Raw genomic sequence first — 57161 nt, forward strand, 5'->3', positions numbered from 1 at the left:
TAATCACCTTTCATCTCCTGTCCTGCACATTCTCCAGGAGCTCCATGTCTCTTTTGCACCAAAGAGTGTTGCGGTGTGAAGCAATATCCTGGTTCACCTTTCCCAGTCCCTCAGCTGTGCCAACCTCTCCCTTCCCCTTCCCCTTGCCCCCTTGCTAAGTGCTGTCTGTCAATCTTAACATTCCAGCAAGGGCGTCGTCTGGTTGGTGAAGTTCCAAAGATGCTTCTCAGCCCTGGGGTCATTGGCCAGTCTAGGTGTCATTGTCCCCTGAGACTGCCCCCCTCCCACCTGGTTGGTGGCTCACCTACCCCTTCCCCTCCCCCTTTCCCCAGGCTTACAAAGACACAGGACCATGCGTTCGGGATTCTGTTGGAGCTGTTACCAAGATTCGGAGATCTGTGACCATGGAATAAAACTCTGGATGAACCTTCCGGCTCAATCCGTTTCCTCTTCCTCTTCACCTCGCCTAAAGCCTTTCCATTAGAGGTAAAAACAGAATTCCTGCTTGCCTGGACTTGTTCCAAGTGCCTACCTGCAACATACAGCCAGCCAAAGGTGTCTCTGAGGTGAAACACCACAGCTGCCGCCTCTGGTCAAGGAGCAAGGGCCAGAGGAGCCCAGGCACGTTCCACCGGGCAATATTGGGATCATATTCCAATAAAAGAGCCCAGAACAGGAGACATCACTGCAGATGTGCCTCACCAGGGCTGAGTGGAGCCTCAATTCCCTCCCCCTGCTGGATATGCACTTCCTAATGCATGCCAGGACACCACTGTCTTGTTGGACACCAGGACAAATTGCTGCCGCATGGGGAGCTTCTTGTCACCAGGACCCCCAGGTCCTTCTCTGAAGAGCTGCTTCCCAGGTGGTCAGTGCTTCCCTGTGCTGCTGCATGGAGCAATTCCTCCCCAGGTGCAGAACCCTGCATTTGCCTTTGCTGAATTTGAGCATGTTCCTCTCTGCCCATCCCTCCAACCTGTCAAGGCCCATCTGAAGGGCTGCACAGCCTTCTCAGGTATCAGAAACTCCTCCTAACTTGGTCTAATCAGGCAATTTGATAAGGACACTCTCTACCCTTCATCTGAGTCACTGATGTGCAGAACACTGTAACCTGTGGGAAATTTCTGTTATCTGCTCAGCTTGCTAATGTGACCTGTAATTTTTATCGTATGTTTGCTGAAGATAAACTGTATGTGGATCAAGGGCTGGAAGGCAGGGGGAGGATCCTGCCCCAGGCACCACTCTGCATGGAGGACTTAGGGATCCACTGAACACCTTACCAGAGTAAGCACAGGCTTGTGCTCTGCTGTTCCTATTCCTTGGCCACAGAACAACCACAGACAAGGCGTTGGAGCAGAGGAGCATGTATGCAGCTGCCACACGGTGCTGGCAACTTCCACACCTGCCAGGACTTGCCTTTATGCACAGGTGCACCAAGAACTTCCCACACAAGCACTCCTTCTGTTTCACAGTGAGAGGTACAAGCGGGGTGTACTGGAGTTAAGTAAGAGGAAGACAATGGAGTGCAGAGTGAAGACACAAAGAAAAAGTTGGAGAAGGGAAGGTAGACAGAAAAAAGGAGAAGGTCTGACAAAAGCAAGTGTAGTGCAAATAAGAGTTAAATGCACAGGGAGGCCTGGAGTGGCAAAGAGACAATGATGGACAAATAAACTGTCAGCATCTGAGAAGAGGAGGGAGACAAGGCTAGGAAGCAGAGCAGCTAAGGAGTGAGAAGTGATCACCCTGCCTCGTGCAGCACCCACAAGGTGGAAAGCAGGTCCTGTTTGTGCAGGGACAAGTTTGTGCTCAGCTCCCTCAGCAGTCTCACCACTGTGATCACCCTCAGCACAGTAGTATGTGCCAGAGTCATTGAGAAAGGCATGTTCTATTGAGAGGGTGATACTGTCTCCTTCTATCTTGCTGCTCTTGAAATGGCTCTCAAAACCCTTCTCCACCACTCCTGCGGTACCAAGTTGTAGTACAGAAGCCAGTAGGGTCAGACTGGAATTCTTCTCTGAAGGCAGAATAAACCAATACATAGCTGTGCTGGTGGATTTCTTCTTGGAACATTCCAGATTCACAGACTGGCCTTCTTTGATCACCATGTCTGGAGACTGTTCCAGGGCTAACACTGGAAAGGAAAAGTAGGAACAGTGAGGAAGAGGAAAAAATGGGAAAAAACTCAACTAAGCACTGTGAGTTGGTAGGGAAAGGGTGAGAATGCATTGGGCAGCCAAGGGAGCAGTTCAAGGCATGGGACAGCTCTTCAGATCAGCAGGTGAATTTCCAATCTCTCCTCAATAGGCAAGGCGCATTCCTGGGCTGTTTGAATCCAAAACCAGGAACCATCTAGGGGCTGCACAAAGAATGACAAATAGATGGGCATTGCAGAAGATTCAGGGATTCCCATTGCCCCCACATTGACTGCTGATCCTCCATGCAGAAAGCTCTGCAGGATGAAGCACTGCCAGGAGCTGGCTACACAGCTGGGAGAGCAGCAGCGGGATCAGTGGAGGTGCTCAGGGCTGGGTTGAGTTCACTTACCCAGAGGGGCCAGCATGGCCACAAAGAAACAGCAGGGAACCATGGGGGGACAGCCCCTGCTCTCTCAGCAGCCTGCCCCTTGTGTCTGCCCAAAGGTTTGTGCAGAGGGAGCAGTGAGTGAGGGTGAGACATCTCGGGGTGGGGCTGGCCAAGGAATGAGAGAAAGCATTGGCTGGCTGGGAGCCCTGGGCAATGACACAAACTGTGTGTCAGCACAAACTCTTTTTCTGCAGGAAACCAGGAACCCTGCAGGGATGCAGCAGGTGGAAGGGGCAGGCTGGGTGTGGGTGGGTGTGGAGGGTATGATGGGGATCTCAACCTGTCAGTTCTACCCTTTTCCCCATCACAGCAGGGCAAGGGGGTAGAGAGGGAGTGCCTGTAACACCCAGTGGCTGACTGGGTTTTACCCACAAGAACCTGAGCACCAGACAGCATCTCCATGTCCCCACTGCTATGGCATGAGCTGCAGCTCCCCTGACCAAGCTTGTGCTTCACACTCCAGCAAGGAATTTCCAGCTTCTGTTCTTGACGGATTATGAACATTTAGGTGAGCATCAGATTCCTCTGAGACCCTGCACTCTCCTTTGCACTGGGGCTAATGAAGTGTAGGCGATTTAGGGCAGCCATGGTGTTCTAGAAGCATGCAGCATCCTCTACAGTGTACCGGAAGTGCTACAGAAGGGGTAGGCAGAAGCCTGAAATGGCCTTTTCAAAGTGAGAAATGTGGTGTAACTTTCATAAATGAGAGGTTTCAAAAACAACTGAAAATAACTGACTGAAAGACTTTTAAAAAGAAGTCTGTAAAGTTTTCCAAGATGCTTCCAGTTCTACAGGCATTGAAAATATTAAATACTTCCTTCTGTGTGGCATACACTATCTATCTGCTCCGTATCACAGGCTATGGAACTTCCCAGAGAAACAATGCACAAAATAGTGGTGCCTGAATGTCTTTATTAATTTCCCATAATTTTTGCTTGTCCAGACCCAAAAGAACAGAAATGATGATGAGAAAATACAGGTTGCACCAAACAAGCGTCTCAGTTGGAGGCCATGGTGGACTTGATCCAGGAGACGTAGTTGCAAACCTTGGTGTAAACTCCGGGATAGCCCCGCTGGGCACATCCATAACCCCAGGAGACAATGCCCTGGAGCTGTCCGTTGCAGACCACGGGACCGCCGGAATCTCCCTGTGCACACAAAGGGTATGGATATTCAGCAAATGGCATCAGCCTGAGCAATGAGCCAGAGATCCCTGAGATCACTGACCCCAGAGGAAGCCCTGCCGGGCGTACTCTGCACAAAAGTTCTACCAAGGCTGCTCCTGATTCACACTCTCCGCCTGATGCTACCATGCCTGACTTGAGCTCCAAGTGCACCACAGCTAAGGATGAGTCAGCTGCCTGCTTTTGCCGGATGCAGTATTGGCAAACCTTCAGGATATGTGTGCCTGAAGCCTCTGCTGTCATTCAGAAACTCAGATTTACCAGTGCAGTGAGTATAGCTGACTCTGTAATGTGAAGGCCTCTTCAGCTGGGAAAAGGTGGGAGAGAAATGCCTGGGAGAGGAGAGGCAGATGAGTTACCTGGCAGGAGTCTTTTCCTCCCTCCACGTATCCGACACACATCATGTTCTTGGTAATTTGCCCAGGGTAGGCATCAGAGCACTGCTCGGCGGTGAGGACCGGAGCCTTCAGGCACTGCAGCTGGTCCGGGTAGTTAGCTGCAAAGAAATAGGGAGAGATGGTTGCTGGCATTGCTGAGTCCTTTTCAGAGCTCGGGGAAGATCTTAGCAGAAAAGCAAATGCTGGACACCCTGTTCTAGCAGCCATCCTGCTTCCTGTCCACAGTAAGCACAGCATGGGTCCCTTCTGTAGAGATGGAACAAATTCTACCCATGGGCCCACCATTCTACACTGCAGCCACCTTAACTTTTCTGGTACCTGGAAGTTCATCAGTTGGCAAGGGAGGGGCTGCTCTTGTGATACATACACTGGAGGAAACCTGAGCCTCAGGAAAACCATCCTCTCCTCTGGTGCAGGTCCAATGGAATAGGCACCACTGGCCATGCACATCTCTGACCATCGGCGTGAGAGAACAGAGATCTCTGGTAGGAATTCAAGTTGCACAGTCCCAGACTTCACCCTTACTCTCAGAGAATTGACAACTCTGTTGACATTAACTGTGCAGTCCCTACATTGATGCATCACTCCAAAAAGCTGTCCCACAGCACATCCCTGTGTTTTAGCCTGTCCTGTTGGGGGTTAATGGCCAGAACCTAGAAACTGTCCTGGGCCCCCGAGGGTCTGTAGGCTCCCCCAGAGTACTCACTGCCACTGCTGAGAGTGTTGCCCCAGCCGGAGATCAGGCAGGTGGTGCCGGCGGCCACGCAGCTGGTAGGCAGAGGAATGGTTTGGACAGCATTGCTGAGAGTGGCTGGGGTGGCCAGCTTGATGAGCATGATGTCATTGTCCAGGGTGTAGGAGCTGAAGCCAGAGTGGCGGATGACTTTAGCAGAGTTGATAAACTGCTGTGTGGATTCGGTGAGCTCCAGGTTGTGTTTCCCGAGCTGCACTTGGATGCGACTGGAAAACAGAAGGCGCAGCGTGTCCTTTACTGCTGGGGGCAGGTTGAGAGAAACCTCCCTGGCACTGAGTGCACTCGCTCCAACACCACTGCCACAGAAGCCTTCTGGGGCAGGGGATCTTTCTTGTCCTGCAGGGAGCCCTGGGAATCCACACTGAGATCTTAACCCACTCCATGCATGGGTGGTGAATTTCTGCGGGTCTGTAAATACATGGCAGCAGTTGAATACAGAGCAGCACTAGATACAAATATTTTGGGACAAGGCAAATGGCTCCAGCCAGACCTCGATCCTCTTCCTGTTCTCCAGGGAGAATGCTTTAGCAAGATTCATGCAATTGATAAGAAATCAAAGCCTAGACCTCTCTGCTTGATTATCCCACTGTTATTTCAGAAAACGCTGTGCATTCACAGGAACATTTGCAGAAGTGGAAAACCCCTCAGGATGCCTCGGCCTGGCTTCCTGAATGATCCACCCATCCCTTGGCTGTCTCCGGTGAGAATGGAGGCACTTACGTATTTCTATCTCATAGCTCAGAATTCCTGCTAGAAGGGAGCTGGAAGACAGAAGTAGGATATAGAAGGATGTAATTTTTCCACTCACGATTTGTAGCAGTGAGCAGCCGACAGGACCCACTGGCTGCTGATGAGGGAACCTCCACAGAAGTGATATCCAGAATTCAGGGACACCTGATAGGGCACAGAGTTCTTTGCGCAGGTGTAGCCTCCCACAATCTTGTCATCATCATCTTCAGCAAAGGTGGGGAAGGCAACTGCGGGACAAGAAGTGCCATGTGTCAACAGCTGGCCTAAGGTAATGTGGCCTGTAATCTGCCCTGTGGCTGCCTGTCTGAAGCCCCTCACTTGTAGGCTCCCCTTCCATGGACACTCAGGGCAGCGCTGCTGGGCAGGTCTAAGGCACATGCATTTGCTGCACCTCAAAGAAGGGGATCAGACTTACACGGGTGCCTCACGTATCTGCAACTAAAGCCCTGCTGGCTACTCCCTGAGAACATAGGGACACTGAAATATTCTTGTTGGATCAGATCACGGGTGTGTCTTTCCCTGAATCCCATCTACTGAAACAGTCAAAGGTTGACTGAGGGAAAAAGTAAAAACTACTGTGCAGTGATATCTTCTTGGAGCACCGACCAAGGGTCCAAAATTTTGCAGTTGCTTTAGGACTTCCTGGTCCAGAGCTATTCCCTGTGCACTCCTTAGTCCCGAAGGAGGAGGTAGCCTTTTTCTGAAGCTGTGGCCACATCTCCATAGCTGGGTCGGGAGCCCCTATGAAGGCATTCATTCCCCACCTTGTGGCACAAGGCATTATGAGCAGACAGAAGATGGAAGCTGCAAGGCTCTGACTTGTGCAAGTCAAAACTGGACTTGGCTTTCCCACAACAGGCTACCTTGCAGTTTTGATTTAGAAAATCAGCTTCCTATTAAATGGCAGAAATAGAAATAAAAGATATACTCACCAGCCACCCCAATAAAGGCGAGAAGCAGCAGGCACTTCATGGTCTCGATTCGACCTCAAACCCAGACTGGCTGACTGGACGTGGGAGCTGCTAGAAATACGTTTTTGGTGATGGTCTTATCTCTCTCTAGTCCAAGGTTTTCTCCAGACAAAAAGTACACAGTGGAAAATTTGAAGATCCAAATGTGGGCATTAACAGGCATTGGTAGAATGTACAAATGTCATACACGTTAATCATAAACCTCTGCTAAGATAGAGAGCTATTCTAATTATTCTGTAAGGTAGCCTTCAATCTAAAAATACCTTTTTGCTTTGGAAGACGTGTACTTGTTGTCTGTCTCATTCTTATACACAGCACCTGTACAACAGGAATAACGACTCTCAAACCTCTTTCAGATTCCTCTGTGCTGATGGTATCTTTCTTAAAAATGCATGCTTTTACTAGAAGTTGCATATTTTAGATAGGAGACACAAAGATACATTGCATTTATTTGGGAAACAAAAGCAAAAAATTCCAGCAAACCCAGTGGCTAACTTTGTTCAGTTTATTTTAGCAAATTCCTTTTCTTGAATAATGTGTGTTTTTACCATATGCAATACAGTGATTTCCTAAATCAAATTCCTCCATTGTAATTTCAAAAGGGAGGATAGAAAAACGATCCTGTGCACCCACTGTTTCCCAAGTCAAATAGTTCAAATATGGGAATGCTCAGCATCTCCCTTTTCTAATTTCTCTCTCCTAAACGGTATTAAAATGTCTGCCTAAGTACCAAACCATGCTTTTATTCATCTTTGGAATGTTCTACAGACTCATTTTTGCTACACAAGAATTTCAATACAATGCTGATGTTTATGAGTGTAATGTAGATGTACAATAATGCTGCAAACAAAAATAATGAGATCTTCTTAAATCTGCAGGAGTGGGGATTTCTGTCATGATGCAAAGTTTACTAAAGCTTAATGTTTTGCTGAATAATCATGTTCATTCTCCAAGCAGCTGCCAACTTCATCATGTTAGCTCCTGAAAGACACAGGATTCCCTCCAGAGATATTAAAGAGAAGCCGTATGTTTGGAAATGCTGGAATAGCTTGAGACACTAAATCAGAATACTCTTCCTCTACATTTTTTGATTAAATTTTTGTACACCCTGGAGGACTGATACGCACAGTGTCACTGTCCAGAGGGAAATTTTCCTTCATGTTGAAGTACAAGTCCAAGGCCAGGGCCTTCTCTAAGGTGGTGCATGAATTGTGTTGGCCTTTAAACTGGTATTACTGCACAGCTTTCTTACAAGCATGCTGTATCCTGTGAAAGAAAGAAGGATTGGAAGGTTCCTGTGGGAAAGGAAAATATCCGTAATAGGACTAGGAGGGTCAAAAATTACCGAAGCTGTCCAATCCCATCATAACTAAATGGAGCAAGAAAAATTTCCAGTTTACAATAGTGTTTAGTTTGAAATTTCTACTTTCTTGTTCCAAAACATGCCATTGGCATAGACAAGGGCTGCCACCATCAGATGTGCTGCTGAACATTCTGTAGACCCAGTGTAATTTTTTTTGCAGGCTCTTTCAAAGAATACACTCAAGGGTGTACATCTATTATTACAAACAAGTTTTTCATTTCATGCAGTTATTCTGCAGAAGAAAGCTGGTGGCTCTAGGGACACAGGAAGGGGGAGAGATGGTGACTCAAGAGCAGCTGTGTTAGGTATTATCAATGGACAAGCAATGGCAGCTTGTACTTCTAGAACTTCATGTTCCTAGTTCAAATATTTCAGTCAGCTGTATCAACACTAGACTCAGATAAAGCAAAATACATTTGTCCAGGCTGATGCAAGATCCTGGGAAAAAGAAACCTGGTAAAACCGTGGGCTGACAGAGATAAAGCTTTCTAGGAACATAGAACAGGAGGAGTTTCTGAGGGCAGTCCTTTTATACCTCACAGAACCTGGTGGTGGAGGTTGCATTAATTCTCTCTTCCCACCTGTCTCCTTTCTGGGAGAAGCTGATACATTCTCCAAAGCTTCTTATGCTCCATCTCTCCACACCTGAACAAAACTGCTGTCACAGCCTCTTGCATTGTTCTCTATGCCTGTATTTCTCTTTAACCTATGGCCACAATACCTTTTTTCTATTTCTACCCTTGCCAAAGACATGGATTCTTAGTGTCCTGGAGAGAAAGAGGATGTAGGACATGACAGGAATTTATAAAATTATGAGTGGCCTGAGGAACCTGGGGAACAATGGGTTTGCTTATTGTGTCTTAGGGAGTAGCATGCAAAACTTGGTGGGGTGGCTTGTTCAGAGCAAGCAAAGGAAACTTCCTCTTTTTTAGAAATGCTATGAAGTCCTTTCCAGAGGTTTTCATGGATGGAAAGCATTTACATTACCTCAAAAAGAGAAGGGACACAAGGAAGAAAAATCCTTGGAGGGCTATGAGGTTGAAGGACATCCGATCCAATCTGCCTTGTCCCCAGGAATGGCCTGGTGTTGGAATGTTGCCTGCTACTACAGCCCAGAAAGAGACCAAAGATTATTACATATCTCTCTGGAGGAAAGTCATGGTTGCTTAAATCCTGAAAGGGTCTGGAGAGTTACCTAAACTCATGCCTTCATTTGCTGCAGCATAGAAGGTCTCCTGGGAGCATCTCAGCCCCTTTTGAGCAGCATGGGAGGGCACAGGTCAGGTCTGACCTGACAAAGATGTGTGTTAGAAGGTGGATTTATCTGACAGTGCTGCTGGGCTATTCTTGTTCAGGCAGATATGGAAGTGGAGATAGGGCTTAAATGATGGGAACACTCACCCTAATAATTCTGAGTTACAAATGGTTTGCTGGGGGAGTAAAATACCTGTCTTTCCTGGGAAACATAAAGGCTACTCAGAACATTGCTTTCCACACAACTTCTCTTCTCTCTCTCAGAAAGCTTACCTAGATAGAGATGCTTATGTCTTCCTTCCCCTAAAGCTTGTTTCTGTATTGGTTGCATCATTATTTAAATCTGATCCAGAGAGCAACTGATGGTGATGCACATTTTCTTCTCTAGCCTTTGAGCAAAATTTCCCTGTGTCCTGGAAATTCTCCAGTTGCCTTGGTATGATTTCTTCCTGCACTCTTCTTGCTTCCTTTTCTGAGGCAGAGAAACCAGGCATCTAGTGAGGAGTGTGGCCAAGCAAGGCTGTGGCAACCAAGGTACAGTCTCCAGTTTGGTGGAGAAGGAACTGGGAAAGTAGGAGTGTTGCCACGTTACATCACTGTACAAGCTGGCTTGTACTGAGCAAATGAATTCAGCTACCCAGCCAGCTCGATAAGCTAGCCCCTGGGTTAACTGACGGGAACTTCAACTAATTATGTTCCTTCCTAAGCTGCAAGCATATCACTGGTCCAGGATTTGGGGGGCATAAAAGACCATATATATGAGCTATCCAGACTGAGTTTTTCAAATGCCCTTTATAAAGAAGAGCTGAAGAATAAACTCTGTTGCCACATGAACATCAGGTGAGTGGTTCTTTTGTCTCCAACCCGCTTTCCTCCCCGCATTCACGTAGGAGAGGGATGGGCAGAGTCAGAGGAGAGGGAGAGGGTTTGGTATGGTTAAAAACACTCCCCAAAGAGAGATCCTTGTCTTTTTCCACTACTGTTTACTGCCACAGCCTGCTGTGGTCTCCTTAAGTCACCTAATCATCCTTTTCTTCTTCTAACATCTTTGTCCACTACCTCTTCCATTGACTCCTCTTTCTAAAATTCTGCTGCCTTTTTTTATTGTCTACTGTCTCTTCCTTCCCTATTTATGCTGCTTTTCTTCACCACTGTCAACTCTTCGGCAGACATCCTCTGTCAACTTTTCCATTGCCACCTTCTATTCTTCTACTGTATTCTTTTGCCACCTTCTTCAGTCACTGCCTGTTTTTCTTCTTCCACTGCCTTCTTTTGCTGCCTCCTTCTGTCCCTTCCTCTGTCATCTTCTACTGCAGATCATCCACATCCCTGTTCCTTCTCTTTTTCCCGTTCTTCCAATAAAACCTTCTGACATGTTCTTCTGCTACCTTATTCCACTCTCTTCTTCATCCCTTTCTCCTTGTCTTCTACTGCTTCCATCTTCCTTTCCCTTCTTTTGCCACCCCTCTTCCACTGTAACTCCTTCCTATTATTCTAGTGGCAGTATCTCTTTTTAAGGTGGAGCATACAGACCTCAGATCCTCAGTATCCCTGACTCCAAAAGCCTAGGGATCAATCTTGAGTCTCCCTAAGTGCTTTCTGCAGGAGAGGGAGGGAGGGAGGGAGGGAGGAAGGAAGGGAGGGAGGGAGGGAGGGAGGGAGGGAGGGAGGGAGGGAGGGAGGGAGGGAGGGAGGGAGGGAGGGAGGGAGGGAGGAAGGAAGGAAGGAAGGAAGGAAGGAAGGAAGGAAGGAAGGAAGGAAGGAAGGAAGGAAGGAAGGAAGGAAGGAAGGAAGGAAGGAAGGAAGGAAGGAAGGAAGGAAGGAAGGAAGGAAGGAAGGAAGGAAGGAAGGAAGGAAGGAAGGAAGGAAGGAAGGAAGGAAGGAAGGAAGGAAGGATTTTCTCTCCTATATTGGCTCTGCAAGGAGAAAAGGCAAAGCATGTAATTATTAATAGTTCCCAATAGATGGCTCCCAAAACACAGAGGTGACAGCAATGCTGAGCACACAGATCAGATTAGTTTCAAGACTAGCAGTTCTATCGTATCATAAGCTGATATAAATGAATGCTTTAGTTTTGTTTAAAAATATGCAAAAAATTATTTTGCTTCATCACACTTTGGTCAGATGTGTAGTTATCTCAACCCTTCGTGCCCCACATTGGCACCAAAAATGGATCATTATGCTTTAACCCCAGCCAGCATCTAGGTACAATGCAGCCGCTCACTCAGTCCCTCACTTCCACTCCTCCAGCTGGATGGGGAGGAGAAAAAAATGTAAAAAACTTTGTGACTTGAGATAAGAACTGTTTAATTATTAAAAAAAAAAATAGCAATAACAGAAAAAGAAAACACCAGAAAAAGTGCAATTGCTTACCACCTGCTGAGCGATGCTCAGCCTGTCTCTGGGCAGTGATTAGTTCTTTCAGTCCAACTCCTCCCAGTTTATATTCTAAGGATGGCATTCTGTGGTGTGGAATATCCTGTTGGCCAGTTAGTGTCAGTTGTCCCAGCTATGCTCCCCCACAACTTCATGTTCACCTCCTTGCTGGTAGAGCATGGAAAGCTGAAAAGTCCTTGACATGGAGTAAGCACTACATAGGAACGACCATCAGTGTGTTATCAATATTATTCTCTTATTAAAAACATAGTGCTGCACCAACTACTAAGAAGAAAATTAACTCTATGCCAGCCAAAATAAGAACAGTCACCTCCTCCATCTCCTCCTTCATGTTCTCCTAATCTTCCAACATTTTCTTCCATTGCCTCCTCCTTCCTTTCTGCTGCCCCCTTCTTCCACTTCCTTATTCTATTCTACTTCTTCTGTCTCCTCCTCCTCCTTTTCTTCTTACACCACCTTCTTCTACCACTTTCATCCTCTGCTTTCTTCTATGGCCTTCTTCTCACACTGCCTTCTTCCATTGCCTCCTGCTCTTTTTCCAACACCTTCCATCAAGTCTTCCTTCTCTTTTTTTGCTGCAGTCTTCTGAGACTTTATTCTACCACCTTCTCCATTCCCTCTGTCTTCTTTTCCTCTGCCATCTTCTTTTGTCACCCACACCATCACATCCTCCTTTTCTTCCACCACATTTTTCTGGTGTCTCCTTCCATCAATTATCTCGTCACATTCTTCATCACTTCCTTCATTCCTAATTTCAGCACCTTCTTCCATTGCCTTCTTTCACATCCTCCTTTTCTTCTTCCATCACATACTTCTGCTGCATTTTGCTGCATTCTGTCTGCCCCCTCCTCCTTCACTGCCTTTTTCCACCACTGCCATTGCCTCCTCCTTCACTTCTTCTGCCACCTTTTTCCTTCACCTCCTATGTTATCTCTTGCTTCTTCTTCCATTGCCTTCTTCACCATTGTCTTCTACTGCCTCCTCAGTTGTTTCTTCCTTCTTTACTTTCACAGCCTCCTCCTCCCTTTCCTTCACTTGTCTTCTTCCATAGCCTCCTCTTTCTCTTCTTCCAATGTCTTCTGCCACCTTACTTCATTGCCTTGTCTTAGCCTTCTCCTTCTCTTCTTACAACATTTTTCCTTTGCCTCCTCCATTTCCTTCTTCTTTATTCTGTGGCTTTCTTCCTCTGCCTTTTTTTGTTCCCTCCACCATTGCCTCCTCCTTCTATTTTTCTGTCTGTTTCTGTTGCCTTCATCTGCCACAGCCACCTTCCAACGCAAATGCCTCCCTTCTGCCACCTCCACCTTATTCTGTCTTCTTCCACCACCATTTTTTGATGCCTCCTTCCACCGCTGCTGCCTTCATGCGCCGCCTGTCTCTGCTGTCTTCCTCCACTGCTTTCTGCTGCCACCAGCTCCCGTCGATGCAGTCTGCTGTCACATTTCATCACTGCCTCCTGTTGCTGCCTTCTGCCACCTCCCACTGCTGCCACCTTCCACTGCTGAATTAATCAGCCACTGCCTCCATATGCCAAAGCTGCCTCCTGTCTCACTGCCTTTACCACTGCATTTCACCATCACACCATTCTATGACTTCCACCCTTTAGCCACTGTATACCTCCATCTTTGGCCTCTGCCACCTTCCACTCCCTCCACCTTCTCTTATTCACCACCTTCTTCCAGCTTCTTTTGTCACCTACTCTGTCATCTCATTCACCATCTTCTTCTCTTCTACCACCTTCTTCTGCCTCCTTTCTTACATCTCTTCCTCTGTCACCTCCTCCTTCTCTGCTTCTGCTGCAGCCCTTTGCAACTTCTTTTGTCACCTTCTCCATTGCCTCCTCCTTCTGCTCCTCTATGGCCTTCGGCTACTCACTTCCACTCCTTGCTTCTGCCAGCTCTTCCACCATTTCCTCCTTTTCTTCTACATTTCCAAGACATCCTAATGAAACTGTGATTGGCAAGCCCAATAATCATAACTGTAGTTGTTAATGACTGTATAGGAATGTCTGTATCAGCTCATTGGCAAATTATTACATAGGAAAACTTACATTTTTAATTATGCCTATGAGAGAAGTGTGGCATTTTAACAGCATAAAGAAATACGTTTTTTCCCTAGAATATTGCTCAGTGGTACACGTCTTAACTCTGCCTCTGACAGTAATCTTGTACTATTCCACTGATCCTTGAGTAAATAGCATTACCCTTCTGTCTATTTATCTTCCTGCCTTTTTTGTGTGTCTTAGCTATACATACTGGAGATCTTAAGACAGGGACATTTCACATTAGTTATTTTCATTTTGCCCAGCATGAAAGAAATACAGTGGGATGTTTATAGCAAGAAGTAGTATTGAAGTGTCATATCCAATTTAAATGTCTGTGTACTTTGTGCCCTTTGACAATCAAGAGACGATTTCGTAGAATCACAGAATACTTTTTACCTGAAGGAACATCCACGGGGTGGAGGTCTGTGGTCCAACCTCCAACTTCAAGCAATTCCAGTTTGTAACCTAGAAGAGGTTGCTTAGGGACTTACCCATCTGAGAACTAGAAACCTGCAAGGAGGGAGATACTACAATCTTTCTGGGCATTCTCTTTTCTGGCACAGTAGGACCCTCAAGGGCAAGTTCTTTTCCTTTTATTCCTGCATTCCCTAACCATTCCAACTTGTCATTATGGCATGCACTGTATTTCCCTACATCTGCCTTTTTTGGTAGTGAAAGGTTGGAATTACACCTCCCCTAGACCCACCTGCCCTTAGCTTTCTTCTCTCCAAGCAAAGAATAGCATGTCTCTCATTTTTTCTTGTATGTCATGTGCCACCTAATCATCTCGGATGCTAATCAACATGTTGGCCATCTGCTGGAAATTCTCAGGTATTTAATACTACTTTTGTATGGAGGGGAAGGTGTGAACAAAATTGGACTTTATTCATCCTTTTACAATAGTCAGCTCTCCATAAGGAGCAGAAGGGGTTTATCATCAAAGTCAGTAACACAGATCATGCAGAAAATGGACAAAAATGCTTTTTGCTAATGACATAGTAGATGTACTATTGACCTAGCAATGATGAAGAGTCTATGATCCATCTTGCCCTTAATTATTGAAGAGACAGATAATTTTCTCACTAGTTTTACATGTTGCAAAAGAAATTTAACTATTTTTTTCCTAGCCTAGGAAGCAGGGTAAGAATAATTTTGTATTTTTCCCAGAAATTTAAATTGTTATAGAGTGCCAGTGTCCTGGAACATGGGATATTTTTATTTACAAATAATAATTACAGCATCTCAGCATACTAGATTATTTCTGTAGTGTGTACTTGTTGACCAGTAACATTGGTGTTTGAAATCCATGAGAGAATGGGCAGGTCCAAGTTCCAATTCTTTGACAACTGTGCAATCATTTTCATTAGCCAATAAGACAAGAGTCAAATAATTTATTAGAGTCTGTTGTTACTGCTGCTCGCACACACAGCAAAATCATTCCATGAGATGCACATCAAGTAACGTGTCCAGGAGATTTTCATTGAAACACATTGTGTTGATTTAAAAATCCGTCCTCTTGGGAGGAGCACCAGCATCTGAATTGGGAGGAGCACATGTGCATTTTCCCTGCAGGTGCTTCAGGGGAACATCTGTCTCTGAAGGATAATGTAAGTAAGCCACCAGCTCACTTATGGCATGTGAAAACTAGAGCTTTCAGAAAATGATGGACTGGAAATATGGTTCTTGACTGAAATCAAGAACCAGATCAATTCCAATCAACACAACACAGAATCATAGAATTACAGAAGCATACAATTGCAGAATGTTAAGGGATTGGAATGGACCTTAAAGACCATGTCGTCCCAACCCCTTTTTGTCCCCCACAACATCTTTGGGTCACTAGTTTAGCACTTTAGTCCTCATGCTGCTCACTCAGCCTCTTCTTATGCCTGTGACTGATTCCTCCTCATTAGCCAGTTGTCTTGCTTTAGACTAGCAAATGAATGTGGTATTGAAATGTTCTGGGTTTCAATACAATTTAAAGGTGAAAGGGTTTTGTGGACCTTACACTTAATATTGGTGTCTCAGTTCCAGCAAAGCTATAACATTTCATTTTACAGTTGTAGAGATAGAAGGAACTCTTCAAATGCAGCTGGTAATTTATTATAGTGTGTAAATCTGCAGAGAGGTTAGGATGATTTCCAGCAGGACAAATTTCTTAAGTTTTTAATTAATTCAAAAAACTGTTCTGGATTTGTGAGGCCTTTTGACTATTTTCTTCCCCCTGCCCAAATGTTTTATTAACTTTCTAAGGACTATGAATTAAAACTCAGACAATTGCTTTCTACTTACTATATATTATATGAGGTGTTACTAGTATGACACTCAAGAAAATTCTCTCAGGAGTAAGGCTAATCAAGAGCAGAAGTCTCACTTTAAAGATTACCAAAATCACAGTCTGGAGTCAGCCAGGCTTCTCCAGCAAGGTTCCTGTCTTGTCAGGGAAATCTCATGCAATGAAGCTCTTGCAGAGAAGTTCATTTTAAGTAAGCAATTAGCTATTTAATACCTTTCTGGTGAAGATACATAAGTAGACACAGGGCATCAGTGCCTGGAAAAGTTGTTGCTGACTCCTTTTTTTCTGCAAGTCAGTTCTTTATCACAGTTTCTTTGTCCTGCACCCACCAGTTTGTTTGGTGGTTTTTTGGGGAGATTTTTTTTTCATTTGTTTGTTTGTTTGGTTTGGTTTGGTTTTTTATTTGGGGTGGGGTTTTTTTGTTTTTGTTTCTTGGGGGTTGTTTTTGGTGGTTTTTTTTTTCCTGAGAGGAATATGCTCTTATTTATAAGACTGTTCTCAAGAGAACTCTGTCACTGCAGAAGACATGTTTGCCAGGAAATGGATGATATATTTGCTAAACTACTCTTTGCTATGGAGAACTTTTGCTATTGTTACATATCATTCTTCACTGCAGTGGCTGCAAATGATGATTGATGCCATCCATCTTTTGTACAGCACAAGTTAACATTTTCAATAATGAGTTGGGCAGATGGACAGAGTCCACCCTCAGCAATTTTGCAGATGATATAAAACTGGGAGGACTGATTGATACACCTGTTGAGAGAAAGGGAACATCATGTACATGGGAAAGAATAACCTCATGTACCAAAGTTGGAAGGCAGCTTTGCAGAAAAAAAGGGTTGTAGGAGTTCTCAAGGAAAGGTTGAAGATGAGTCAGCAACATGCCCTTGCAGCAAATAAGTCCAACAGCATTTCTGACTGCACTAAGAAAAGTATTTCCAGATGAAGGAAGTCATTACCCCTATTATGCACCAGGAAGATCACATCTGAGATAAGTATTCAATTCTGGACTCCCCAGCACAAGAATTATAGGGACATGCTGGAGCAAGTCCAGCAAAGGGCCACTAAGACCATGAAGGGGCTGGAGCACCTTCCATATGAGAAGAGGCTGAGAGATCTGGGACTACTTAGCCTTAAAAAAGAAGGTTCAGGAAGAGCCTTATTGATGGATATGGATGTGTGAATAAAGAAAACAATATCAGCTATTCTCACTTGTTTAAGAGGCATAAATTCAATTCCTGAAAATTCTGTTTAAAAATAATCCCCCTCATTTTTTACTGTAAGGGTAGTCAAACACAGGAAGAGGTTACCCAGCTATGTTGTACAGCCCTTGAATATCTTTTGGTATTTAATATGTTTGGAGATGTTTCAAACCTGATTAAATACTGAGCAAGCTGCTCTAGCTGACTATTATTCCAGAGCAGAGGTCAGCCTAGACAATCTCCAGAGATTCTTTCCAACCTCAAGATATTCACCGTGATTCCATAAATGGAATCTCAAAGATGAAGAGTCTTAAATATTCTTTTAATTTTTGAGCTGTTTGCATAAATAAATTATAATTTCTAAATTGACTCTCACACACCCAGGAAAGAGTAGGATATGTTTTGCTGTACCAAATAAGTTGACTCTTTGTACCTGCACTACATTTCAACTTTCCTTTTGGAAGTTGCTGTTATGCTGCCTGCAGTGCACTGAATTAAGATACATTAAAAACGATAAATTGTTCTATTAAACTGTATAGATTTATGATTGAGGTCCTGCACTCCTAGCACTCTTAGTAAGTTGGAAGAAGTAAATCCTAGTCCTAGTCTCATAGGAATAGTTATATTACCCGCTGAAGCTACCAGGAATATATATTCCATTTACTGACTTTAAAGTCAACTAGGAGAGATTTTATGTGCCATTTTAGGTGCAAGACTGTAATTTCTGTCACCATTACTTCTATAAAGATGACACAGACCACTGCAAAGTAAAAACTTCACTTTTCCTTGACCCTGTAGACATACAAGCTGTCCTCAAATTTTGGAATCTATGCCTATCTTAGCCCAGACTACTTCAAGTGATAGGTCCCCTTCAAATCATAATGCCAATTTACTTTTTACTTTCTCTTGAAGAAGCTAAACAGAAGAGACAGCTAAGTCTGTAATGGTCCTTCTGAAATGTCTGAGCTTGTGTAAATTAAATGCTTTAAAAGACACAACCTATTATACAAATCCCGCTTAACAACCATTAAAGCGAAATTAATTTTAAGCAGGAAGAAGAATTATCCTGTGGGTCACCATTCATTCACTAAGCAGCTCTCTCTTTCTTCACCTCTCTGTTTCTCTTCTGCATTTTTTCCCTCTTTAATCTTGTTAAAATGCCTGAGGAAAATAAAAACAGTTGAAAGTGTTTGTAGTTCCTACAGAGAACAGAGCTGTGAAGAATTCATCTCACTGCTTCCTGAAGCCAGTATGTAGGAAACCAGGAAGGGTTTGAAGGAAAGATTCTGTGGGAATAGATATGAAAATCCTAGCTCAACCATTCTGATCCTTGCTATCCTAAAAAATATTCCAATTTTTTTTTTCACTGTCTCTTCAAAAAGTCTCTTTGGGCAGTTCACTCTTGAGCTACTGCACGAAAAGGGTCTCTCAACATAAAATTCTTTCCGTTGCGGAGGGAAAGCAAGCAAGATAAGTGTTTGGCATGGGATTCCAGAATCTGGAATGCTACCAGTAAGCACTGCACAGTTGACATCTTTATGATGATATAATTGCTAAATGATAATGGTTTCAACAGCTGTGTCACAGACCAAATGTTTTACACAATCTTATTCAGGACATATTTATCCTAGTCCACAAAATTCCAAGACCCAGAGTCTGTTTATGAGATTATTTCAAGCTCCATGACTTGGTTAACAGGAGCACAGTGAAGGTTGTTCACTAGACCTAAATGATTAAGGGACTAGAGCTCCTCTGCATCCACTGAACTTAATGAAAAGTAAATCCTTCCCCTCTGGGATGCATCTCATGATCTGCACCCCAGAGGGGAAGGATTTACTATAAGGAGAGTATCCCATTCACAAAGTCTGCTTGATACATAGTCTTACAGACACAGACTACTACTGTGTAATACTGCTATGAATTTCACTGAAAAAAAGACACAGATTTTTGACATTTTTCCCTGTCCTCCAAAGGATGGTTCTTAAATAAGACCACAGTTTTAATTCAATGCTATTTCAGTCTTCAGGATAGGAGTAATCTTAAGGTATAAAAGCTGTACCAGCCCTAGCATGCATCCTGAGTTGCAAAGCTACTATTTAGAGCTAGTCTATATTCTCTACAGGCAAGTTGTAGAAAACACTCTTAGAAGTTAGACGAAAAAGATTTAGAAAGGCAATGCTTTGACGCAAGCCATTTGTGAAGGAGACAAAACTTCCATTTGCAATTCTGCAAGTGCAGGTTAGTTAACAGTGGAATCAAGCTCGAGGGTATTTATTATTCCTGTCTCTCTCTATTGCTATATTAAGAGCTAGTGCTCATGAGACTTGGAAATATCATTCTTATTGGACAGCACAATTATTTACAGCTCTGAATTGATTTCAAGGTTCTATAATTGGGTTTATATGGTATTGTAACCCAACACGTCAGGCAGAACTTCTGTTATTTGAGGTCCATAGGAAGTCATTGGCAGGAAGATGATACTTTAATCAGTTTGACCAACACATTAATGTCTTTGGAATAAAAATACTCTCTGGATCACATCCTGTGATTTCAGAGCTCTTTCTTATTTGAGTTGCTCTCACTGTTCGGGCTTTCACATAATGTTATTCTAGCCTTTTTTAAACTAAGCGATAATTATTAAATATTTTATTGTGCAGCATACTGCAGCTTCAGGGCATACTGAAGGGCACTGCTATGATGTTTTATTGTAGTTGACAATGAATGTGGTAATGTTTTGGTGTGCTTGTCTCTGGAGTGTTCCCTTTACATTCTGTTACCCTACTTATTTCCCCATTCCTGCATGCTAAAATGGATCTCTTTGTAACTGTAAACAAAACAAAATTTTAATCATGTGAGGCATTCTGGATGCTCTCTGAGTAGGATGGTGTTTTGCTGATATAGAAACTCATGGGGCTTCCTGCACAGCTGGATATAAGTGGTCAAAAATTATCTTGGCTTGCCTGTAGTCTTGGCAGGACATGAAACAAAATCTGCTCCCAAAACCGTTTATACATGTTAACATTGGACTGAGCCTGATCACAGAAACTTAGTCTCCAGGCTGCAAAAAGCTTCTGATCCAGAGGCAGTCCATAGCAAGAGAGGACTTAACTCAAAAACCATCTAACTAAGAAAAGTTTTTCTTGCTATTCAATCTTTATTTTAAAGCAACTTATTTTGCATAATTGTATTTCCACCTCTCCCAGTAAAATGCATCTGCATGGCAAAGTGCATGGTCAATGATTTTTTGGTGGAACTTACCACTTAGCCCCAGAGCTTGTTATTAGTAGTCACGGGTAGAGCATGCTTAGATGGGTGGTTTGCAAGGTTTTGCATTCATAGCATGCATTTTACATTTGTCAAACTCAGAGCCAAATTTGGCCAAGTAAACAGAGTCCTTTACTGTAACTACTACACATTATCCAGCTTTTATCAGGGGTCAGTTCATACTATGTCCAGTCTTTATATGCTCCAACTGAATGTTTGTAAGTATTCTTTAAAAACAGCTTTCCTTTCTCTTTTCTCAGTTTTCTGCTAGTTTTTTACTGTATTTCATTTTTCTCTTTCTCAACAATTTCATTTTTCTCTTTCTCTCAATCACTTCCTGAGGTTTTAAATAAGATGGACTCATTCAGAGAATTCACAGAAACCTAAGACTTATAAAATTATTCATATGTACTGATTTATACTATTAAGCCATTAGAAACTTTTGCTGCAAGCTAGCCCCAGATGGGAATGAGTTCAAGAACCCAAGAAAATCTTTGCTTTAGCTTTTCCTCAGTCAGCTATCTGAAAGCCATTAAATCTTACAGGCATGTCACACATATGCTCTGTGTACCTTCTGAATTGTCTGGCTGACAAAGACAACTAAAACAGGGCTAGAGACCTTGGAAGTGAACATCAAACAAGATTTATATTTCTTCTATCATTGATGTTAGTAAAGATCCTTCTGTTGATGCTGTTGGTTTCCATGACAAATGGAGAATTTGGCTTCCCCTGGACAAATATAGAAGAGAAGTTGAATTGGACCAAATAGCAGCAAAATCAAAGCCCATTGCACGTTAGCTCAGTTTTTCAGAGCTCAGGTATGCCTGGTATCTTTTTCAGGCCTCAAATGAGAAGTTTTCATGGATTTCCCCAGTTATGGAAGGTATTTTTTCACAAGCCCACACCAATTAAAAAAAAATTTTTTCACTTTATTTGAAAAACTTGAATAAAATAAAACAAACTATTATGTCTCTCAGTCAGACATCTCTGTCAATCTGACAGTCAGACAGATAGGATTATTGAGACTTTTCTCTTGGCTGACTATACTGTTCTTAGTTCAGGTAAGCTGTCTGGTCAAGCTGACGTTAATGCCAGTGCAGAACGCAGACATTGATAGTGAATGGAGAATTTCTTTCCGTGTTTCATTATTTTTAAATCATGAAAAGATTACCAAGACAATATCCATGTTTACAAAAACAGATAATGTTCTCCAGAGCCAATGTGCTTACATATTCACATACCTGCTCACAGGTGTGTAACTGTGCACAGCTGCAGCTCTTCTAGGGAGCTGTCAGAGGCATCGTGTCTCAGGAAACAAAAATTGGCTCTGTCAAGGCACAAGATTTGCAGACAACAGTGACCAGCAGGAACAGACTTTAAATATGAAGAACAAAAAAGCCACTCTGAACACCCCAAACCCCCAAACCAAAACATTAAGAGTTACAGGATTTCTAAATTTGTTTCCTTGATAAGCAGTGGCTTTGATTAACGCATGTATAGGGTTTTAGAAACAGAAACTACAAAAGAGTTAAAAGCCCATGGGTTTCTGGATGAAAGTCATCTTTAATCCAAGATGAGAGAAAAGTTGCAGGGCAACTTTCCCTTTGAGAAAGTCATTCTGTAGCTGTTTAATCTGAGGCTTCTCGCATCGCCTTCTGAAGCACCAGGTACTGGCCTCAGAGCCAGTCTACTACTTCTGTGTTATCATTAGGATGTGATGAACTCTTTCTGGTAGGCTGTGGGTTTGAAAAGAAGTGGAAGAAACATGCATTTACTTCCTTTACCATCCTAATTACAGCAAAAATATACTGTCTTAACCGACACCTTAGGTGTCAAAGTATGAGTTAAAGACAAATAAACGCCAAGCATATTTTGCTGCAAAATTGCATTTATTCTTGCCACATTTATATGGATATCCCATGTTCGGTTTGCAGTGAAGGAAGACGAAAACCATCATGTTCTGCTTCAGATCCATTAACCCAGAGGATGTTTAAAAAAGACTTCTACTTTGATCCTCTTCAAAGCCCCAGACATCACTGCTAGGAATATTTTATGACTTCCAGAACTCTGTGCTCTCTAGCATTGGCAGTTTGCAATTGCCTGGCCACATGAGATTAAAGGCATGCATCAGAAACAAAAGGATCATTTGGTGCCTTAGGTTTTCTTGGCAAGTGAAACAGAGAGACCTCACTTAAAATTAATTTTAAGCACATCACTAATGGGATATTCTCCTGGTAGCTTCAATATTTGTTTTCTTAATAGCTACTTTCTGGAACTAAGAGAACCATCATACTTTTTATGCAGGGTTGTGCGATGAGGATACTGTGCCTCCATGTCTTTGGCAAAGTATGTTTCCCCATGTGTATTGATGTAGCTCTTTATTCCATGCTGCTGCTTCCTTCATTCAGGATGGTATGCTTAAAAACAAAACTTTGAGAACAGCTGTTAACTCCCTTTAATCCCTGCAGCATTTCAACTAGACAGAAAGTGTCATGTGACTGATTCCCACACTCCCCTTGTGCTTTACTTCAGAAAAATCAGGAAAGAATAGTACTGTATCCCCACACTCTACTTCCTTTTTGTTTGGTAGCATTTTCCTTTTACTCAACAGGGTAAAAGAGGGATGCACAGCAAGCAGGAAGATTTTTGCCACAAGCTCATCTGAAAAAAGTCTAAGAAGTTCCCAATCTTAATTTTTTTGCCTTGCTTGATTGCTCTTTATAACTCAGCAGAAACCTGAAGCCAGCCCTGACTTCCAAGATCTGGGGGCTGACTATTACTTTTTATGCTTGGGCAAATCCTAATCAGGGCAGAGTGAGGTGCAAAGAGACAGGGGATCAGAGAAAGCATTTTAATGAAACATTGAAGCATTTATAAAATACTGGCATTGATAAAATTCAGTTTACAGCAGTGGGTTCCAAAAAGAAACAAAAGCAAGGAACAAGGAGGGACAGCATGGGTGTCCTATCGATATAAGAATGTTACATAGTCAACACTGTTGAGAATCTGTTGTAGGCCTTAATTTAATATAAAGTACTAATTTAATATTAATTAATATTAGTAAATAATAAATTAGTAATAATAAAATATTAATACTAATTAATAAATTAGTGATAATAAATTATTGTTACTCATTACTAATTTTATACTAATTAATTTAGATTGCAGGCTTAAATTAATCTAGAATATTTATTATTTTTGTGGTAGTTCTAGCAGTTGTTCCTTAGCAGGAGTGTTCCAAACAACCAAAATGAAAACACAGGCTTGTATGAAAAAATCTTCTCAACCAACAACTGCTCTGGTGCAGTGCATGAAAAAGCTGGTGCCCAAATGCAGCTGTGCAGAATGCTGTGATTCACAAGTGTATGTTTGTTACATGAATATGATTATGAGTATGTGATGAAAGACCAAAAGAAGAGTTTGTTTGAGAAGAAAAAGAAGCAACAATAAAGAAGCCTTTAAATAAATGGAGTGCTAGAAATCTTGCATTATATTTCATCTCCGATCACTTGCTTGTTTGATCTACTGCCATCACAGAAATGCAGGGTTCCTCAGTTTGTTCACCTAAAATTTACAAAAATTTTATTTGTAAAAAATATAATATTGTGTGCACATTGTGCTGCTCTTTTATTGCTTAGGTTTGCAGCAAACCTGGCTAGCCTGATCAATAAGGTTGCAGTCTACTCATACCATAAGTACTGTCAAATTTTTGTTTCTAATCTTTCCTTTTCCAGAGATCTTTATATACATAATTCCTAATAGGTAGAGGCATAATAAACCTTTATTGCATTGTTTTCTTTTGGAGAGCATAGTTTGATTACACTGAATTCATATTTTGCAACAATTTAAATACACCAAATATAGGTCTGACTATTTATTATTCTAATGTAACTTCTTGAAGGTCTAGTGACTGAAAGGCAGCTGTCGTAAATCCATATAACTGATATTTTCCACCAATAATTGCCTAGCTTTTTTTACTACCTTTATGTACTTCAGTTGCTTAAAAATCTTTTTATGTACCTTTATTGATGCTGATATGTGTTCATTATACTTTGATGTCAATGCCTGTGTTTTGGTATTCCTGCCTATTGAGTATTCATTCCTTGACCCAGTAAAGTTGTAATATTATCACTTAAAAAGTGAGTTAGAGTCAGCTGCCATAAATCCTCAGAATATTTGTGATCCTCAGGATGTGAGCGCAATCAATCAGCAGTTCCAGCCAGCAGACTTTAATGAATCATATGCTTTGGTCTACTTTTGGTGGTTGTATAAGATACATTAATCAACAATCCATGCATGTTTAGAAAATACTAGAATCAGCCAGCCTTTGCTTTGAGATTTTAATTTTTTGCATTGCTTTGATGATTACAACATCATTTGGTATAGAGGGTGGTTTGCTCATCATGGTCTGATGATTTGCTTATGATTTAATCAAGCACTAAATTCAGAGAGGAATGTGACTGCATCTGGCTTCCCTTACTATTTTTAAAGAGATGGGGGGCAGTCAGTATTCCAGGAACATGACAGCTTTGCAGTCATAGTGCTTACATTTAAGGTTTTTGTAAAGAGGTTCATTATGTGAAGTGTTTGTGCTGAGGATGATTATGAAATCAGTGCTGAATAAGGGACTGGCGTTCCCATTTATGAAGTCTTAATGGAACCCTGGACCACTCTTGCAATGCCCAACACAGCTGAGTATCAAGAGACTGGCAAGGGGGTCTTCTGAAAAATTTCATATGCCCTTTGAGGAGCTGGTAGTGCAAGGTGTCTGCTCAGAGGAGAATAATTTCAGTGACTACTGTCAGAGAGGAAGGCACCCTGGCCTGACTGATATAGAAAGAAATGTTCTTTAAGATCCTACAAGAACTTACAATATCAGTATACAAGTGTTAAAAACCTTTTCAAAGGATTGGGAAAGGGGTTTTTTGTGTTTGCATGAAATTTAAGAGTAATATGAGAATGTTTACAAAAAATCAATGGTAATCTCTGCATAAAGAGCTATCTTTCACCAGGTTAATGGTGAAAAAGAAATTCACTTTATAAGATTTTTGTTTAAAGGGTTTGGAACCTAATGTTGGTTTTATGGCTGTTCATCACTTGTCAGTATACCTTGCAGGTTCCCTATTTATTATCCTCTTTAATACTTAATCTATGCCCAGTTTCCATTGCACATAGCAGCTAAAAGTTCAGACATCATTAATAATTTTTAAATTATGTGGTTCCAAAAGTAATTCTCTGACTAATTATCACTACTTTGGCTTCACCCATCAAGTGTGATCTAACTAAAATTACTACCTTGTCAAATAAAAAAGACCGAACCATCCTTTCCTAATTCTCATGAACAAGCTGTGACATGTAAATTGTTACACATGATTCTCCTCTGACTGACATTAATATTCTCTGACAGAGTCTGTAGAAATTGATGGGCATAATTTTAGTCACTTTGTCTCATGGTCTAGCATACTGTCTTAAAATATAGCTTAAAATGGAATTTTGCTATGATACCAGACCACGGACATGGGTGTCTGAGGCTCATATCTATCCTCTACAAATCTCTACAAATCACTACCTACTGTGGTGCAAGGTAGTGAGAATTTATAAATATGTGGGAATTTATAAAATTAGAGGGTTTTCCAAAACCCTCTAATTTTTTGTATTTCCACACGTCCCAGCAGCCTCGTTATGTTGTATTATTGTAAGAGTCTTTCAGGTAGCATATCTACTATGATAAATGTCTGTGTGAAGATGGTGATTTCTTGTTGGATGGACTTGTTCCCTGTGTATATTCCTTTCCTCCCTGTTTTTACTGAAACATCTCCTGTTGCTGGTTTTTATCTCTATTTGTCTTTCAATACCTGAAGAGAGCAATGAGAAGACTTGGAAAGAGTGATGATATGCTTTCCTTCGTGTTACCAGTCTTTTTGACCTAGTAGAAAATCATTTACTGCAGAAACTAAATAGAATTCTCTGGGAGTTGTTACAAGAATGGGACCGAGGTAGTACATTTGTAAAGGAAGAAAGGGAATTTGTCACTTTGTGTACCTTACTAGCATTAGTAGGTGCACATGCTGAAGCCTCAGGCCACAAGTTGTAAACTTTTTCCTAAATATGCTGAGCTTTTTATGTACTTAGATAAAGGGATGCTCCACAGCTAGTTCACAGAGGAAGATAAGGAAGCAAGGAAGGTCACTACCTCCATCAGCAGAGGCTGCAGCCTCAGAGACAAGAGGAGAAATAGTCTGCCTAGAGACAGTGAAGACAACCAGCAGAGAACAAGAAGACCTCAGACCCTAATACAAATATTGGACCAAACTGTCACATGAGGGGTGGGAAACAGTTTTTAACAGCATAGTTCCTATGGATTCCTTTGTTTGGAGTACTCAGCTTGAGCCAATCCTATTTTTGTACTACTCAAATATTAAATTATTTCTTCCTGGTATCAGACATCTGAGACTCTGCTGTGGGAAACCTATGGTGAAGACATTTCTTTAACACATTTACATAGATTCCAGTGAGCATCCTAATTTATTCTGCAGAATCTTATTGCTTGTGGCAATAGAAAGGAAACTCAGTTTCACTCAGAGTCAAGATCATATTTCAAGAAATGACACCTAAACTATAAGCTATTTTGACTATTCTTTCACCTAAAGCTTAATCTTGGTACTTGATAATTTTTTTGCGCAATTAGAATACAACAAAGTTTTATGAAGGATAGTTCAATCAATCAATTCTTGTTAATATTGGTTAATGTATCATATTACCAATACATCTAGCCCTTTATGGAGTCCAAGAGAGAAGTCTGTACCTTTGCAACCCATTCTGCTTGGCAATGGAAAAGCAAAAGAAGAACATTCTAGAAGTTCTTTCACAAGAATGACATGGGTTCACAGAATGGGTCAGTTTGGAAGGCACAACAGTGAATAATCTGGTAAAAACCCCCATCTTAAGCAGAGTCATCCTAGAGTACATGGCACAGGATTGCATCCAGATGGTTCTGGAATATCTCCAGTGAGGGAGATTCAACAACCTCTCTGAGCAATCAAGTGCTCGGTCACCTGCACAGCAAAGTTCTTCCTCATGTTCAGGTGGAATTTCCTCTGCAGGCAGCTCATTCTTGGACACATCTAGTAGTGGAAATTGCCCATTTTGTTCCTGCCCATAGAAGCTTCTAATAAACAAAAAGAAGAGCAAAATGTTTTGTTTTTTTTATTTTTGGTGGGGGTTTTTTGTTTGTTTGTTTGTTTTTTGGTGGTGGTGAGGTTTTTTTTTTCTTATGTTTTGTTCTGACTTCATGATTCATGCCTGAAAACTTTCTAACATATGGTGAATTTTCTATACCTTGTGGTGAAAACAGTGCTCCGTCTGTGAGAGAGCACAGGGAGAGTGCTGACAGGGAGTAGCTATCTGTTTACTGTCACTGTTGGCAGTGTAAATTATAAAGGTCTCTGAGCCCTGCAAGGAGTTTTTGCAGTTTGCTTAACTATGACCAACAAAAGAATGAAATACCAAATCAGCAGAACTAAAAAAAGAAAAAGAGCAATTTTGGCAAGTATTGCCACTACTGGAAATGGCCTTAAATTGCATCAAGGGAGGTTTAGATTAGATACCAGGGGAAAAAAAACTTCATCAAAAGGGTTGTAAAGCACTGGAACAGACTTCCCACACACCACCACTGGAAGTGTTCAAAAAATATGTGGATATGGCACTTGAGAACATGTTTTAATAGTCAACATGGTGGTGGTGCTGGGTAGGACTTGATGGTCCCGAAGGTCTTTTCCAACCTTTATGGTTCTATGATTCTATGATTCTAAGAACCGTGATTTTGAACATGATAACTGACAAAATGAAGTGATTGCAGCATATGGGACAGCAGCAAGGAGCAGCAGTCTTTTCCCTGTGATCTCTCTTCAGGGAAAACATCTTGTTTCTACCATGGTTTCTATGTAAGCTTGCATCAGAACTGCTTCTGATAGGGAGCTGCAACATCACATGGTCAACACATCTCACAAGGTCAGCAATGGGCAGCTGGCAATTGTTAGTGTGTGATATTCAGCTTGGTGCACCCTCATAGTTCAAAAAATGCTTATGTGTTCTCAACTACCTCATCCTCGTTGGATGAGCTACTGTGTGTGAGGATGGCAACAAGCTGACTCCAGAAAGACTCAGCTTTCTTGGCATCTTAGAGGCCTTCTAGTCATTACTGGGAGTTGAATGTGTTGAGAGAAAGCAGTTATATTGTGTCAGTGAATCGTCTACAAGGAACTGCAGCTCTAGGCCAAGAATCCAGAATCCACTTTTCAATTTGATATGGAATATCACAAATCATACATGGAAAAAACCTAAACCATGAGGATTACTCCATTCTTCAATGTTACAGCATTGTTCTCTGCAGTATACTTCCTATTATTGTTTTCAGTACTGATGACCATTATTTATTGACTTGCAAGGATTTTAAATGTTAGATTAAATTAGCATTCTTTACTCATCTCTGGCCAATCCCAAAGGCTGCTGATTGCCACTATGCTCTTTTCTAATTCCTTTAAGTTATTCCTATGCTGTGGAGTGTTCAACTTTATTATGTTATTAATTAAATGTCTGCAGTTACTCAGCAACACCACAGAAGTGTATGGCATTTAGTAAATGAATTCTTTTCCTGGTTTCATGCGGGAAAGAGTTCATTTTCCTCTCAGCAGCTGGCACTGTGTTGTGTTTTGGGTTTATATGAGAAAAATATTGATAACACACTGATGTTTCAGTTGTTGCTATGTGGTGTTTACTCTAAATCAAGAACTTTTCTGCTTCCCATGCTCTGCCAGCAAGGAGATGCACAAGAAGCTTGGAAGGAGCATGGCTGACCTGAATTGGCCAAAGGGATGTTCCACATCATGGAATGTCATGCTCAGCATATAAGCTAGAGAGAGCTGGCCAGGAGCTGTTGATTGCTGCCCAGGGATGGGCTGGGCATCCATCAGGAAGTGGTGAATGACTGTGTTGTGGGTTGCTTGTAGAATATTTAAATTTCATTGTGTTTCAGTTATAAAACTTTTCCTATCATCTCATTTTTTCTTGATCCTCCTCCCCCAAGGGGAAGGAAAGGCCAAGGCAGCTGGGGTGGACCTCATTGATGGCTGGGGTTAAACCACAATAATTTTGTATGTTAAACACATCCTGCTTTCACACCTTCTGTGGTGAATATAAAGCCTGATGTTTCCCAGTTCAGTCCCTATGAAATGAAAGCAGTTGCTAAGATAGTCAATTTAAAAGAAGCTTTAAAAAGGTAAAGATTACATTTTTAGGACAGGAATAATTTTAGGTTTTTTCCTTTTTTCTTTTTCTCTTCCTTTTCTTCATCTGATTTTGTTTTTCTGAAAAGATATATATTTTCAGAGATGTAATCAAGCTAAAGAGCAATGTTTTGTTCAATTTCAGCCGTTTTCTGTAGGCATTTTGAACAGAACTATTTCATCACTGAATGGCTGAAGGTAAAGACTGACTCACTGCCCTGTTTTTATTGTCTAATCTGAGTGCTAGGAAAATAGCAAATGCTCGGTGCTGACACTAAAAAAAGTGTTTAAAATCATCACCCTTTTTTTTGCCCCAAATTCATCTTAGGATATTACTAAAATGATCAGATTCCATTTTGATTATGGTACCACAATGGTATTTGTTATATTTGCTACATATATATTTGTTATATTTGTTATATATTCTTAGTCTGCTTCTGTAGAGTTTCCATTCAACAATATTTAGTGTCCCTAAACGTTGCTGGCAAAGTTTGCTGTTTAGTTGTGATGTGTATTGGCGCCATCCTGTAGAACTTGTGTCTATTCTTCTTTAACTAGAATATTCTCTGAGTTCATTAATTATATTTTTTTTTTTTTTAAGCCTAGAGGTTATTAGCCATAAGACATTTTTTTATTAATGCATTATGGTTGTCATGGTCCCTTCATGCATATGCCTTCTTTATACATAGCCCAAAACCTTTACCAGTCATAGACCATAGCATACTACATAGGATATTTAAAAAAATAGTAATGGATTGGATTCCTAGTATTGCTATTCCAGTTTACATCACTGAGGCTGTGACCAAGGGTCTTTTCAGATAACTTTAGAGGTAAATTCAGCCACGTTTTATATAAGAGCTTTTTAATACAGTTTTTTCCTTCACTTTGCTTTAAAGATCCCTGTTTCTGGAAACTCACTGAAATTTTCTTAAACTTTCTTTACCATTTAAATTACAATATTTTTAGCTATAGATTGCATTTAAGCACAATTCTACTGTAAAGTTGAGGAAGAACAGGTTGTTTGCCTTTTAGATTTGCTTTTTATTGGCTTTTTTTAGCTCTTGGGAGAAGTATTTTCAGATATTTGCTCAATTTGTTCTTTTTGACCTGTTCTGACTTAAGCAGAAGTTTTTGTCTGAAAGAGCCACAATTTGTTCACCTCTAATTTCAGCTTATATCATGCTACTAGAACTTTGTGTAAGTTGAATTGAAAAACCTCACTTTTCACTTTGGGAAGATTAAAAGACTGAACAGAGAATAATGGAGAGAATCAAGGGGTGAATCTCCATAGTTCACATTGCATAGGTAGTTGGAGTACTTACATCTTATCCAGTTTTTAGTTAAATATGAGAATACAATTTGAATTAAAGAACCTTTCTGAGATGTCAATTCTAGGTATTTTCTGTAAGTATCTTTGTGTAACAAATGTATATAAACATGTATATACCTTTCTATATTATAAAAAGTGACAGATATTTGAGAATCTGGATGAAGCCTCTTTAACAGCAACAGCACCAACCAGAGAATTTTTTTTTCCGAGAGGCCAATTGCATTCACACCAAAAAATGACAGAAAATGATTGAGAATTAGTTTATGTCTTCATAGATCCAGGTTTGACTGAAGTCAGTGGAAAAACCCATGACTATTAGGCAAGTCAGTATTTTAAAATAATGTTTAGTCGAATTTGTCAGATTTTTAAGACCAGGAGGAACCAATAAAATCTTTTGTGGTCTACTCCACAATGCAGAATGTAAAACTTGTATCCCTGATATCTGCACTGAATCTGTTCTGATTGCTCTTATATTTGGTGGAATGATGCAAAGTAATTTAGCTGTTGCACAAGAATGAATAACATCCAGACCCCTGGCTGAATTGTGTGGGTTCTGCAAGGAGACAGGACAGGAATAAAAGTTGTAAAGGCATATTTTTGTCTTTGAGGTAAATAGATTGACTCTGAATAAACACAGCAATCAAATCTGTTGAGTAGGAAGGTGCAATTTTTATGTAATCACTTTTGGAATAGAACTTCCAATATTCTATCCAGTTATCCAGTTTTTAGTTAAGTAAGTGAGTACAATCTGACTTCAAGTACCTAATGTCCATTTAAGTTCTTTTCTGTAAAATAATACATTCAACATTCCCACTTGAACTTTCAATATAAACATCATATATCTCGTTGTTCTTACATTAGAAATTTACATTTTACTGCCAACTTTTTTAGGGTTTCACTACTTCAGCACTGTCATCTCTTCCTGATCACTTCTCAAGATTCTTCATCTCCTGAGTCTAATGAGAAGTGTGTATCTTTCTTCTTTCTTTATCAGATCAGAAGTTAAAAACCAGAGTGCACCACTGCATGCAATTCTTCCTCTTTCCCACTACATCTGACAGGTAAAAACTGTTCATATTTAACTTTTGGGCATCTATTTTGTTCAAGCATACAACTCTCAAAGAAATATTACATTCCTCTTTGGAATCTGCTTGTCTGCCTCATTTCTCTACACTTGGCTGACTTCACCTGTTTTCTATTAACTGCAGCATTAACTGATTTTCATGGTCTAATTTGCATAAACTGTCAATGGAGTTTTAGCTTTCCCCTCACAAAATTCAACATAAAGCTCTTGTCCATAACTTCTAGTCTGTTTTCAGGCTTTCACATGGACCACAATCAATTTCCTTACTCCTAACTTTGACAATACATGCGGGGGTACCTGGGCGAATTTTCTCTAGTTTTCTGACAGTGCAACTCTTACTAGGAATTGAAAGATCCTTTGTTCTGTAGTTGGTGAGTTTCAGCACAGAAACCAATTTTAACACCTCCTACCTTCACTATAAACAGCCCAAAACTCTCTTGCACCAAATATCAAATCAGGAATTTTTTAAAAATCGTAAAATAATTAGTCAGTGGCTTAGTTAGCAAAGATATTTAAATTTTCACAGTATTTATTTTCCAGAAAATTCTTGTAAAGGTTTGGATTGGGTTGGTTTTGGTTTATTTTTTGGTGTGAAATTTCAAAGACATGCAGTGAATTTGTATTTAACTGATATCTCCCATGTGCAGGATAACAGTGCCAGTGGAAAGAAAGGGGAAATGGCAGAATGTTGCAATCAACATGTAGTTGTTTATTGTACAGTAAATTCTGATTTGTTTCTAGTGTATTTTTCCTGGAAAAGGCCATGATAAACCTCCATACATGTCCCATATCACCTTGTCTTTTTCAGCAGTTGAAGTGTAGGGGCTGCCTTGCTCAGAGACAAGGTGTCACTGCTCATTGTTAATCTTTCACAATGTGAGCTGATATCTCTAAATCCCTTAAAGCTTCTGCAGGAACTCAGATGGTGTTGAACATCCGGGCAAGGACAGAGTGGTGGTGATGTTCAGGCAGAGGGGGATATTTGTCCTGATTGCAGCTGGGATGGAGTTATTTTCTTACTAGGTGGCACAGTGCCGTGTTTTGAATTAGTATGATAATAAAGTTGATAACACACTGATGTTTTCATTGTTGCTTAGAAGACCTTACTCTAAATCAAGGACTTTTCAGTTTCCCATGCTCTGTCAGTGAGCAGATGCACAAGAAATTGGGAGGGAGCATGGTCAGGACAGCTGACACAAACTGGCCTGAGGGATATTCTGTACTAGAGAACACCATGCCCAGTACATACACTGGGGAGAGTTTTGCCAGAAACCACCAAATGCTGCACAGGTGTAGGCTGGGGAGTCAGTGGGTGGTGAGTATTGTGCATCACTTGGTTTTTTTGGGTTTTAATTTGCTTTCTCCTTTTCCTTTTAAAATTATTTTTACCATGACTATTATTATTAAACTGCTCTTTTCTCAACCCACGAATTTTAAGTTTTTCCAATTCACTTCTTTATTCCATTGTGGGTGGGAGAAGCATGAGCATGTGGCTGTGTAGTTCTTAGTTGCCAGTAGGGGTTAAATCACAATAGTCCTTCTTAGTGCCCAGTGTGGGGCAAAAAGAGTTGAGGAAACAACAGATCTGACCAGAGCACATTAAAACAAAATTGCTTTAAGCATTCATTTTATTGGTTCAATAGTCACTGGCCACACTGCTGATTTATTTGCTCTCAGAGTTTCTGCATGTGTGTTCATATAATGCTTCACTTGATGTGTGTGTTCCCTGTTGTGCTGTCTATCCTTCTCAAGGTCTGGGCCAAGGCTGTCATTTTGTTGTTCTATGCAATACTGGCTTATGATTAGATAGAATCACTGGTTGTGAAACTAATCTGGTACATGTGATCTGTGTGCTCAGCATTGCTGTCACCTCTGTGTTTCGGGAGCCATCTATTGGGAACTATTAATAATTACACTCTCCACCTTTTCTCCTTGCAGAGACACTATAGGGGACAAACATCCTTCCTTCCTTCCTTCCTTCCTTCCTTCCTTCCTTCCTTCCTTCCTTCCTTCCTTCCTTCCTTCCTTCCTTCCTTCCTTCCTTCCTTCCTTCCTTCCTTCCTTCCTTCCTTCCTTCCTTCCTTCCTTCCTTCCTTCCTTCCTTCCTTCCTTCCTTCCTTCCTTCCTTCCTTCCTTCCTTCCCTCCCTCCCTCCCTCCCAGCTGTTTACTGTAGCATGTGGGATTTTTAAAGGTATTGAATATCCTTTGAATTACCTCAAAACAAAGCTGCTCCTTCTGCTAGGATCCAGCCTACTGTCGAATTCAGTTCAGATCTTGTTTAGGGCTAAGCAAATGCCTATAACATGGTACTCCAGAAAGAACTCCAGACAATGGACTCACACCCAACAGACCCTTACTGACCCCTGGTCCAAAGAAAAGGGTACTGAGTGGTGTATTACATCCCCTCTCATGCACCAGCCTCTGGAAAAATTCAACAACGCAATGGACTGTTAAAGACTATACTGAAAGCAATGGATGAGGGGGACCCTCAAACTTTGGGTTACAAAGGTGACCTGGTTAGTCAACACTAGGCAATCTGCCCACTGATCTGGCCCTCCCCAAACTTTTATGACTGTAGAATGGAATAAAGTTGCTGTAGTGGACATAAAAAATACTCCAGGGAAAACAGTCTAGGTTATTCCTGCCTCAGGCAAAGGCTGATCCATCCACAGGATTGCTTTTACTCAGGAGGCTGAGTGCCCTTGGTGGGTAAAGTGGGAGGATGGGGAGGTCTGGTGTGTGCCTCAGGGGGATTTGATTTTGGGTAAGAATAGCCAATCAATTAAATTGCATGATGTTAATTACTAGATAACACTGTATATTATCACTTGTGCAGTGGCTGTATGCTCATCACACTGAGATTTGAGCCCCACTTCGTTTTGATTGTCACATTAATGAAAACTGAATTTTGATGAAACTGGACAAGCGCAGCAGTGATGGAATCAGAACTGACTTCAACATGCAACAATTCACACACCATCTTTGCTGCCGTGAAAGACTGTTATGACAGATAGAGCCCAATTTCATGGACTAAATGAACTCAATAAATGGTCCATACACTAAGAGAATATATCTGTGTGCGTATATCCAAAAACAGGAAAGATGATAGATAGGGTATTGGAAGGGTGGCATGACATACATTATATGGAACAAGTGATGTAGTACAAGTTTTAGCTGGGATAGAACTAATTTTCTTCTTAGTAGCTGGCACAGTGGTGTGTCTTGGATTTAGTGTGAAATAATGTTGATAACACACTGATGTTTCAGTTGTTGCTAAGTAGTGCTTACTCTAAATCAAGACCTTTTCAATTTCTCTTGCTCTGCCAGAAACTAGGTGCAGAAGAAGCTGGGAGGGAGCATGGCCAGCACAGCTGACCTGAAGTGGCCAAAGACACATTCCATACGATGCAATGTTATTCTCACTATTTAAATGGAGGGGAGTTGGCTGTGAGCCACCAATTGCTGCTCAGGGATGGGCTGGGCATTGGTCAGTGAGTGATGAGTGACTGTATTGTGCATCACTTGTTTGCCTTTTTCCCTTTTTAAATTGTTTTTCACTATCTTCATCATCATCATCATCATCTTTTACATTATTTCAATAATTAAAGCATTCTTAACCTGTGAATTTTACCTTTTTCTACTTTCCAATCCCATCCTGCTGAGGGGAGAGGGGGGAGCAGGTGGCTGTGTGATACTTACTGAGTGGCTGGAATTAAAACACAGCAGTATCCTAGACATGGAAGCAGGGAAGCACGGGATAGAGAACTGAGGAAACAGCAGTGTGAGGTGAGGGTGAATAAGGTTAATTCTTCTTTTGGGTAAGTTGAGTGGCAGTGACAGGAACATGGGTTTGGATTTCTGTTTAGGAGGTGTAAAAATATGTGATGTAAGGGTTTGTAATCGGTACGATAGGAGATGTAGGATCATACAGTATTTCAAGTGAAATTTGTACTTTTGCCCTCTCAAAGGGTCATAAAATCAGGAGTCATCTATAAGATCATCTTGGAGACAACAGTGTGTCTGTGGAATATGGTGGTGTACATTTCTCAGGAATTATTTAGTCACCCCAAAATAGCACATATACAGTATCTAGGGGCATGCAATAAAAACAATGGGAAGTTGAGGACCACAGGCTGAATATTCCTTTATGAGAAGGAGTTAACCTGCTAGACCCACTTGTCTTAGAAGACAGAGTTGTAGAAGGAGTTGTGAAACCACAGTTTTTAATACAATAAACTTGGAAGGAGGGTTTGGAAGGATTCTTGTTTTCATGATAAAATTTCAATAGCACATCCAACTGATTAATTAATTAGTATTTATGAGTGTCCTTATCCAAGCATATGTGGCATACCAAGAATATTTGGTGCAAGAACATAATGCAGGATTGGGAACAGTTATGAAAGAAATATTGGTGTTGAGGGGGAAGAGATAACTAAAAATGTACTGTTGTGGTGTAACCCGGGTAGGCAGCTAAGCACCACCCAGCCACACGCTCACTCCCCTGCAGTGGGATGGGGGAGATGAACGGAAGGGTAGAAGTGTGAAAACTCATGGGCTGAGATAAAGATGGTTTAATAGGTAAAGCAAAGCGAAAATAAGGAGTTCATTCATTACTTCCCATCAACAGGCAAATATTTTCCCGTCTCCAGGCAAGCAGTGCTCCATCACGCTTAATGGGAAGACAAATGGCAACACTCTGATCTTTCCTCTTTCTCCTCCTTTCCCCAGCTCTTACTGCTCAGCATGATGCCATATGGTATGGACATCCCTTTGGTCATTGGGGTCAGCTGTCCTGGCTCTGTCCTATCCCAACTTCTTCCACACTTTCAACCTACTCATGGGCAGGGCTGTATGAGAAACAAAAAAAGCTTCAATATTGTGTAATTTCTGCTCAGCAGTATTGAAAACTTTGGTGTATTATTGACACTGTTTTGGTCACAAATCCAAAGCATGGCACCATAACCTATTGTGAAGAAAATTAACTCTCCCTTAGCCCAAACAATGAGTACTTATAAAATTTTAATCTTATAAAATGCTAGTGGAACATCTGCAAATAATGAACATTCATAAAAATCATGGCCTTTTCTTCCAGCAGTTCCTCAAGACTCAAATTCTTCTTCCATTCCGAAAGGAGAAATAGACAAACAGATTTTGCATTTCTATCAAAGATATTAACTATTGACCAAACCTAGTCTGCTGCTTGTTTTTATCTAAGAGAACTGTTATACTGTACCTTGGAGCTCTTTGGATCATGCTAACTTTAGATATATTGTCTAGCTGCAGATGGTTCATTTTATTTAGAATGCAGAAATAGAAGGCATTCATTTAAATGCAAATTTGCCACTATGTCCTATGGAATTTCCTCTCACTGAACAGTGTCTTTGTAACTGGAAAAATACTGACACTCATGTATGCCTGCCCCTATTTTGCTGCAGTAAAGTGCAAGAGTTGTTAACCATTATAATTTGTGACAAACAACTGCCAAAAAGAAATCTTACATTAAACATCTTGACATACTGATGTATGAGTGGGGGATATCTGCCCAGTTTAATGCTTTAATTAAAGCAGAACATTAGAATATTAGCTTTTTGTAGAATCAAAAATTCACATTCTCTGGAATTTTCTTGACTGATGCAGCAGTTTTCAAAAGATGATAACCAAATTTAATATTTCATGACAGATAATTTGCATATTTTCAAAGTCCCACCTTCTCACAGTTGTCAGATCTTTCATACTTCTTTCAAACAATGTCATGTGTCTCATTGCTTTAACAAATATTAACCAGATTACATGACATCATTTTTTTCTCTCTTCATGTGGTATCAGCATTGAAAAATGAATCTCTGAACCTCAAGTTATTGTGACATTAATGTTTTCAAAGAGAGTGTCTAGGTGTTTGTTTTGTTGGTCTCATCTGTATTGGGTTTCTTGTTTGGTTTATCTTATTTTGTTTTTCATTTGAAACAGGAGTCAAGAGTCAGCTAACAGCTTTAGGACAAGTATGAGCAGTATCATGTGAGGTCAACGTTGCTCCAAGCTTCACCTTTCTCTTATACAGTCTACAAAAAAATCCCCTTATGTATTCTACAAAACTATACAAGAATGAAGCATGACATGTCTATCATGAAGTGTCTATCTGGTTGTGTGGTGGTCTGGGTTCTGATCTTAGACTCACTAAGAAATATTTATTTTGTTTATTTTCTTAGTTTGGTTTAATTTCAATTGCATAAGATTCCTTACTTCTGGAATAAACTGCAGCACCTAATCCTGCAGATAAACCTTAACATACCACTCTAGTCAAAGCTACACTGAGCCTGTAATCTAAGCATATATTTATGAACTTGGCAGAATTATAGCCCATAATTGTGTAAGAAATAATATGTTGAAAAATGCTGTTCAGCATTACATTCTTTCATCCCTTTCCCCTTATATTTCAATCATACAATCAATTTGCTGTCCACAATATTTTTAGGTATCACTCATGAATATAGTTTGGTTGGTTTCTGTGTCCATGGAGTATTTCTGAGGAGTAATGGTATTTTTTAAAATGCCCCAGGTTTGTTCTGAGAATTAAATAACATAGAATGCAATAAATCATACACCAATTAAAATTCAAGGTGTTAAGATTAGCTAGATATTCTCCAAGTGTTCCCCATTTTCCCCTTTCTGCTTTTTTGTCTTTACTGGAACATCCTTTTCTTTAACCTGTGAAGTGCTCTTGTTTGATTTTTTGAGCCATGTCCTGGAGGATTTTTTATTTAAAAGTTCTAAACTCCCTTTTTGACATCAGTAGCAAATGTAACAAATGAAGCAGAGCTTGACACCAAAACTTTGTTACCTCTCCAGAGATGTTTCCCTCTAACACTCAGTGTGGATCGGAAGGACCATAGGCACTCTAGTCACTTTCCAGGTTCTCCCTCACACTGCTAAGAATGGAAGGAATCTCTCTCCTTTGCCAGCACATGTGTCTTTGTGCTAGACTCTCCGAGTCTATCATGCACCTCTTTAGAGTAGTCGGTGAAGGAGTAGCACATGCTGTACAAAACACTCACTGTGTTATTACCTGAGTGAGCTACACTTTACATCAGTGTATTTGTTTATGCTTATTATTATTATTCTAAATTTTTATTGAGGAAGATCAAATTGTATTAGTGCACATTGTCCCCAGGTAAGAAGAGAAAGCCCATGCTCTGATGAGTTTACAGTCAAAATAGACAAACTAGGGTGGGGAACAGAAGAACTCACTTTTAGCATATGAACACAACAATCCTCCTGCGAGGTCCACATCTCCTTCTCTTATTTTGTACAACACATGTTGTGTCACATGTGTTAATCTGTAACAGTGCCATCATTGCTCTGAACACAAAATCAAGCATCAACCAAGATAAGGATTTCACCATTATCTTCCAGGCACCTCTTTGCTTAATTAGGGGACAACTCCACGGCTGTAATAAACTATTTTGTGTCAGGACAAAACAGGACAAAGGGGAACGCTTTTGCAGTGTGGATTATTTCAGTGCACTAAGTTTGGGACTGAGGTTTGTAGATAAAAGTGTTTTCATTTCATAGGAACAGTACAAACTGGGGAGAGGTCCAGTTTGATTGCAAAATGCAGCAGCATCAAAAATTCAGAACATTGATAAAAATCCAGACATTGGGGTCCATGTTTCCTGTGCATACTGCTTTTCAAAGAAAGGGAAAATTATGCAAAACCTCATATTTTGATGTTTAGTTAAGCTACAAAGGCAAGAAAATCCAATGAGAATTCTCTCATTTGACAAAAAAAAATCTGTTTTACCATCACAGACTCTTTTAACTGCTGGAGCATATATTGGTTCAAGAAAACCATCTTGAAAGTGAAGTCTCTTTCACGTGTGTTAAAACATGCAGATCTGTCTATAGGAAACTGTGACAGCCCTGCGAGGCACCACTTTGCATTTTTTAGCTACTATCAGCCTATGAAAATGCAATCTTGAGCTAGAACCCTCTTATAAGAGCTAAGCCACTTCTTTTGATCATATTACTTTGGATGAATTACAGCACCCACATCCATCTCTTGGAAGTCTAGGTCCCTAGGATCTTGCCTAGCTTTCCTAACAACTTAAAATATATCTAATTAGGGAAATGTCTTGGGGAAACTTCAGACAGTTTTGAGCTGAAAAACTCATGATAAATGAAGGATGTGGAAAAACTTGGAAAGGGTCTGGCAGAGTGATGCTAAAATGGTGTAGGGCCTAGAGCACATGATCTGCAAAGGAGATGGTTAGTCTGGTAAAGGGAAAATGAAAACCAGTACATAACAATCTCCAGGAGTACTTCCAAAAATTCTTTTTTCATTTTTTCTTTTTCTTTTTCTTTTTCTTTTTCTTTTTTCTCTTTTTCCTTTACTTTTACTTCTGCTTCCGCTTCTTCATCTTTTGCTGCTGCTTCATGCACTGCTTATGCTTCTGCATCTGGTTCTTCTTCATCTCTTCTCCTTCTACTTATTTTATTTCTTCTGCTTCTGCTTTTTCCTCTCCTCCTGCTTATTCTGCTGCTGCTTCTGCTGCATTTCTGCTCCTTTTTCTCCTTCTGCTTCTTTTGCTTCTGCTTCATCTTCTGCTGCTGCTTTTGTTTCTTCTTCTTCTTCTTCTTCTTCTTCTTCTTCTTCTTCTTCTTCTTCTTCTTCTTCTTCTGCTTCTTCTTCTTCTTCCTCCTCCTCCTCCTCCTTCTTCTCCTCCTCCAGCAGATGTTATGCCAACTAACCAGTATCTTTAGTGTGTTGGTTTTTGGGGGTTTTTTATGTGAACAAGGCTTATACCATTCCTTTCTTGATCTGCCCTTACCAGATGAAACATTCCAAATACCTTTGATCTATCCTGCTGTCTACTCAAAGGAATCTGCAATTCTCTGGAGGGAAAAATTAAATTATTTATACAGTTTAAAATCACTGTGTGTAGGCAAAGAGTATTAGAATCACTGTGAAACACACATAAATTAAAATTGTAAATGCAATTATTTGTTTCTTATTTAGATGGGTTTTTTTAAAATTCTGTGCAGTAGTTTTGCTTTCATGAGTGGATATCCTGGACAAGGATTATCTGGAGCATTATGATGGTGGATAGAACCACCTTCCAAAGGCACCCTAGCAGACTGGAGAAATTACACAGGCTCCAAGACCACATGGCTGATAGTGCCTTGATAGAGCCTTTACTGGGAACTAGTTGGCCTTTACCATCTCAATCCAATTCACTGTGAGGACCATGGAAAGTACATCCAGGTACCTGTTGTCACACTGAGCTGGTTTGGGCTGAGACACAGCTAATTTTTTTCCTAGGAGGTTATGTGGAGCTGTGCTTTGGATTTGTGACCAAAACAGTGTCAATAATACATGAAACTTCTGTTATGGCTGAGCAGCACTTACACAACATCAAGGCCTTTTCTGTTTCTCACACAGCCCTGCCAACGAGTAGCCTGAGGGTGTGGAAGAAGTTGGGAGAGGACAGAGCCATGACAGCTGACCCCAGTGACCAAAGGGATGTTCCATACATATGGCATCATGCTCAACATAAAAATCTAGGGAAAAAGAGGGAGCGTGGAGATTCAGATTTACTGTCTTTGTCTTTCCAAGTAACCATTCTGTGTCACTAAACCCTGCTTTCCTGGAAGTGTCAAAATGTCTGCCTGTTGACTGCAATTAATGAATTAATTCCTTATTTTTCATTTGCTCATGAATGCAGTTTTTGCTTTATCCTCTTTCTATTCCCTGTCTCTTTTCAAATTTTTTGTTACTCATTCTGCCTGTGGGGAGTAAGAACCATCTTTTGATTCTCATGTTTTTTCTACAGTGTAAAAGAAAGTCTCTTGTATCTGCACTTGCTTTTATGATTCCTTCACAGTCAAAGCATTGTAAAGGGAACTCAGTATACATCCAAATCAGGCAATCTCTCTCTGATAAAACTTTAGCCTTTCAAGAAGGAAGCAATTTGTCCTTTCCAAGTGTAGCTACTTGTGAAATGACTGGAGGTTAACTTCGGTTGAGTAGCCAGATATTGGAACAGAGGTAACTTAAAGAATGAAATGACACATATTTATGGATGCATTATAAAATTCAAAACTAGGAGGAAAATGCAAGTAAAATGTGATTATGGTAATTTCAGCTATCTAAAATGTATTTGTAACTGAAGAGATGTAAATTTAAGAAGGAGATAACCTCAGGTAAGCATATCTTAATACATCTTTTTTATAAATGTCTCATAAAAATATGTATTTCTACTGCAGTGATTCTGACGGTGAGACTACTATGCATTGAGGAGCTAGTGATGCACACAATAGGTTCCTGAATAGGGCCATGTTTGTGCTGTGCCACACATACAGAGTGGCCTTCAGGCTTGTGTTGTCCACCAGCACAGTACACAACAAATAACATCAGTCATTCAATTTCAGTTTTTTCTAAAAAAACTTTGGGGAGCAAATAATAAAGGTTTAGACATAATAAATACTACTGCTAGTCAGACACCATAGAAATATTTCACAGATCTTTTGTGTGCCTCTTATTTTTAATCTTAGCACATTTTTAGTCTCTAACAGTTAAAGTTCTGCCTCTCATGTCTCTCTTATACTATCTGTTCAAAGAGGTAAGCAAAAGTACTTTCCTTTTGTATTTAATTGTTCTATTCTCTTTTGTTAAACCTGACTTTGGTCAAAATCAATCCAGTCTAAATTCTGTCAATAACAGGAGATGTTTGCCTCCAGACCTTGCATAAAAATATTCTTTGAAATAGCAAAGACTGCATAAGTTCAGACACTTCGCAGAACTTTCAAGGCAGCCCACAAAGCCTCATTCAAAGGCACTGAGGCCTAAATAACCAGTGGGATTTTGTCTATCCTTTTACCTAAGTGTGGAAATTCTGGTATATGACAAAAGACAAGTTGTATATGCCATCCTGTAACTTTTTAAGATGACTAATTATGCATGATTACAGAAGGTTTTTTTTGTTATTTTGTCAGTGTACTAAGGCCAAATACCTAAGAATTTCCAAACAGAAGTGCTTAATGAAGGACACAGATTGTATGCATTTTCTAAGATCGTTGGCACAGCACTTCGATTAGATGGGTTTACTTCTGGATATCAATGTTATCATCTTTCTACTACTTCTTGTTCCTTGATAATTATGAGAGTCCTTAAAGCTAAGATTCTTGACTCTTAATCCAAAATTTTATGGTCCTTGGGAGAGAAATTTTGGTGCATCTCAAAAATAAGTTTTAAAAGATAATGACTTCAGAATTCCTAAGAACATCAGAATTGAATATGCAAAAGGAAATAATAAGAAAACCCCAAAGCCCTCAAATATGTGGAAGAGGTTCTATTAATGAAGGTAACATGGGAGGTTTCTCACAGTAGAGAGTGTTCTTGGTTAAACAGCTGCTCACTACTTCATGGCTTTCACATTCCTGCCAAAACTGGAGGAACTATAAAAAGAAAAAATTGAGGTCCTTAGCCTCATTTTCTTTCCTGTCCTTATGCTTATATCAAACATGCATATATGACAATAGAGACAGGATGCGTGAGAATAGAAAATAAACGTTGAGCAAACTAAGTAGGAATGCTGAATGCCAAGATAAAATCTATAGCCAATTATTACCCCAACAGGTTTATTTTAAGTGCAGTGAATGGAGTGGAGTTGAAAAGAAGATGATATGTCTTTAAAAAGTTACTTTGCAGCATGTTGCAAGGTGATACAGAAACTGCTAAAGTAGAACTCAAAATTAACAAAATGCTTTGGCGGGATTTTCCCTAGAGAGAGATACTTTGCAAAGCAGGTGTAAAAAACCATGGGAGTCTTTATCAAACAAATGAACTGTGCTTCTTAATTAAGAGAGACCCTCAGCACTCTTGGCAAGTCAAGGAAAACATGCTTATATCAAAATCAGCTGGCTGTTTTAAGTGAACTTAGGATTTGTGCCATGTATTGGCCTGACAGCTCTGGAGACTGAAATCACTCAATAGTAAGCAAGGAAGTAACTGTGCAGACTTCTCTACCCTCTTCCTGCAAAAGTGTTTTGTTTCTATCCTCTCAGAGCTCTCCCAAGATGTTTCCATTCATTCTCCAAGCCTGTTTCATGCAAGGCTTTTTTGATGACTACTCAAGGTCTAGTCCTGTCAGCATAAGGATTCCTGCTGTGCTTAAGCACATGACTTAAGGAGGGAGTAGAGAGTGCTAAGTTTGCTACTGAGATATTTATGTTCTTGTAAATAAAGCAATATGCAATTTCTGAGAACATGCAAAGGGATCTTCATCCATCTTTACCCTGTGAGTGATTACTGTTTAAAATTTTAATAAGAATCAAGAGTTAAATTTAAATTTAGTCCCTAATCCTGTGCAAACTCTTGACTCCACTGTGTCTGTTGCACAGATTTATCAGGAGTCTGCACATAGAACTTTATTGGCCTTTTCTGATCTTCCCAAAGAAAGCTTAAAGAGGTTCAACCAATTTTAACATGTTTTTTTCTATCTAACAGTGCTGCTGATCCACAGCTACAAATGGTCAAATTTGCTTCATGTAAGAATTGCAACAGCAGCATAAACAGGCTCACATAAATAAATTTGAGAACACTTTAGTGAGATCTGTAAAGAAGACTGTTTCATCTTGTTTTGCAGAGTAGAATAAATCCAGGAAAATCAAACAATTCATTTTGAGTATGTCTGAAGTATCTGGAAGAAGGAAAGCTTGATTCATATGATCTTATTGTTCATTCTGTAATGTTTAGCTAGTTTCTTTTGTAAAGATGATTTCTTTCTAGATTTGTATAATATGCTCCTTTCACTAGACAAAATGAGACATTGCCTTTGTAAATTTGCTGAATCAATTGTGCATTAAAACATGACTAATGAAGCATGCAAATCAGATTCTTACTTTTGTCATTTTTATTGTCTTTAGAAATGGTGACTTTCCTATTTGGTAGATGAAAAGCTTTCTCATTCATTGTGTAGGTTAAGCAGGCTTTTGTAAAGAAATGGAGTGCAACTCAAAACTCAAAAGGATTTTAATTGATTTTATTCTTTAATAAAGCTGCTGTAAAGATGTTGGCTATACAAGAATAAAGTAGCTTATCAAATTTCTTGCACTGAAAAAGAATCCTTCTACTTAGAAAGATAACTATTAGCTACAGTTACAGAATAGAAATAAATTGTTTTGGCCTGATCTAACAAAAGAAAAACTAGGTTTGGAGATCATTTTGTTGTTGTTGCTTTGGAACATCTGTCAGTTTTTCCATTTTGGATAAATCAAATATCAAGCAGCCACAGATAAATCAACCTAAATGAAGTGAGTGCTCCTTCTGTATCCATAAGATACAGAATTAGTTGCCAAAGGCAACTGGTGGATTGATGGGAAAAGGAGAAACCTGAGCAGAAAACAGTGAGACACATGAATAGTACATTGTCATTTAAGCATTCTACACAAAATCTGATCATCACTGGCTTTGATGGATTTTTATGAGGTGATGAGAAAATTCATCGCATTTTAAAATGTTGGTAAGCAGAACATAGCACTCAAGAACAAAGATTTAATTTCAGACTTTATTTTTAGGAACATATTCAAAGAGTAAATCTGGAAAACATATCACAGGGTCATAGAATGGTTTGTGTTAGAAGGGACTTCAAAGACCATCTAATTCCAACCCCACTGCCATGGGTGAATTTTTAGGATCAATGCTTCATTTGCCTGGTTGCACCTGAAAAGAAAATGCACTTTCTAATGACATTGAAAGCAAAACATTATTTGGATTATATAATCTCAACTTTTTTTTCCCTGACAGAATCTTAATATTTAGTTTCCGACTTTCACTTTTGTGAAATTGTTTTTCTTCAACAATTGAAAGAGTTACATATTTAGGCATGCACACATAGTCAAAAGCAAAATTTCCTTTGATGAAAAAGACAGCCCTTCCCAACATATTTTCCCAAGAAAGGTGATTTTTAATTGATTAATTTGTTTTTGCAAAGGAAATAGATTTCTCTGATTCGCATTAGTTAATGCTTGCATGTTTGGAGTCACAAACAGCTCCTAATAACACTCCAGGTAAAAAACTGCTTAGATTTATGTCTGATAGTATATCCTGGAAGAAGACTCTTTAAAACAAAGGAATACATGCATTTGTAAAAGGCTGCTGGTTTTGAATATGCACTGAACTTGGCATTATATGAGCTGAAAAACTCCAGAAACGAGTCTTTGGGAAGTCTAAGGTCTACAACAGAACAATTTGCTGACTATTGTTTTGCAGTTCAAGAGATTTCTGCCTGCATCTCTCCCTCTTGTGCTGCTTGTGTCTGTTCTGGGAGTAAGGGAGATGACAGGGAACACGAGCCTTCACATGTACCACTGCAGTGGAAAATCTCATCACGTAGCACATTCTGCCAGGAAAAGTGTTTTGGTCTAAAATATCATGCCATGAACTGGAGAGTTTGAAAAGCAGAGGTTGTTTTCTCTCTCTTCTGTGGTTGATTGGAAAGTTTCTAGCAGCAAGGACAAAAGGCAGCTGGGCAACTCTGCAAGCTCCCTCAGAAAGGGAACACCAGAACTTGCTTTTGTAGACCGGTTACTAACTACTTGTAACTAGGTGTCACTTTGCATTTGCAGTAACTTGAAAAAGGAAAGTATTCTATTATGGTTGTCCAGTTCCTCCTTTTCTTAAGCTGATGATTTTTATGGCACATAGGTTAATTTTATTGTTTATTTATTTGCTGGATGTTTAATACTGCAGATTGCTCTTCTGTTCTTTAAACAGAAATCACAGTGCTTTTGAAAGCAAAGATGTATACACTTGCATTAGGAACAAGCAGAGTGCTTCGAAAATTTTCTGAGATTCACTTAAGTATGTCAAAGTGGGTGTGTGTCTAATTTGATTTGCTTATTTGCTGGGTTAAGAAATTGCTGATCATTTGGAGTCATGGGCTTTCTTTTATGGAACAATCTGATGGAAACTCATACTCTCAAAAAGCATAGTAAGTTGCATCTTCAAAAGCAAGTTTGTATTCAACCATCATCTGCAGAAGTCATCCCACTGACAGTGATACACAAATCATGTTTGTGTATCACAATCCTCACACAGACCACAGTACCATGATGCTATTGAGAAACAAAAATGCTCTTCTCAGATATTATTTAGCATATTGGCTTAGTTTAATAACCAACTCAGCTTTTTCAGGTAAGCCTGCTTTTTCTTTCAGAACCAAGAATTCAAATTTCATCTTGTAGCAAAAGTTGCAAATTTACAATAATGTTTAAATTATTTGGGGTTTATTTGGGTTTAAAATAGACCAAGGCACTAATGATTCTGACACAGGGCTTGAAGGGTCTTAGGAACTGAGACTCTGATAGTCTTCTTCATGCTTTATATTTTACATCTGTGCCAAAAGTATCACAGTCTCATTCTTTTCTGTGACATCATCAGAAAGAATATGTTGTGAAAAAGCAATTTTCCCATAGCCATTTCTAGAGCAGAACTGGATATTAATTTCTTTAAAATTTATGTTTCCTCACTCACCTGCAGTAAGCGATGATTTCTGACATGAAAAAAGGGAGCAGATTGGAAATTGTCCCATCCTAGAGCATTTGCTGTGTTTAAAGTGAGATAGCAGTGAGAGCCTTTCAAGTACACTGCAACACAGGTAATCAAACCATGGGAAGAAAAGCTCCCCTCAGCACCTAACAGAGACTGGAAATATTGGCCGGACTTCCTCTGCTGAAATCATAAAATCAGGAGTGCAAATTACAAATTTCAAAGACCTGGGAAGATCAGCTACTGATATGTCACCTCACTCCCATGAAAGCATAGACTTTGAGAGAAATTCAGTTTATATCTTCCCAGCTGACTGGACGAGCACTGGTTGCCAAAACTTTATCATTAGCAGTAGTGCGTAGAACCCTTAAGACTCTAGAATATTTCTCTGCCACGTCTGTGTTGTCCTTTTGAGGTAGACCCTTCTGCACTGTTCTTATTTAAGAAGAAAATCTCCATTCAAATGGAGATTAAAATACAGAAAGGAAGTGTTGTAGTAGTGTGGGAAGGAAACTTAAGAGACTCTGAAAGGAAAGATGGTAAGGACCACTAAGGGAGTCTCAGAGTGACTTTGTTTTCATTACTGTGATTAAATTCTTCATTATCCTTGATAATGTTTGTATGAAAAGGTTAATGGATTTGGTAAAATTCAAAAGTAGATCTGCTTTATGAGGTGCTGCAAGATACTGATAAAACCAGAAGACTTAAAGGGAATTACAGTTGTTAGAACTATAATAAGGAATATGTTTTATAAAACCTCAGTATTCTGGAAAATAAAAGGCAGATGCATGATTGGTAGGAAATATTCAGGAAAAAAAAGTGTTTAACATTGTTAAATTTGAGAATATTACAGTGAAGAATTAGAGAAGAAGAGATTTTTTTAAAGGAATATGCCAGTGAAAAAGGCCTGTGGTATTGAACTTTGATAACACACAGCAGTAGTCTCTCTTCCCCTGCTGCTGACAAAATTGTCCTCTGGGCATGTCCTTAAAGATGGATAATCCCATAAAAGATGAAGGAAAAGAAAGGAAAAAAATCTGATGGGTCTGTTTGGAGGGATTAATATATGGGGAAAGAATATGTGAAGAAGGAATAAAAATGCCTTGCTTGACTGAGACACCAAGGAGAAGGGACAGAAGTATCTACATTTTTTCCAAGAGTAAACAAGTCTTAAGTTTATTTTTAGACCTTTTTTTTCCTTTAAACACATATTCCCATTGAAGTTTCCTAGGAAAAAAAGCCTTCCCAGAACTGAACCCTTTCATATCAGCAGAACAGAGATCTACTATGTCTGACACCATCAATTAGTCTCCATTCTCTAGCATAGATTTAAATATCACACTTTATAAATAGATAAAACAGATTTCTTGGGATTTATAAGCTGTGTATAAGTCAAAAATATAAAAAAGTAAAAATAAGAAAGAAATACTAATTTGCAATTTTTAAGATAACGAGTGATTCCCTCACCTTCCCTATGATGCAAAAGGCCTTACTTAACCAGTGGTCTGTGTTTAAAATACTGCATTAAAATGGCTAAGCCTGAAACAGAGTAATCATTCCCACCATCCTCCAGTGGAAAGCTTTTGTAGCCCTACCTCTTATTAGCTGAAATTATAGCATTTCCTCAGGAGTGCTGGCTGTCTTTGAAAAATTCTGGTCCTGTCTGACCTGTAATTTGGATCTGGGAATCAGGCCCTTCGTGTTTAACTATGATTGCTGCATTTGTCTCTTTTTTATATGAAATTGACTGTAAATTGACATTTATTTTCTTTGAAGTTATTAATCTTCAATTTCTGTTCAAGGTCAGGCTGCCCACTTTCATTTACCTTTGGAGCAGAAACTTTTGCAGGTGCTGGAGATTTTGCAAGGAACAAGGGCAGCTTGGAGAAAGGGAAGGAGCAGAGGCTGACACCAAGCAGAAAATACCTAGCAGGTCTCAAACTGAAGAGGCAGGACTGAAGGAAGTGAAAATGGGCCTGCATCAATATTTAGTAATAAAACCATATCCTACTGGCTTGGACTGAATCAAGAAAAATATCATAGTAATACCATTAAATAATGTGATAATGTATATAATAAGATTTGCCATGACACAGCTCTACTTTGCAGTGCATATGGCACGATGAGCAGAGTTAATTTTTCATTGCTTTTGGGAATGTGATGTTCTCTTGTTAAGGTGCAAACTGACTTGTCATCACTTCTGGGAATTCAGTTTTAGTGGTCTGGTATTATTTCTTGGGGTAAATATACACTGACATTACTTAACATACATTAGCAGCAGAGTGTGTCTAGCTAAGAAAATGCAAATCATGAGTTTTAAGATGCAATATGGAATATAAACTGCAACCTGGCAGAGAAAACTCCTAAATTTAAAGTAGTGAGATTGGCAGATTTTTTATTCTGTCATAGGATCTGATTACTTTTTTCACTTAGAAACCTTTGATACTGAAACCTTCTACAACAAAAAGCCAAATTTTAAAACATTTTGTGTCAAGAAACCAAAGTAGATAAAACACAATTTAAAATCATATTGGAATGTGTTGCTTTATTAGCCATATTTTAAAAGCTAGTCTCCATGGTATTCCATAACAATTTGTTAGATGAGCAGAATAATTTGAAAGAGATGCCTCATTACAGTGTCCATGCTTTTATTTTAATCCACGTTCCTCAATTTAGTGTGTGTGGACAAAAGGATGAAGGTGATTTATTAAATTGGTCTCATGGTCAGTGGATCTGATGCCCAATAGTGTCTCACTTACAAACTTGTTAAATTCATAATAAGGTAATACAAGATAAAGTCCATAACCCTTAAACTGTTGGGGTTTTTTTTAAGCCTTGCTTCAGAGCACTCAGTCCAGGAAGAAAGCTTAGGCACATAAATTAAATATCACCAGACCCTGATGTTAAAATGTATAAATAGTGGTTATTTTGTAGCCCAGATCTTCCTAATACTCAAAAGTATTTAGAAATTCCTTCACATGCATGCTTCAAAACTTAAGTTTTTCCCCTTGTTTTTCTGTTTATTTCTGTTTCATAAATAAAATTTGTCTATACCACTGCCTACCAAATATGATTTTTCATGCCACGCTAAGCTCAGTGGACTAGTATTCTTCTGTCAAGAATTTGTGATGCAAAGTAAGGAAATGTTAAGCTCAAAGCAACTAATAATAAATGTTATATAACAAGAAGAATCAGTGAAAAAATGAAGCACTTAGACAGCAGCTAATGATTCAAGAATTATAGAACCAGAGAAGCAGTGAATGGAATGAACCTCAGAGGTCTCCATCCAAATTTCATTACTGAAGTGGGACTGTTGCCAACACTCTATGAGATGAATCTTGAAAGTGCCCAGACATGGAGATTACCCAGGCTCTCTGAGAGACATCTTCTAGCGCTGCCCTACGCAATGAATGCTTTCATTTCCTCTAAGATAAAAACAACTTTCCCCAAGTTCTTGGCGATTCCCAAGCCATTTGCAGCCCCTGGCCCTTGTTGTATCATCTACCCTAAGTGAGAAGAATTTTGCTCTGTCATCCTCCTAAACTGCCCTTCATGTAAGTATGAACAAACTCAGCTCCAGCTTTAAGATCAGCTCCCACCCGTGGGACCAGGAAGGGCAGTGGGATGCCCTGCTCCCCTCAGAGTGCCTCCTGGCCAGGGAAACCTGGCATGGAAACTTGAGGGGTGCTCTGCTGCCCTCAGGGGACCTTGCTTCTGAGACCCAGTGGTTTGTTGTGGCGTCCCTCTCCCCTCAAGGCTGAGGGACCTTTTGGGCCAGGATGGTGCTCCAGTCCCACTGTGGTCCCATTCCCCTCCTAGCTGTCCTGCTTCTGGAGTCTGGTGGGCTGGAGAGGTGTTCTGCTCCCATTCAGGATGCCCTGCCTTGAGTTCCATTAGAGAGCCCTGTTGTCCTCCAAGGCTCTCCAGGCTGCCCTACCTCCAAGCTGTAGCAAGGAGTCCTGCCTCCCTCAAGGCTGCTCTGTCCCTGGATCAATTCCTTTTAGGGGAAGCTGCCCAGTGTCCTTGGCCTGGCAGGTGGGCTAGTTCCCTCCGAGACTGCCGTGTCTTCAGGGCATGGTAGAGTGTCCCAGACCCCCTCAACTCCTACACCTAACAGGCCAGCATTGTGCTCCATGCTCCTTGAGGCTGCACTGCCTCCATGCCCAGCATGCAAGCTCAGTGTCCTTTCAGCTGGAAACACTACATGGTCTCTTGATCAGGAGGTCATGACATCTCTTGATTACCCCTTCAAAATATTTCACATTGCAGTTCAATAAGTGATTACAATTATTAATAGAAGAGTAGTTGTAAGTAAAGAAGGTATTGCTTGTGAAAGTGTAGACCAGCAGTGACATTAGAGATAGGGTCACCAAACCCTTCATCAAGTATAAAGGGTTTTCACTACAGCCTCTGGCCTCTCTGGCAGGGAGAGCCAGCAATTCTGCAAAGGCCCTTCTCTACAAATGACTAGTCTGAAATGGATGTCGTCTCCTGGGACAGGCCATTAGCCCCACTGGTATGAAACCCTGAGAACAGCAACTGGAGTCAGACCACAGATTGGAGAGGCCTATATTTGTCTGTGATACCAAAATTGCTAATACAGGTATTTATGAATCACTACCTCCACCATAAACACAGGACTGAAGCTGTCTTTAATAATATTTTTTTTTAGTGCTAAAGGCAAAATTTCTGTCCATTTCTCTTTGTACTTGCCCTCCAATAGCCTCAGTATTGTGCTAGTTCAGCTCTTTTTTTCAGCTATACAATGAATTAGTTCACTGAATGAAATGGAATAAAAATTTGGTTCATAATTTTAATCAGTGTCTTGGTCTGGATCGACTTGCATCCACACAGACAAGTGGGTTTGCAAACAAAAACAAAAACAAAAACAAAAAAAAACCAACCAAACAAACAAAAAAAGCAACAATTGGCTACAGATCTTGCTGTTGTGAAAATTGCCATCTTGAGCTGCATCTCAAACTCACCAAGTAATTTCATACACTGGTACACATAAATGCTCATTAGAGAACAATTACTTCTATAACTACCAGCTTCGGCAAATTTCTAGTTCTGTGATCTGAGATTAAAACTGTATTCCTTTAATAACTTCTTGTGTCACTGTCAAATTGATCCTTGTGATGCTGAAATAGGAGTCTCAATGGAAGCAATTTCTTACCTTTCCAGAAAACAGATCTTCCCTAAATAGTCAGTAAAGAGCTGCTCCAGAAAGTCTTCAAATTTTGCAAAACCAAAACAGAAAAGCCCAAGCTGTCACTTTCTCCAGAGTACAGAGCATGTTTAGATCAGGACAGAATAAAGCATGTTTTAATTATTAAGGAATAATTATATCCACATGAAGGAGTTTGGGAACTTATTGCCTTTGTGAAAGAGTGGTTATTGATGCATAAAACACTACAACATTACAGAGCCATGGTTATTTCTATTTCCCCTCTCCTTGTTGACAAGGACAGCAGCTGACTGTCAGTGCTCTGGAAGAGTAGGCTGTTAAGAATAGGTTCTGGCTGCATGAGCTTGGTCCCAGGTATCCCTGGAGTGGATCCAGGCATTCCGGAAGGTAAAGTTCTCCCCCTTCAGACAGAGGTGGATGAGCAAATTCTGGACTTTTAATGCTATTATTGATGCGCTGTTCTGAGGTGTTATATGCTGATCAATGTAGCAGGTTGCCAGGCAAATATGAATAGTTAAGTTACATCTAACTTAATCTAACTTACATCCACTTACATCTAACTACAACTTAACTAATAAAAGTTATTTCCCTCACAACACCACAGCAGCATATCAAAGGTCAAATTCTGGGCCTCCAGCACCAATCTAATTATTCTGGGCATGTCAGCTCAGTAGGGATTTATCTCTCCATAAGGAGGTTTGCTTTTGAGACAAGTCCCAGTTTCTCATGGGGTTTCAGCACCCCACAGTCCCTCCTCTGCCAATTCCTCCCCCTAAAGGTTCCATTGGATGTGATGTACCTGAGAATGAGTGCACATACAATCATAAGATATATTGTTTGTTTAAAAAAAAAAATATTTTTTTGCATAAGATCATATTGACATAGGAAATCAAATCTCTCAAACAGGTTGGTGAACTGGTATCTAAACAGTGACCCTGTAAGTCTCTGTTGCAAGTGTCTTTGAAAAGCATCTTCAGCTGAGTCTAGTGAGACTCGCTGAATTGCTTCTCTGCTGAATCCTTATAATACAGCTGGCAGTCTTATGTGCAAACCTAGTCTAGATGTTTCAAGTGTTATGTTTGACCATTTCTGTAACTACAGGAGCAGTTCTAAAGACTGGTTACAAGTATCTCTGTACAGTTACACCAATCCTGCAGCATCAATTACCTGGGAGCGTCTCTGAGATAATCATACCATCATTTAGCTTATAAACATCAGGAGCTGCCTGAGGAAACCTCCAGGACCAGCTGAAATTCTCTATTGGAGAGCTTCTGCAGTGGTTTCTCACTTTGTTATGAAAGCAACTAGAGTTTGGTTTCCCCCCTCATGTCATGTCAGTCCATTATCTCAAATGAGTGGTCTCAGACAGCAGGATCAGCCTGCAGAATTCCTCAGCTCCCCAGGGAATTTGTGATTGTGCTGAGTATGCACACTGGCACAGCCAGGATACACAGCTACATTGTGACTGCAACTGGTCACAAATATGTATATCTGGATGTTATATATCAGTTAAGGAATTGCTGGCATGGCAATGTTTAGAAAACTGAGCGATCAGGGTGAGAAGTTCCAGTTTTAAATGAGAAAAACAGATTTTTTTTTCTAAATTCATCCATCAGCAATTCACTTCTTGGCTACAGTCAGTGCTTCTCTTATACTGATCATAATCATAGTCGCTTCATATACAGAACTCTAAGTCTTTAATAATTGTATTTTAAATTTCTATGAGTACACATGGACCTGATGGCTCAGAGGTCAGGATGAGTAGGATTGAGAGCACAGTACAAGCCATGTTGGAATATCCTGATTAGTATACAATTATATGTTATAGTTTTCAAAGGCCTCTGCAGTAATCCCAAATTATAGACCAAATGCAAAGTTCAAACTTACATCACAATTAAAACTTAAAATCCATAATTCTTTCCACAAGGGGAATTCTGATTGCTTTTCTTTTGGGGCATTCTCAGATGTGAGAGGTTTTGGGTCATTCACTACTATATTTGTACTGAAGATAAAAGAGCTCTTAAATATAGCAGAGGCAAAATAATCATTCAGAGAGAAAATAATTTTTAAAATATCTAATATAAAAATATATGAAATACACTCATCCCTATGGAGTAACCATGATTAGGCTACTGTATTTGACAATGTTCTGGACTTGACCATATCTTCAATCTTTTTAGTTATCTTCCTCCTGCAAACCACAGTTTGAGAGCTTTTTGTCCTTTGTTACTGTAAATTTTAAGATTGTACTGGATAATGAAACATTTTGGTTTGCAGTGCATGAAATTATTTGTATAATTTTAATATGAAGTCTATATGTGTTTCTAATGATATTCCAAATATCACTGTAATATGATACAATAATATTAAAAATATTATCATAATACCTATTTAGACAATGTCCACATCCACAGCCTGAAATAACAATCCAGGTGGTCTCTCCCATTCTTGTGTCACATATAAGAAGTGCTTTAAGTAATACTTTGCACGTTGGGAGATTTTAGATTATCTCTAAACATGTGCAAGACAAAGCATGTACTGCTAGCTGATCATCCACACCCTAAAAAATGCAGGGTAGTATTATAGATTAACTTAAATATTAATATAACAGATCACAAATCTTGAGATAAAATAATCTAGTTTTTGGGATAGAGACAATGGGGAAAAGAAAATCTAATGCTTCTAGCCATGTGTGTATTTCTAACAGGCATTAGAAATTTCAATATGCTTTCTCATAAAAAATGTCATTCAAGGTTTATACTCCTATTTGACCATAATTTCCAGAAACCATTATAGGATCCACTGTGGCTTAAGGTTGTTGGCGTTCAGTTTTTTATTTATCTTGGCATCAAAAGACAGAACAGCTCAAATTCATACTAAGCTCATACTCCTACAAAATGAACGTGACCTTTCATATACCATTTTAAAAACATGACTTACATTTGCTTATAATTTAAATCTTCTGAAGTTTAGATTGCTGTAATTTCCCTTTTACTCCTCACCAAGCTGGTAATTCTCTATAAGCTCTACACACATGGATTTACTACCTATAAGTCATAATTTTTATGTATTTCCAGAACATATTGGGTGCAAGGGAGAGAATGTGACACTTTCTTATATTTTTTCTGTCATTGAGAAATTACATATTTTTCCAAATCTCTTCCAGGCTCCAATACTGCAGTAAAGATTAGCATATTTTCATTTGGAGTTGCCGTGGTGTACCCTTCTTGTTAAACCCATCTATTCTATTATTGTTGTTTCCACACTGAAGAAGGTAGTGTTCCCAATGAAAAGGAATGGATCACACAAATTAACTTAGTCACAAGAAGAGTTCTAATTCTGTGTAATTTCTTTTTTCTAAATCCTCCTTTTTTAATTATGTACTGTTTTGATCGAGCAGCTTGAATTTCATTTCAATTTTTTCCCAGAATACCATTTCTTAGGTTTATGGACAGAAAGATCCTGTCACCTACTGAAATAGACTTGAAAACTGGCTCTGGCCCAGCCCTCCTGGAATTTGTTTTATGTTTCATGTAATTCGATTGAGCTCTGTGGCAAAACTCTAAAGCAAGAATCGGGGAAATAATGCTTTGCTGTCATCTATTTTGTGGCAAACTACCAAAGCAGGATCTGAAGGGCAATACCTGGAACAATGGGATTTGAAGATTGATGGGCTTCTCCAGGCCACATCTGTAACAAAAATAACTGGTGTAAGTTCTCCTTAAGGAACTCTTTCCTTTACCTTGCCTTTAAAAGTACTAGCAATGTTCTCAGAAGCAAGTTTCATCCAAACTGTGAACTCTGCTACACTGATTTATCTAGCTTGATAAATTATGCCCAAAACATCTGTATTTCCAGAGGCTTTTTATTGTATCAAGGAGGTTTCTGAACACTACAAGCAAAACCATTATATACTACTTAAGTATTTTTTTCCTCCTGAAAGAAAACACAAACATACTGCATATAAAGTCCATGTAATTCTCAATATTGGCTCCTTTATTACACCCCTTTCTATTTTATGTAGTTTGAAGAAAGAGAGGAAAGGGAGACCATTAAAACCTAGGTCACACAATTATACCTGTATTATGGAGATTTCAGTATAAATAAGTTGATCTTCTCCCTGGCAGCGATCACAGATGAATTAGCAGAGTCTCCCCATTCTGCCAAAGTCCACAGCCACAGCAGGTGCCAAGGTCTACTACCAGATCAATAACCCAGGAGGCTGAGCTCTGTTTGCAGCCAGAAAAACCATCATCTTAGGCACCTC

The 57161-nt window shown here is 39.9% G+C and overlaps 1 protein-coding gene across 4 annotated transcripts; it reads right to left on the reverse strand.

The window, feature by feature from the left end:
* Nucleotides 1-3489: 3489 nt before the first annotated feature.
* On the reverse strand, nucleotides 3490-56613 carry PRSS2 (serine protease 2). Of its 4 annotated transcripts, XM_066569973.1 has the most exons (7): nucleotides 56539-56613; nucleotides 21705-21790; nucleotides 6602-6688; nucleotides 5728-5896; nucleotides 4872-5125; nucleotides 4127-4263; nucleotides 3490-3731 (listed from the first exon to the last, which is right to left on the reverse strand). In XM_066569973.1, the coding sequence occupies exons 3-7, from the start codon at nucleotides 6639-6641 to the stop codon at nucleotides 3582-3584; spliced, it is 750 nt and encodes a 249-aa protein (XP_066426070.1). In that variant the 5' UTR covers nucleotides 6642-6688; nucleotides 21705-21790; nucleotides 56539-56613; the 3' UTR covers nucleotides 3490-3581. The 4 variants fall into 4 exon arrangements, with proteins under 4 accessions (XP_066426070.1, XP_066426077.1, XP_066426063.1 ...); XM_066569980.1 differs by lacking the exons at nucleotides 21705-21790; nucleotides 56539-56613 and adding an exon at nucleotides 8991-9158; XM_066569966.1 differs by lacking the exons at nucleotides 21705-21790; nucleotides 56539-56613 and adding an exon at nucleotides 8991-9158 and having other exon boundaries at nucleotides 6602-6742.
* Nucleotides 56614-57161: the final 548 nt, after the last annotated feature.

Source organism: Molothrus aeneus, chromosome 2, assembly GCF_037042795.1.
Source record: "Molothrus aeneus isolate 106 chromosome 2, BPBGC_Maene_1.0, whole genome shotgun sequence".
Taxonomy (NCBI): Eukaryota; Metazoa; Chordata; class Aves; order Passeriformes; family Icteridae; genus Molothrus; species Molothrus aeneus.

Excerpts from the sequence above, each read along its gene's own strand:
- PRSS2 (XM_066569973.1), bottom strand. The coding sequence starts at position 6,641 with ATGAAGTGCCTGCTGCTTCTCGCCTTTATTGGGGTGGCTG. Across the intron at positions 5,126-5,727 it reads GCTGCTCACTGCTACAAATC|TCGCATCCAAGTGCAGCTCG; the intron begins GTGAGTGGAAAA and ends TCTGTTTTCCAG. Across the intron at positions 3,732-4,126 it reads GAGGAAAAGACTCCTGCCAG|GGAGATTCCGGCGGTCCCGT; the intron begins GTAACTCATCTG and ends TTGTGTGCACAG.